Source organism: Acartia tonsa, chromosome 8 (genome assembly GCF_053477335.1).
Source record: "Acartia tonsa isolate MP-2025a chromosome 8, ASM5347733v1, whole genome shotgun sequence".
NCBI lineage: Eukaryota > Metazoa > Arthropoda > Copepoda > Calanoida > Acartiidae > Acartia > Acartia tonsa.
This window is the reverse complement of record NC_137267.1, coordinates 53,119,601-53,191,689: the sequence shown is the minus strand read 5'-3', so window position 1 is coordinate 53,191,689 and position 72,089 is coordinate 53,119,601. Positions and strand designations below refer to the sequence as shown.

The 72,089-nt window shown below is 33.6% G+C and overlaps 1 protein-coding gene across 1 annotated transcript; it reads left to right on the top strand.

The window, feature by feature from the left end:
- The first annotated feature begins 52,978 nt into the window (after positions 1–52,978).
- Positions 52,979–66,124, top strand: LOC145326691 (uncharacterized). The gene is made up of 7 exons (XM_080170056.1): positions 52,979–53,068; positions 55,004–55,111; positions 63,368–63,437; positions 64,400–64,501; positions 65,148–65,214; positions 65,648–65,795; positions 65,876–66,124. The coding sequence occupies exons 1-7, from the start codon at positions 52,979–52,981 to the stop codon at positions 66,080–66,082; spliced, it is 792 nt and encodes a 263-aa protein (XP_080026182.1). The 3' UTR covers positions 66,083–66,124.
- Positions 66,125–72,089: the final 5,965 nt, after the last annotated feature.

Genomic DNA, 72,089 nt, shown 5'->3' with positions numbered 1-72,089 from the left:
TTTAAAAATGTGTGAGGAGGGGGGTGAGGGTAGTGTTCGATAGGCACTTTGTGTGGATGTCCCTTTAATGATTTATATTTGTTTAGATAAATAAAATAATGAGATATAAGTTACTGATTCCATTGCTGATATGGCATAGTCATATACAATCTACACATTCAGAAGGTAAGTTTGGGAATAGTTATTTATCGCATCGTATCATAGACAGCTTTCCGCGAATATTAAATGAAATAATATAAGATTAGTTTAATAACTTTTTATTCAAAATTCGTGGAAAATTGTCTGTAATACGATGCTGTACAATTGTTTTCAGTATGGCTGAGAACCAATATTGATCCAGCGGGTATTAATCATTTTCAAAGCCATATACTCGAAATTTTTTTAAAGCAAGGCTTTTCTGTAATACGAACTGTACGTCAAAAGATGTAAAGAAGATGAAATAGATGTAAAATAATTGTAAGTCGTTGATGTACAATTTGAAAACAAACATACAAACTTCTATCTAATAATCCTATTATATAAAGTAATAAGCTTTTTATGTCTGAAGCGAAGGGTCTCGCTAACCGCTGAACCGATATTGTTCTCCTTTAAAGTGAAACTTCATATAGGTCATAGGGTGGTTTTAGGCTGTTTTATTTTTATAAAAAAAGTCGTTGTAAGGTTTTAAGCTATTTTTCTGCACTTTCATATTCCTTTTAACATCCCTAGATACTAGGTACGCAGCCGCTAGTCTTATAATATAGTAACAGGATGTCTTTTGTCTGTCTGTGTGAACCTTAACGGATGAACCAATATGGTTCTTCTTTAATGTAAAACTGAAAAAAAAATTGAAAATAAAAATGTAAACGGTCGACTTAGAATATTTCTAAACTGTTTTGAGAAAAAAAATGCGTTCATTGTATTTTTGTTAATACCAATAGGTAAAATCAAGATAAAAATTTGTATGAAAAAGAGGAATCTACATAAAAATTAATAATTTAATTATCGTTTTACATTTTTGAAGTATCCATAAAATCAAGATTAAAAAAAAGAAAAAGTGCAAGCAAATGCGACAGATTTATATGCATTTTTAAAATTAAACTTCTAATTGATATTTTTCTTACGTAACTTCTGCATGACTGCGTGATTTGTTGAGATTAACTTTTATGGCTTGTTGTCATTCTTGTTTTAAAAAGCGAAGCTTTTCCATAATTAGGCCCGGTCCGTCCGTCCGTTCGAGATAGATAGCTTTTATTCGTTTTTTTAGGCATGTTAAAATTATCCTCACGATTTTAAACTTTGCATGGTGATTCCTGTAGTAGTCGTAGCAACTCTACAATCGTTACCAGAATGTCCGTACGTCCATTTTAAACAAGTTGATTTTTAACTTTTTTAACAACAAGTTTTTATGTGATATAATAATTTTGGGCAGCTGTCATTCTTGTTTTTTAAGGATGTTCAGAAAAGTTGTGTGTGTGGAGGTATGTGGGTTTGTATGTGTATGTTTGTGTGTGTGTGTGAGTGTAGGTGTATAATTGTATTCTGATTTGTTGAGCTTTACTTTTTTGGGCAGTTGTCATTCTTGTTTTTTTAGGATGGTTAGAAAGAAAGTGTAAATTGGTGTGTAAGTGTGTGTGTGTGTGTGTTAATGGGTTTGGGTGTATGTGTATTTGATTGTCTGTGTGTGTGTTTTGTGCGTTTTGTGCTCATAATTATCTCAAAGGATGTCAGTCAAACTTTCTAAATTCCACCAACCTCTCCACCCAAAAAATCCTACATAAAAGACTTACCTTTTCCTTTTCTTTAACAGGGAGGGAGGGGACATTGGGCTGGTTAATACACTAGTTTCCAAAGTTTCTTAATAACGTATTCTTATTCGTTGGTTTTTACAGCTTTGGGATCTTTTTTTGAATTTTTATAGGTCCAAACGTTTCAACCACTCATTGTAATCTACAGAAAGGGAGATTTTGTATTTCTACATCATTTTATCGGCCATTGTCTTATCCCTGATTCTTTAATCGTTTCGGTTTCGTGTGTACAATAGAAAATTATTGATGGAAGTGCAAGAAAATATGGCCATTTAAAGCAGTATGGTAAGCCAGAGATTTCTAGGGATAGGACAATGGCCGATCAATTGTTGTAAATCCGTAATGATAAAACACCAAATTACTGTAGAAACGTTCAGACACTTAACTTAATGAACAAACCAATTAAAATTCATTATTGAAGACCCCTAAGTTGTTAAGCCAACGAATAAGAAAACTTTATTATAAAACATTGGGGACTAGTGTAATAAACAACCCAAGTTTCCCTTCCTGATGACGTATTTTGCACACTTTTGCACACTTTTTTTAACAGGGATGACAACATCCATAAAAGCGAACATAAACACTTGTAGATTGTCAGAACTGATTTCTGAATAAGCAAAATATAATGAGTTTAAACAAAATTAAAGGTAAATTTGTTGCAAAACTGCTAAAGTAAAGGATACTATACAAGGACATACTATACTTACGTTTTTATAACTTAATTGTAACGAAGCTTCGCTTATAACATTGTACAATGTTTTCCCAGGAATCAGTATTCTAAAAATTAAATCAATAGGAAAATTAAATCAGATAAAAAATTATTGTCAAAAAAGTAAAAATTCAACATGTTTTAAATGGACGTACCTACTTTCAGATAACGATTATAGAGTTGCTATGCTTTCTAAATCGTACCTAACTGTTGTAGGAAACAACATACAAAGTTTGAAATCAACATTTCTAACATGTCTGAACTAACGAAGAGAGGTAACCGTTACGGCCGGGTGGACGGGCCGACCATAACTATAGAAAAGCTTCGCGTTTAAAGGCTTTATACATCCCTATAGTAAAGTAATATGATGTTTGTTTCTCTATCTGTTTGTTTGTACCGATGGATCTCGCTAACCACTGAACCTACATGGTTCTTCTTAAAAGTGTAGCTTCTCATAGGTCCTTGAGAGGTTTATAATTATTTTGGGAGGGGACCACCATCCTCCCAAGAAATCTCCCCCAGAAAAAATCCCCCCCCCCCTAAATTTATCTTTTCTTTTTAAATGTACAAAAAATATGTTTGGTGTCTATTCTAAACTTTCTAAAATTCTCTCTCCCTAAATAACCCTACCCTCCCCACCCCCCAACCAAATACAAAAAAAAACTATTTGTATCTTATGGCTTGTACAATGTGTGCGTATCTAAAGTCTACAACCCAGGGATCTAAAGGGATAAGACAATGGCCGACAAATGATTATTAACAAATTATCCCTTCTGTAGGTTACAATGAGTCCCAACGAATTAAAAAATTTTATCATAAAACTTTGGGGATTAGTGTAATAAACAGCCCTTCCTCCCTGCTACAACCAAACCCATTAAATATAACACTTTCCTTACCATGGGTATCTTATTTATTGAAAACAAGAATTTTAACATCCATTTAAGCGTAGCTTTGCAAATTAGAAAAAAATGGAGTAATATGAAATGTATATTTTATCATATCATTTTTCTTAATTATTATTATGCCTAATTGGCCTAGAAATCAACCTAAAACAAATGAATGTCCCTATAATTATGTCAACCCGCGACCGTGGCTCAACACGTAGCGCATCCGCTCGTCGTCGGGAAGGTGATAGGTTCGAATCTCGGACCGACACCGCGTCATAAATAAAGACGTTAAAAATGGTTCCTACTGCTGCTATGTCAGGTGTGCGACAAAAATAGTTAGAGTAGGGGGAATGCCTTGGCCCAAAACAGGCGCAACTCATTACCATGCACAGTTAGGACTTGGGGGGTTGACAATATCATAGTTTAGCAAATTAATATGCTTCAGACGGACAATCAAACAGACGGATGTCAGACAGCCACTTTCTACTTTGTATTAATGATAACTTCAGCATGATATATTGCACAATCAGGAACCAAAAAGTAAAATTCTGAAGAAAGGCAGAGGCAGATTTTGTACAGTAAATATCTGTTTAAACGAGCTTTTGGCAAATTTTATAAATACTTAAAGGGTTCATTTACTTCAGTGTAATTATAAAATTAATTATAACCTTTATAAGTATTTTTTATTTGTTATTCGTCAAGGTACTTTTAAAACTTTAGTTTCTTTCTCGGACTACTGGGTAGATGTTATCAAAATTCTCACTAGAAAAATATGGGTGCAGAGAGTTATAACAGGAACAATTATTCTCAAACTAAAATAAACCTTAGGTTATAAAAAAATGATAAGATAAATTATAACAAACTAGCGACTGTACCCCTAGAATCTAGTGGCTTTGTATTCGAAGGGGAAAGAAAGAGCCTAAAAATAGTCTTGAGCTTCTTCAAGATTTAAATTTTTAAAAAATAATTAGCCTGAAACAACTCTGCGTAAAATTGTTTCCAAACATGTTAAAATCAGAATTATGGAACAATGGACAATAAATCAGAGATTATTTGGTACAAAATAGCAATGTCCAAACTTTTCCACTAATAATTTCAAGAGGGTTAAATATGTTTATTATAATTGGAATGTTTATAAATTTGTTGTCAATTGTCTTTTCCCTTATATAATATGGTGCATAATCGCCGTATTAAAGTCATTTCAAATTTCAAAAGTCATAAAAGTCAATTACATACGATAAATTTTAAATCCATTCATATGTAACTAATATAGTTAAAACAAGGATGACAACATCCATAAAAGCAAAGCTAAAAACGGTAGGAAAAACGAACATTAACTCTTTTAGAGTGTCAGAACAGAATTAGCAGAGTATAAATATATATAAGTCGGAACAAAATTGGAATCAGTTATCCAAAATTCGGACCTATCAGATAATTATATCACATAATAGTTTAAAACATGTTTAAAATGAACGTTTGGACATTCTGGTAACGATCAAAGAGTTGCTATTCTTTGTAAATCGTACCTAACTACTACAGGAATCAATATCTTTAGTTTGAAATCAATAGGACAATTCTAACTTGCCTAAATTAACGAAAAAAGATATCCCTTCCAAACAGTGCAATCCTATTTAAAAAGGCTTCGCTATAAAAAATATAATTATGAATTAATGATTTTATTTCTAATTTAGTTGCCGGGCTTTTTAATCTTGACGCAGATGATATTGTTCAACTGTGGGAGGATAAAGTTCATAAATTGATTTCACCAATTCTACCAGTCCTTGAAGGTAAATTTACTTTTTAGACTTTACATACATATTTACTCCAGAACTATATTTCTGTGCTCTTGAGCCAAATACATAAGAAAATAAGGAATAAAGTGTTCTTAGCAATGTATAGACATTTTTTTTTTTTTTGGGGGGGGGGTAATCTTTATATCATATAGGCAAGGACATCCAAGCTTATTTTTTTTTTGGGGGGGGGGGGAATTCATTTGGATTGGTAATCATTCCTTCTCCGGTCTGTGTTTGGCACATTAACATTTATAATTTCTTCCCTTTTATAGATTTTCCTAACTGTGGTAGAGTTAATAAAGGTAATTTATTTCCTGATATCTATGATTAATAAATAATTTTATCTTTTATATTAATGTTTGGTCATTTTTTTTCAAATAAAAGTTAAACAATGTGGAACTGACTGGGCTGTGGATCACAGGACAGGTTAATCTTAATAAAATTTACAAAACACACCTTCCTGACAATTTCAAGAAAGGGGTGTATGGCGCTCTGCTAAACAGAAGTAAACACAAATTTTTGCTGCTATAACAGCATAACTAACCTAAGGAGTTTTTTACTTTAATCCCCACCCCACTCTCCCCTTTTCCCCCAATTCAAGCAAAATCTTGTGAAAGCTTAAATTCTTTTTAATTATTATTTCTTTAGGGACATGTTACAAACTTGACATTGGTCTTCAGCAATATAGTAATCAGTATGTTACAAGGACTGAGGCAATAGAAAAATGTAAAAAGTTAAACCCTGACGCTAACCTAGTCTCTTTTAATAGTAAACGAGAAATTGAGCTTGTCATAGGTAAGAAGTTTAATTATATATGAAAAATAATTTGTAGTTATTGTTTTTTTTTTGCCAACAATTTCAGTAATTTATACTTATAATTAATAAGTTATACTGTCAAAAACAAAATCTATACTTAAATCCAACAATTATATGCATTTAAGATATTAATTTAGAAAGAGTTTCGAAAAAAGATACAACCAATAGAACATCTGGTTATTGGACTGGTCTTAAGAAGGAAACAGGTGGATATACGTGGTCGGATGGATCAACAGGTATGGAATCATATAGAAACCAAAAACTCCCACCCCTTGTTATTAAAAATTCGAATAGTTTGGGTTATTCTGTGCTTGTGTGGTATCCGCCGAGGATAAATGGCAGACACCGGAGTTCAATTAGATTACGGCAGTGTGACAGACGTGGACACCTTACTATAGAGAAGCTACGCTTCTCTAGCATTCACTAGATAAGAATCAACATCTATTTCAGTTGTCACTTTATTGAAGGTTTAAAGGATACTAAAGCTATATACAACAAACAATAACTACATGGATAGGAATAAATAATCATAACATAAAAGCATTATAATACATATACAATAGTCAGTTTGGGCAATAATGATCCCCCATCCCTGGAAAGGGTGGGGGGAATTAAGAATACAGTTAACCATAATAAAACATGACAGATTCAATCATTAATTCTAGGCATAGGGAAGGGGTCGTCAGACCCCTTCCCCAGGACTCGGGGGAGGGCCATTGACCCTCCACCGAACCCCGGTCAGGGGTGCCATTTGCATGGCTCACGGTTGCCGAATACCACAACTCTCCCCTCGGAAGGCTGGGAGAGGATTCCCTACCAGACTTCCGACAGTGGTTGAGGCCTTCGGCCCGCTTCCTTAGGGCTAATATATATGTACAAGCGATAATGATTCAATGGAATCCTAGTGGTGAGTGGTTCTCAGGGTTGGTGGGCTCCCAACGTGGGGTAGAATGCAGAGGCTGGCTTTGGTTGGGCACGTTGTTCAGCGCCGGCAGGTGTCAGGTTGGCAGGTGGCACCATAGCTGCTGGGACAGTCAGCAGTGGGGCATGCTGGTTGTTGTTGGCCGCGGCCGGGGCACTGGCGGCCAAGTTGACCGTATGGGCAGCGGCCTGCCCTCCCGTGGGGCCGCGGGGTCGGCCAGAGGGCGGTCCTGGCCTACCTGGGCGGTCATGCCCGCTCTCGGTTGATTGCATGGACACCATTTCCTCGGCTGCTTCCCGGCCGATGGGTATGGCATCCCAGTCTACTGAAAAGTCCCGGGACTTGGCATGGGTGAGCTTGGCTCTAGCCAGGGCCTTCCTATACAAAGCTGGATGGTACAGGAACACTTGTGACACCGCATTCAAGGCCGCTCGGACGCCCCCTTGTGCTGCTGCCAGAGAAATGATGGTTAGGTCCCCCAGCAGTTTGAGGATCAACAACAGCAAGCACAGTATGGCTGCGCCATCTCCCCACTCGTGGATAGCTTGCCTAAATCCAGCCCAGACATCCAGGGCGGCCTCTCCTTCCTCCGCCAGTCGGTCAATGTTGTAGGACACTATCCCATGGTCTCCTGTGGCCGAACAGCTGCCTTGCTGAACGCAGGAGCCATAGGATAGGCCGGTCAGCATGGCGCTCTTGTATGCTGGGAACGCTAGCAGTTGTTGCCAGTCGTTCAACTCAGCCTGCGAATACAAGCCCCCTGAACTGAAGTCATCCAAGGGCTCTGTCAGCAACTGCTTAGGCGTATCCAGCGGGGGTGGCCTCTTCTTAGGAGCGGGGGTTAACTCTATCCAGCCTTCCTCCGCGTGCACAGTCAGGGGGTATGTGGAGGAGCAGGGAATCTTGGTGGCGTGTTCACTATATACTCGGGTCACAGCGTCTACAAATCCTGTGGGTTCTACTGGCACTTTGTCCCAACACTCCTTGTGTTCGCGGACGACGTATTTATGGCGTTGGCAGGTCAGCTGCAGCAGGATGTCTCCCCTCAGTACCGAGAACGTGCTCCCCTGGACACGCACCGGGTGGGCCGGGTCTAGTTGCTGGAGCTTCCAGCAGTTGGCCGCTACTTCTTCTGCTGCTGTGCTTTTCATGCGCGTTTCCAGGGTAAACCCAATATAACCTGCATGTATTTGGGCTTGTAGGGGGACGTCAACATCCCTGGCCGACACTCTGGGCAGCGCAGCCGCGGCTGGGTCAGCTGCCACGAACAACGCTGGATGGTTGGTGGCATGGGCCTCGAAGTCGCAGTTCACAATCGAGGTAGGGTTGGTCATGTTGATAAAAAACTGGGCCTGATGGTCAACCAGGTATGCATCCATCACTAGGCTGGGCTGGAGGCTGCGGATCAGCCTCAAGGGGCAATCTCTCCCCAGGTGGTCCCACACGTAGGTTGCTTCCCCAGTGATGCAGGACAGCTCAGAATGGGGACACTCCAGGGTCAGGTGGTCAGATTGGGACTCCACCCGTCCATCCTCTACCACGTAGGTCTCTTCCTTGACCAGCAGCCGTCGCTCCTGGAGCACTAATTCATTGCGGTACAGCTGGCCCTCAAAGTGGACGTCCTCCCCTTCACAACCCACCCCCTCGGGGCTGTTGACGAGGGCGCCCACCATGTCGATGGTGAAGAACAGGGGATGGTTCAGCTGGAACGTCAGTGGCTGGGTCTTGCCTGGCAGCGTGTAGACTCGGTTCCTGGCCAGGTCTCGGCACGCTTCTGGGTCTATCTTGGTTGGCCTCATGAGGGTGGGGACCGAGGTCACCTTGAGGTGACCCCATACCCCACACCTGAATGTCCACTGGGACACGGTGAGCTGGCAACTGTACCCGGTTGTTTCCCTCACCTTGACTTGCTGCAGGACGTGCACTTCATGGCCCAGGGGCACCCCCTGGTGTAGGGGCTCCGTGTTACACATCTTTTCTTTATTATAGGATGTGACATGGGTGGGGTTGGCACAGTCCCATCCCACCAGGACGTAGCTGGTTGTAGGCCACACGGCTGCCAGCAGGAGGCCCCACAGGACCATCCACCAATGGGAGAGGCTTCCAGGCAACCATCTACCTCGCACACGCGGCTGGGGATCTTCAGCTCTGGGCACGGCTGCTTCTCGTGGCTGGACACGGCTGGGCTGCTCCTGGCTAGATACAAGTTTCCATTGAGCGTTATCTTTGTGCGGCCGGGGCACCCCGATACCCTCCCCAATGACAGACTGGCAAGCGACTGGCGCTTGCCTGGGTGTCGGCTCCCCTAGCCCCAAGTGCTCCCTTCCCTTGTCCAAGACATGCCCAGTGGCATGGGGCGGAGGTGCATGTGGCACAGACTCGCCCTTACTCACTTCCCTCCCCTGCCCTAGGAACTCAGGTGCATGTGGCACAGGCAAGTCCTTATTTTCCCAAATTTCAATCTCCCCAGCCTCAGGTGCAGGGGGCACAGGCAAGGCTGGGGTTTTACAATGGCTTGGATACAACACATTTAACAAATTCAACTTATCCTGGTGTTGAGCAGCTGGGTTCCTTCGGCTGGCAGGGGGCTCTGGATGGCATGTTGCTGGGCTCTCCCTGCAGGCTGGTGGCGCTGGCTGACTGGGGGTGACGGGTGTCACCCCTTCCTCTGGGACTGCTGGCTCGTTCCAGGGCTCAGGTCTCTCGGTGGCGGCGACGGTTGTCGCCCCAGGCACCCGGTTGGAGGCTGGCTCGTTCCAGGATCCAGGTATCTTGGTGGCGGCGACGGGTGTCGCCCCAGGCACCAGGTGGGAGGCGCTGGATAGCACCCCCCAGTCGTCACAGGTGGCGGCGCCGGGTGGCGCCCCATACATCAATGTTGATGCGCTGGCTAGCGCCTCCTGCCTCTCTTGGTCAGCGGCCGCCAGGGCCTCCCCGTACATCGTCTCAGGGACGCTGGGTAGCGCCCCTCCACTCTTGCTGGGTAGGCTCGGCCGCGCAGGCTCCATCATGTTGAGGCTAAAAGGCTGGGGCCTCAGGACTTCTGGCTCGGCTATGTTGTAGGGTTGCACCAGCTCCGGCCCCAGGTGGTTGAGACTGAAGCCTAGGCCAACCCGGTTAGGTTCAGCCGCGCTGCCCAGTACGTTGATCCTGGCTGGAACGGTCCCAAACTGCGGCATCCCATCGGCTCGTTCCGCGGCTCTGGGGGCGGCTGCCAGCTGCGGTGGTGCTGGGGGCGCGCTCCCTTCCATGTGGGCCACTCTGCTGGGCTTCCCTGGAGGGGCACCCTTGTCGGCGGTGCGCCTGCGGCTGGCTACCTGGGCCCAGTCAGCTCTGCACTCGGCCGCCGTGTGGCCGTCGTAGTGGCAACGCTCGCACTTGGCAGAACGGTCACGGCGTGGCTGGGTGCGTCTCTCCTCTAGACTAACTTCCATCGGCGTCGGACAGTCTCGAATTCTGTGGCCTCTCCCCTGGCAGCGGAAGCAGCGACCTGGAACCTTGTCATCTGGAGCGACCTTCCCCATCTGGTGGAGACCCGGAGCCAAGGCGCCAATCTCCATTGGCTCCGACTCGTCATATTGGGGCAACTGGATGCAAGCAGATCCAGTCAGCCCTTCGGTCGAGTCCACTAAGCACACACCTTCCTTCAGTTGCTTAGTAACCATGGTGACGGTAAACATGGCCTTACGAGTGTACTCAGGTACACTCGTAATTTCATGGTTCATCATGAGGCGTTTTACATTGGCGTTACGAATTCCACGATTTAATTCGTCCACCAACAACTCAAGATCCTCATGGTTGTAGGCGTCCCTATACAAGGCGCACTTAGTTGATATGTACGCTTGTATAGGTTCTGTCGAGTGTTGCTTGTAATCCCTAAACGCTTGTTTAAGCGTTTGGGATTCAAAAGCAGGGCGAAATAGCAATTCACACTCGGCCTTGACCTGTTCGTAGGTCAAGGCTTGGCCTGCCTCGCCAAACAGATGGGACGCCATTTCCGCCGCTTGCCCTACCAGTGACAGTAGGAGGGCGTTGCGGCGGTTGAGGGAGTCATGGGGTGGCACGCGATAAGCCGCCCATGACATCTCGAGTCTGCGGATATGTGAACTCCAGGATTGCTTGGGCGGTCCTCTAAACTCTGGCAGGTTACTCAGCATCAGCTTGCGGTACTCGGCTGGAGCCGGCTGAGGGTCATCCTGGAGCCATACTGGGGCTTGGTCACCTCCTGGCGCTTGCGGCTGGTCCATCGGGGCAACGGTTCAACGGCGGGACGCAAAGATATAACGTAAATAGAATAAATGGTTTGTCACTTAGAGGCGGGCTAGCCTAACAGCCAACACTGTTTTTATCACTAGGTTGGTAGTTTAGTTACAAAAATATAGCTTAGCTGTGTTTATCACTAGTTGGATTCTGAGGTGGTAGAGTAGGCTGGTAGGTGTAGACAGATGTTGAGGGTCTGAACTGCTGTCAAGAACTGATTGGGTTTTCCTTTATCACACCAGAGCTAGAAGGAAGGAGGCTTGTAATCCTTTATTTGCTAAAAATACCCCTGTTAAATGCTATGGAGTAGCTCCGCTCCGGTGTGTGTGTGTGTGCGTGAAATCTCCTGTCCTTGCAACGCGCGTATGCACCGTCAAATCCGCGCACACGGGAAAACTCGCACTTAGCCCGCAACTCGCTCTCTCATTGGTCCGCTTTGTCCGTTGAATTTATGATATTTCCGCACTCGGTTGCGCTGCCCGTGAATGGCGCTCTGTGTTCCCGGTCACTAGCCCCACACTACGGACGGACTTAGTCTAGTGTGGGTAGGAAGGGGGGAAGCGCGTGAGGGGACGGGGTAACTCCGTCCGTTCCCCCTGTGATGGAGGAGGGGGGGTAACTGTGTGCTGGTGTAATAGTGCCTTTTCTTCTTAATCCTAGGCTTATCTATTATATCACCCTGATTGTATTTGCCTTCAATGGAGAGGGGCTCCTCCCTTTCCTCTGGAAGAAGGGGTGTATTGTTGTTGTGCTGTAGGCTTGAGGTGATTTGATTTGTGTATCAGGGTCTTTATTTTATTACATCTAGCTTCTATTTTTGTCCTTATCACAATTACATAACAGATTTGTTTACTAACCCTGTTCTATTTTTAGTTGTTATCACAATACACAATAATCCAAGCCTGTTCTATTTTTAGTTTTATCACAACACAACAATTTGTTTGCCAAGCTTTGCTCATAAATCTATTGTTTAGCCATCACACCGGGGTGGTAATCCCTGCAAATGTGATATAATATCTGTTTTTCTAGATGGGCGGCTGCGTTGTAGCCTCTCAGGATACTTGGAGTTGACGTAGTTTCTCTGTTTTGGTGCACTACACTCATATGTTGGCTCGCAGCTCGCAGCTATATGGCATGTTTCAGCCTATCGGCGGCAGGGAATGTCCCGTCCTGCTGGCGCCGCTGATCCAAATCCGGCTGATGGCGGCAGGGAATGTCCCGTCCTGCTGGCGCCACTGGTTCGGATCCTGCTATCTCTTGCAGTAAAGTTGGCCTCTTTTCAGCCGTTTACACTTGTTTGGCTTGTTTCAGCCGGTTCTTACACTTGTTTGGCTTGTTTCAGCCGGTTCTTCGTCAGGTTTCGCTGTCTCGCTTCCACAACTGCCGGATGCAGAGTTAGACTTTGCTGTCCAGGGTGGGTAATTCAGGTTGCTTGTGTCAGTTTTGCCAGTTTCACTGCTGGGAGTACCTTGGCCTCAGATGCGCGTCTGCTCTACACTTGTGGTTTGCCGTAATCTCACACAGCTGTCACCAAAGTTGTGGTATCCGCCGAGGATAAATGGCAGACACCGGAGTTCAATTAGATTACGGCAGTGTGACAGACGTGGACACCTTACTATAGAGAAGCTACGCTTCTCTAGCATTCACTAGATAAGAATCAACATCTATTTCAGTTGTCACTTTATTGAAGGTTTAAAGGATACTAAAGCTATATACAACAAACAATAACTACATGGATAGGAATAAATAATCATAACATAAAAGCATTATAATACATATACAATAGTCAGTTTGGGCAATAATGATCCCCCATCCCTGGAAAGGGTGGGGGGAATTAAGAATACAGTTAACCATAATAAAACATGACAGATTCAATCATTAATTCTAGGCATAGGGAAGGGGTCGTCAGACCCCTTCCCCAGGACTCGGGGGAGGGCCATTGACCCTCCACCGAACCCCGGTCAGGGGTGCCATTTGCATGGCTCACGGTTGCCGAATACCACACTTGCTAGGCTCTTTGAAAGAAAACACCAAAAATAGACTGCTATTGTCTGATATCATTGAGGAGACAATGAGCTCTAAATTACAATGGTACCATAGGCGTCCAAGGGGGGGGGGTAATGGGCCATTTGGCACCCCCAAACAATTTTGGGGGGGGTATTTACCCCACCCAAACGATTTTGGGGGGGGGTAATTACCCCCCCCCCAAAATAAATGTTCTTTAAAAAAAATTTTTTTTTGGGGGGGTAGTAAATACCATCCCGGGGATCTATGATGTAATTGTAAAGCACTGAAGATTCCATAAAATAGATACCTAACTAAATTAAATATTTCATTAAATAATGAAAAAGAATTTTTATAGGCGATTTCTTTTGGGAGGATGTCAGGGTGTCTCAAAACTAGTTATAAAACTTACCAGGACCTATAAGACGCTTCACTTTAAAGTATAATCATATTGGTTCATTGGTTAGTGAGTTAATTATTGTATTTTTATGTTCTAAAGCATGAGATACTACTATATATTTGAATAGTAGTGGCGCCCTTAGCATCTAAGAACTTGTGTTTTCTAAAGGGTAAAAAGGGAGGAGAAAAATAGCCTAAAACCACTCAAAGGATTGACCTATAATAGTGTGGAAACATCATGGGATCTATGTGAAGCTTTCCTAAAAAGGAGAACTCAGTATTAAAAGTAATGAAATCTGAAGCTATAGTCAAATAAACCTTACTTACTACTTTATGTTATAGGATAGTACTTATTAACTTAATAGATTAGGTAGGTGCTTTTTTTACATAATTAAATTACCCCCCCAAAAATTTTACCCCCGGGGTAAATTAGTTTGGGGGGGTAATTACCCCCCCCCCCCCAACAGATTTGGGGGGAGTATTTACCCCCCCCAACAGACTTTAGGGGGGGTAATTACCCCCCCCAATCAAATTTTACCCCCAAGGTAAAAATTTTGGGGGGGGTAAAAAAAAATTTCGGCGTGTTTGCGCGCCATTTTACCCCCCCCAAACACGAATTACCCCCCCCCCCCTAAAATTTTTTACCCCCCCCAAAAAAAAAAGTTTGGACGCCCCTGAGGGGTACCCAAAGTTTTTAACCATGTTATCTAATTCATTTGCACATAAACTTCGGGTATTTCTATTGAAAATTTTTAGTTTTTTTTCCAAACTAGTAATGTACTATTTTTACAACCATCAATTTAAATCTTTAGAAGAGTATTTTGTTATCATCATTGCAGAATAAACATCAATTTATTGTCCATTGACTTATCCCTTAAGATCTCTGAACAAATTCAGAATATTTCGTAACAGTTCCATTTACAAAACTATAGAGGCAAAAAATAATCTGAAAATACAAGACCCCCTTAACCCCAACGAAAGGTTCCACAAATGTTAACTTTTTTATAAATACTATAATTTTATACTGGTTGCTTCGCCCCACCAACATATGTATAACATATGTATAAAGCTTTCCCTTAATACTTTGTAATAAAATTAGATTATTTTAGTCGTGGCAGGAATTATTCCTTCTAGTTTAATGTGTGGATCGGAAGAATGTGTTGCGGTATTTTTTTTCTAATGCTAGCATTTAATCACAAAATTTATTATTTCATATTCTTTAATAACAGCGTACTTTCAAAATAAATTTAAGCATACATCAGTTTTTTAAAACGTTAAATAAAAAGGTTACTAATTATTATTTTTTTAAATTGTAGATAAGCAAAACATTTGATTTGATTTGTGAATCTTGCAGCACAAAAAGGAGACCCCTCTGCATGATAAAACAGGAAAATAAAATAACAGGTATTTTTTAAGAAAAATACATTAAAAGTCTTTGTAAATGATTAAAAATTTTATTGTTTAAATACATAGAAAAATACTAGTCAAAATCTAATAATAATATTTAGATCCCCAGACTGATGCAGTTGATGTTGTGTCCGATTGCTGGGAATCTTGTAAATTTAATGAGACTCAGAGATATTTTTTTCCAATCGAATCAAACTTCACCGTGCTTCCTCTTATAATGATTCCTGGGTACTGTAGTACACCAATAAAATTTTCTTTTCATTTTCATTCATCAGTCCATCCATAAAATTTAATGACTAAATTGATAATTAGAGAGTGCTTTTATACTAAAGAAGGTGTATCAACTTTTTTTTATAGCTAGCCGGTTCTTTTAGTAAGTAGTAGATGTAAAATTTTTCATAGAATTCAGATATGCAATCGTTTTTTTGTAGACCTCTTATTTTTAAAGTAATTTAAGTTTTTTAAAAAAAAATTAAGTCGATTTTAAGGTACTAAAATGCAACAAAAAAAGAAAGAAAATGGCCATTATGAACAAAAATAGTAAGATCTTTAATTTGACACCTTACTTTTTCAATTCTGTCAGGTAATTATTGAAAAAATCGATTTTTTTAATCCACGAGAATAAAAACTTTGAACTTAATTTTATCATTTCACAGGTAAAAAAATATGGGTTCATATATACCTTTAGAATCAGAAAAATATTACGAATCCATTGTAAGCAAAATTGAAAAAAAAAGTTTACAATATAGTATATAAACTACAATAAAAGGAATTATATGAAATATCATATTATATTATACAGGCAACGTCTTAATTCTTGAATTGAGTATAAAAATGGGAAGGGGGTAAAGAGGGGGTAAAGAGGGGGTAAAAAAGGGTAGACAAAAGTGTTGCCTGAACAAAAAATATAATTGGCCATTTGTTTATTTTTTATTTTTTTTACTTTTTTTCAATTTTGCTTACAATGGATTCATAATATTTTTCTGATTCTAAAGGTATATATGAACCCATATTTTTTTACCTGTGAAATGATAAAATTAAGTTCAAAGTTTTTATTCTCGTGGGTTTAAAAAAATCAATTTTTTCAATAATTACCTGACAAAATTCAAAAAGTAAGGTGTTAAATTAAAGATCTTACTATTTTTGTACATAATGGACATTTTCTTCCTTTTTTTTGTTGCGTTTTAGTACCTTAAAATCGACTTAATCTTTTTTTTAAAAACTTAAATTACTTTACAAATAAGAGGTCTACAAAAATACCGATTGCATATCTGAATTCTATGAAAAATATTACATCTACTACTTACTTAAAGAACCGGCTAGCTATAAAAAAAAAAGTTGATACACCTTCTTTCAAGCTTATTCTTGGTTGTATTACAGTTCATAAAAAATAGGCGATTTTGTTATAATAATAAAGATTTGTATTCATTACAATTGCACCAGAGGAAAGGATTAAAAGAAGAGTAATAAAAAAATTTGAATCTATAATTGTCTATTTACTGTTTGTGTTATAGGCTCTCAGTTGAGCGTACTATTTTAATTTCACTGAAAATGACAAATTTTGGCAAAAATTGTTTTGGCCGGCAGTATATTCCTTTTGAATATCATTCACTGTATTTTGCATTGTTTAACAAATTTCTTCATTTTCATTATAGTTAAAAAAAAGCTTCTAAATCTTCACTTAATCCAAATATCAAGAATCCCTGACTGGGACTGTTTCTTCACTCACTGTTTTAAAACTATTGAAGATAGAATAAAGTAAGATTATCTTTCCAATTAAATATTTTCTTTTAAAACCCATACTTTATTTAGAAGAGCAATACATTCCATTTATTTGTCATTTCTGATTTATTAAGGAGTTTTACACAGTGTGATGGAACTATGCCATGCAATGAAATTCAGAGAGGTTCTGACTATCCATGCCCTACTAATATTGTGGATAAATTGAAACCCTATGTAAGTAAGCTTTGGTGTTATGAATATTAAGGTTTGATTTATTTTAGTAATAGCTAATTTAGGCTTTATTTACTTACTTTGTCATAATAAGAATGTTTTTATACATAGGAAAATTCACTTTTCTATAAAAGATCTATATTTAGTGCAAGTTTACAGCTGCAAATCAGACAACATATAAAAATGACAAGTTTGACGATTATTTGAGAAATTTGGTTACATGTTATATTGAACGTAATTCAGGAAACAAATTGGAAATGAGAAAAAAATTTTAACTCTTAGTGTCAGGCAAACATCTAGAACTTTATTTAACCTCCATGTCTATATGATGAATTTGAATATAAAAATACCTTAAATTGATTATTTCCAGAAAAAAATGTCCCAAAAACAAAGCTTGCTATATGAAGGTTTAAAAGAAAATATGTTTTTGATTTTATTTTGTTGGAAATAGGTTAGCTGTTAGCTACAATAACCCCTGCCCCCAGTACCCACTCCCACCACTCCTTATCGACACTGATGTAAAATGTAATAAAAAATTTAATTTGTTCGTAAAGTTGAACCTGATTATACAATACCATTTGAAGATCAGGTAATATTTTTAAAATCACAATTTATCAAAATATTTTCAGTATTTACAAATAAAAATAGTTTTTAGGGTTTGTAGCCCATATTTCTTCATACTGATAAAAACTTGGACAGGTTATTACAACATTACTGTACCAGAAAAAAAGGTTTCAAAGATATAAGGTTTTAAAAGTGATTCTTTTTCTCTCTTTTTATAAATTCAGCTTTTAATTATTTCAGACGTTTTTTGGCATGAAAAAACTTATGTCACATAAAAATAAGGTCTACAAACCCTAAATAAATCATTTTTTAATAATTTGAATGATGCTAATAATAATTTACAGTGGTTGATAAACTATGCAACTGATCCAACACGATTACTGATTGGATATGCAGTAGATTATATTTTTATGAGAGATACGAATATGGTACCTGAATACACAGGAAAATGTTACTTTATTTCAAACTATTTGTTCCATATGTAGATTTGTATAAGTTTTTAATAATTTATATAAAGGGTTAGTCAAAAAAACTACATTTCACATTTCCCCATAAAAACAATAGGAATATTGAAAATATTGGTTATCAGTTATTATATACATCATATTTATTTCAGGTGTTTTTTGGCATCACTAAATATAATAACCCATTTTAAAGCTTAAATTTTTCATAAAGGTTGGGTAATAATTTCCTCAAATTTCTCCAAACTTATTTTTAATTGTTTAGGATTAACAAATAGAAATATTAATAGTACTTATTTACAAAAGGAATTAATGCAAAAAGAACATCTGTAAGCAGGTAGTAAATAATTCTTTTAGCTAAAAAAAATTACAGTATCAGTAAAATGTTCCTGAGATTGAATATTTTTATGAATTTATCAACTGTAAAGGCTTTTAGCGGCAAAATGGCAATATATCAACTTACAAGGCTGCTAGAGGCTAAACGTTTAAATGTATATATTCTGTTCACACAAAATTGTAACCGACAAAAGATGGCTTTCAAATAATCTGCAATATCCATTTCTCTAAAATGCAGAGATGGTATGTAGCACACATTAATACAAAATATATGTTCTTTTAGTATTATTGCAAATCATTTATATAAAAAGGAGATTTTTTTTTTTTTAAATTCTTTATTAATTCTGCTTTTGTAAAGAATGAAGAAAACACCAAACACAACCCGACTTCAAGGAGCAAGCCCACAAGTCCCATTTAAAGGTTAATAAATTTATCAAAGTTAGCTAGTATTCAGTTGCTTAAGATTTAAAATAACTTTAGCAATATTTTTCACAGTTAAAGACACTTTTTATGATACAAAAGTAATTCAAAAAATTATTCAATTGATAAAGCTACCTTAAATTCTCTTAATTCCTTCAAAAATAGCTTTTGTAGTTGTATAATCATTTTTTTTATATTTTTCCAATTTTCCCTATATCTTTGGTGTTTATGGTCCGATTTTCGAAATTTTTTCAGTTATAGATATCAAAATTAAATTTCCTGTCGTTTGAAGAAAACAAAAATGACAGTCAGACTGGCTTTTTGCAGGTTTTTGGCTATTTTTATATTTTTCACATTTTCCCCCGTATCTTTGGTGTTTATGGTCCAATTTTCAAAAATTTTTCAGTTAATGTGTTAAGATTAAATTTCTGGCGTTTTAAGAAAAGAAACAATGGCAGCCAAACTGCCTTTAAGCAGGTTTTGGGCTATTTTATATGTTTGACATATTTCCCCATATCTTTGGTATTTTTAGTCCAATTTTAAAACTTTTTTGCATTAACAGTTTCAAAATATATTTTCCTATTGTTATGTGCATCTAGTATGTAATTTGCTTTAACCGTCTTCATCATGCAAAATAAAACAAGGTTTCGTGTTTATTTTCTCCAATAAATCTATTCTTGATTTTAATAAATACACTTTAAATCTACTTCTACGTATTACCACCCACAATTTTTTGTGCTTCGCTACTTATAAATGTTGTCATCCTTGTTTATTACTAAATATGTTGAAATTACTTATTTTACTAAGAAATCTTCAATTGTACAGAATGACCCACGAAAAGTATTTTTTAGCATCTGCAGCCCACAATATATATGTCCTTGTTCTCTATAGATTTCCACATAAGTAGATATAAAAATATTTTTTTTACCTTCATTAACACCGGAGATTTTTAGAGCTAAAGTTTTGAAAAAGTGGCTGAGAAAAAATTTTTTTTTTGTTTCTCATAATTTTTTGATGGTTATATTATGTTTTTTCTGGTAACTGAATAATGATTTACAAAGGAAAACAAGTTAACTAATTATTTCTTTTTTATTCCACCAAAAAATATCAATTTTTAATGGCAAAAAGTACTACTAAATGAATTGATTATTTTCAAATTTCAGATTATTTATTTACCCTTATTTATGAAAAGGATTAATTATGACAGTTGGTCCGCCCCCTTTTTTGACATCTCAATCATTTAATAGGAGGTTAATAAAGCTTTTTAGACTAAAAAATCATTATGTTGTAATTTTATAACTTTTTTGTTATTAAAGTTAGGATTATGAAATAAAAACAATTTTCCTGCTATATCCATAAAGATTTATTTGGTTTTTAAATCTAAAACAATTTTGCCTAATAAGTTTTTGAAAATATCATTAAACTGAAAAGACTTAAAAACTATGTGTAAAAAAATGCTTTTAACTTAAAACCTAATTTTTTATTTCATTTTTGTATAAAGTTTCTGCTAGTAACAAAAATAAACGGATGTCCACCTTAATTTTGCTAAAAAAGTCGTTTTGTGTTAAAAGTTACTTTTTTCTCAGTCACTTTTTCGAAACTTTAGCTTTAAAAATCTCAGCTGTTAATTGATGTAAAAAAAATATTTTTATGTCTACTTATGTGTAAATCTATAGAGAACAAGGACATATACATTTTTTAATAATTTGTTGAGAAATATAGGCTGCAGATGCCAAAAAATACTTTTCGTGGGTCAATCTGTAGAATAACATTTTTTGTTACTTTGCATGAAATATTTTCTTTTAAAGTTATATTCCCCTTCTTCCCTGATAGGTTGACCAAAGAAACATAGGTTGCTTAAACCTTTATAAATTTATCAAAGGGTTTATATACAAATAAATATATGTCAATTATTTCAAATTGTAGCTATTCATGTCTATACATGTCTTACTCTGCTTTTTATTAGAACAACCAAATGAAAGTAATCCTTCTCCATTCTAGAAAATCATAAAAATATGAAACATTCGTGAACAGCTATATGCATTTCCCAAACTATATACATAATACAGACTGCTTTTTTCTAGACATATTTGGTAAATGTTGCTTGTCTGCATATTATTATTCTTGTTAAAATGTACTATGCCTAGCTTTGTTAAAAAAAAAACGTGCAAATTCTGTTAAAATTACTGATAACCATAATCTAATAATTTATTATTTAGTTTTAAGGCCTAACTATCTTAATTATATACAATGTGTTTCAGAAAAAACTGCGTTTTCCAGTTTTGGGAATCAAACAGGAGGAGCATGAAAAAAATAATTATAGGTCCATATTCTCTGTAAAAATGCACATAACATTTACTTAAAGGGACTGTGAACGTAAATTTTTCTCCTCTTAATATCAAATCTTAACATTATCTCATTCATAATATCTCACAGATAAAGCAAAACGCGCTTTTGTTTGCTTAAAAAACGGCTTTTTCCGACGATTTTTATAAGGTAAAGGGAAAGGAAGAAATTTTCCGTATTATATAAAATGTGCATTAAATTGCTTTTTTCTCCCATTATAGCTAAAATTAAACTTTTTCACATAGTTCTAGATTTTTCCTAACAGTTAAGCTGACTTTTAACATAATCCTTGCTTTAAACAAATGTATAGTTACTTAGAAATTGATAAAATAAGCAATATTTTTTATGGAAAACCAAATACAATAACAAATCTAGAAACAGGTTTTTTTATTAGTATCCAATTAACTTTAGATGGCCCATCTCTCGCCCACCTTTAATTACAAATTTGTAAATAATAAAGGCGCAATATTTCTTTATAAACAGTCTGATAAAAGTGTAAACTAATTCTCCAAAGTGGGTTATTTATTGTCCATCACAATAAAAAAGGATATTATTATTTTAAATAACCTATGAGATTCAACCCTTTGTAGACAATGAGGTATTTTTTTGTCAATAATACGAATTTAAAATAGTTCTTTATTACCTAATTACTACGTTATAAAAAAACTTATTGGCAATTTTATATCATAAAATAAATCCTTAACAGTAAGTAAATTGTTTCAACTATATATGACAAGTTAAATATCCCTACAAACATTATAAGAAACAAAAACGTTCAGATTTTCCCTGTTTTTTCCTTTTTCCCTCTCAAAATACCATAAAATCAAGGCATTATTCCTGGATATTTTTGTTAATAGGACGTTTTTGGTTGATCAGTGTATTGAAATGTGCTTAGAAAATGTTAAGATTTGATAATCAGATGAGAAATTATTACGTTCACACTCCCTTTAAGGTGATTTTGATATCTCTAAAAATGTGGCTGTACTGATAGGTACATGTAGGTTAAAAATGCCTGATCCTAAATCTGTGACAACAATGAGATTCAATTAACTTATTTTTTTTGCAACATATAGGCTGAAAAGTTCAAATTTAAATAATAAAAGGTTAAATCAATGTCCGAATTTGAGATTTTTTACATATTTTCTTTTTTTGGCTACATGCACAGAGCTTTTTGGGTTCCTCGGAATTTAGTTTTTTCTATTTCTCTATTGCAAAGGCATTTTTCATAAAAAAATCTCTTTTAATTCCATGCGCATTGATAAATAAAACAAGTCACTTTTTAGTTCATTTCAATATCCTAAAAAATAAGCAAGCTATTTTAGTTTGAAAATGTCGTTAAAAGTGCTTCTATTTATTAGGTTAATATGTCACAAATGACAAATTAAAAGAGATTAGGAGATTAAAAGGGGAGGGGTAGGAGGAACGGTTATGAGAGCATAATTGAATGATCATGATTGAATCGTAATTAAAGCAAAAATAAAATTGGTTATTTATTCTTTAAAAAAAGCATCATTGAATTAGATTTTAAATGTAATTATTAGAATATTTGGTTGAGCATGCCATAATTTTGTTTTCAAGTAAATAGAAGAATTTAATTGGACGTTATAGCCCTAAATTCTACAAGAATAAAGAAACTTTGAATTCTTTAAGCTCTAAAAAGCGCTATTGTTTATTAAAAAACACCTTTTAGAAAATTTATCCATATTTTTATAGAGATTAAGAATATATAATTATTTCTTTCATACTCCTACTGGTTGTTTCCCAAAACCGGAAAACGCAGTTTTATTTGAAACACCTTGTATACATACTAGCAGCTTCCCCCCTAGCCTCTAAAGGCTTTGCCCCATGGGGTAATTTAAAAAAAAATAAAAAATTCTGGTGCTGCACCATTGTTAATATTTGATAAAAATAAAAAAAGGGTTGGCCATTTTTAATTTATCAGGGTTTATACAATGATTATATTTATAAAATATTGAATTTTTTAATATTTTAAAGTTAGTATGTTTTTCAACCTAATATTGAAAATAAAATAAAATTAATCAATGTGTACTGTTAAAGTCAATTACAAATCAAGGAATCATATAGATGTTTTTCATTATTGTGCAAAATAATCTATAGAAATATTTACACATTGTAAGTTTACTTTTGGAATAAGTTGGATGAAAAATAATCAATTAATCAAGGGGTAAGCTCCAGCTGGTTCAGGGAGGAGAGTAATAGAATAATATGAAACAACTAAGATAAACATGAAATTTAAAAGTACAACCTATAGGTATCCAAATACCTAGTAATATAAATTTGACATTTGTTTTTCTTAGTTTTTTTTCTGTATGTCTCTCAGAAAAAATCAATAAATATTATGGTTAGTATCCCTTATGATGTTTAGTATATGGACAGGACGATTTCTCCACCTAAACAACAGCCTGAATCTTACCAATACCAGTCTTTTATGAAAAAAGTAATTGTCAGCCTGTTTACTATCTATTTTACCCAAACTAATGTCTATCTTTTATCCTAAGGCTCACACCCAATGATATACAACAAACCTCTACCTTGGTTACTTTTTACAACCACGCACCAGTGATCCACAACTCCCATAAGTACACCGTCTTTGTTTATGGTTTAAAAGGGTGGATATTTAACCCTTAACAGTCGGGCCCCTTGCAGCACCTCTATCAGTCGGTGTGGGGGGGGGGCGCGTTTAACCTGGATGACCCTGACAGGTTTGCTGGCATTTTATGCCCGCCAGGATGGAGATATTTCAAATATCTTTATATGTCATACCCATACTTAAAAAGTCATAGCTCTCTATCTTTCAGACACAGAAAATGAGATGGAAAAAACCGGGGGGTGGGGCATTGAACGCCCCCCCCCATCACCCCCCAACTGTTAGGGTTTAAATATCTGGATGTGCTTCATGCACCTGAAAGACAAAACCCTGTAAACAACATTGAATCAAATCCATTTTCTTTCATTAAAATTATACAGATTTTTATTTTAATCATCCTATTAATTTAGTTTATTCATTAAATTATTTATACTTTAGAAAGAAGCACAAACAGAAAATATCCTTGGATCTGTTCACTGAGAACATCAGGGTACAGGTATCTATTAGTTATCCTATTATATAAAGTGGTAGCGAAGGATCTTGCTAAGCGCTGAACTGACATGGTTCTTCTTTGCAGTATAGCTAATTATATGTCTAGAGAAGGTTCAAAACTATCTTGAAAAAGGGTACCCCCCCTCCAAAAAAAACTTCCTTTATTTTTTTTACTTTGTCTTTTTGAAACTAAATTAAAAAGTCTTTAATATAAAGCTGAAGAAGAAGAATTTTATTAATCATATGTTTATATATCATGCAAAGCAAACTCTCCTTTGTTGAAATCTTTTTCAGAGGTTATCATAAATGTGGAGTTACTTTGATAAATGGACCAAATGTGATGGATAATATGTGTTATCATAGTCCAACTATTCTAGTGTCAGCAGCTCATTGTAATTATGTATGCAAGGTAAAAAGTATGAAAGTTAGAAAATACTATTCAGTTGTTTGGTAAAGGTTTTTCAATATAAATGATTATCCCTTATCATTGTTAAAAAAAATTATGAATCTTACAAGTGAAGTGGCTGTACAAAAACATATTATATGTACAAAATTAAGTAATCATTTGCAAACCACTTTTTTTTATATTTGATAAAAAAGTTATATTCAAAACAAATTTCAAGATGGTTTATTTAGAAAATTTACAGAAGTGTCAGCACTATCAACCTATTTACTTTTTCTGCTTTACTAAGTTCAAGAAAAAAATCTTGATTTTGAGGTTATGTTGCATGTTATTGTATTATTTTTAAGAAAAGGGAAGTTTCATCCCCCCCCCTAATGATCAAGGTCAAAGATAAAATATTTAGGATGCTGATGGCAAAATTCTTGAAAGCTGTTGTTGCAATAATGAAGGTCGAAATGGTTTATTAATCAATTGCAGGTAAATAAAGAAATAAAACTGAAATTGACGCTTAGTATCGCTTAAGGAATACAAAATTAAAATTTGATATTATTACACGCACAAAATTGTAAAAATTGGATCAAAAACATAAAAAAATAAAAATAATATTCCATTTATAAATATAAAAAAAACCTTAGAACAGTACATGCTTTAATTAGTAATTCACCATAGTTAAAAATGTTTAAAATTATTTTTGGTGGTAAAATTTTACTTTTTTCTTTGGAGTAGAATGAACTTACCTCTTTTATTGAAATGTTTAAAAAATTGTTGTAAAATTACTTTTTGCACAGCAAAAAGGTAAATCATTTAATTAGATATTAAAGGGGAAAATATTATTACATAATATTGGACAATTAAGGTGCTTAAAATTATAAAGGACAATCCAAATACTTACTTTTGTATGAAACATATGTTATAACAACATTTGCCAAAAAGGTTTGATTGTCATGAATTACTTTTGTCATATTGGTACGGTTGGCATAAATTACATTGGTCATAAAGGTATGTTTGTCATAAATAACATTTGTCATAAAAATACATTTGTCATCAAGGCACATTTATAATAAAGGTATAACATTTGTCATAAAAGGTATGTTTGTCATAAAAGAATCATATCAGGATTTAATAATAATAATAATAATAATGTTTATTTGGTGCTGCTAGGTACCCCCTAGCTTAGGAGATAGCACATACATTACTCTAAATTGCTGCTATCTATCGACAATTTAGAGTTTACATTATGATGTTTAGTCTCATACAAAAATAAAATAATATATACTAAGAGTTTAATTATTAACTAAATATAAATTGGTGGAATAAAAGGAAAATTTTCAGGATATGCACCAGGAGCTACAGAAGTACTATCTTGACCAAAATGGGGATAGTGTATTTGATTCCTGAAGCCCCTTTTTAAGGAAGACAAAAAGAAAAAAAGAACATAAAAAATTAAATAGATCATAATTTTAATACCATATTTTAAGTTTTAAAATTTCATTGAAGATTAATAAGTAAAGTTTTTATTTAAAAAGAAAGGAGAAAGAAAAAAACACATAAAAAGGAAAAAAAAGCAATACTTCAAGACTTTGTCATTCTATTATTTTATTATTTTTCAAAAACAGAAATTTCTCAATTCAAAATAATATCTTTTTAAAGAATGCCACTTTGATCTTTGCCCTGTATTCAACCCTCCCCTCCCCGCCAAAAAAAAAACAAACAACAACACTCCCCTCCCCGACAAAAAGACAACTCCCCCCCCCCTCCTTAAAAAAATCACTAGGTTTTTTATGAAATCAATTTTTAAGATCTGTTTATGCACTCAGAACAGTTTTCTCTATTACAAATAAAATTAAGTTTTCCCAACAAAAAATCTTTAAGTTTCATACAAAACTGTTTTCTTGACATAACTGTGCTAAAAGTATACATAACCTCGTCATTATTATTATCATTTTCAGGATTAGGATTAGTATTAGGAATAATGATTTCATTCCATAACTTTGGTAGATCAGAGTAAGGGAATTTTTTAAATGTCTCAAGTCTAACAAATGGAACATTGTACTGTTGATTATTTCTAAGAACTCTTGTTGTTCTTGTGCTATTTTTAATCCATAAGTTATCAAAAGAACATGGAAGCCTATGATTAACGTAATCAAACATAAATTGTAATTTAGAATAGACAATTTGTTGAGTTACAGGAAGAATTTCTAAATTTTTAAATAAAATTGTAGTATGTGCATTATATTTTGAGTTGGTAATTATTCTCAGTGTTTTTTTTTGCTGTTTTACAATTTTATCAAGAGTTGATGCTGCTGCACTTCCCCAAATAGGGGCACAATATGTAAGATGACTATGGACAAGTGAATTGTATAGAGTTTGCAATGCTTTTCCACCAATAATATGTTTTGCAGTATTTATAGCAAATAATGAGCGTGAAATCTTTTTATTTATCATATCAATATGATATTTAAAGTTTAATTTAGGATCTAGATAAACACCTAGAAATTTAATTGCAGGAGTTTCACTCCTTGAGTTGACATATGAAAGTTTGTGTACCAAATTTGGATCATTTTGGTTATCATTATTGTGATCAAGATTAATACTAATGCTATCAAAGTCAATTGTTGATTCATCTTTTGTAAATATCATAAATTTAGTTTTTGATGGATGTAGGTTTAACTCATTTGTTCTAAACCAATAAGTTATTTTTCTTAATTCAATATTAAGAATATCAATAATATCATGAAGGTTTTTACCCGAAATTAAAAAACTGGTATCATCAGCAAAAAGTAATGTAAATAGAGTAGTACATTTAGCTAAGTCATTGATATAAATTAAAAATAGTAAGGGTCCTAAAATAGATCCTTGAGGTACACCTTTGTTAATATATTTCATATTAGACTTTTCATTGTTGATGTAAACAAATTGTTGTCTATTTGCTAAGTAATTTTTAAACCATGTCAATTCTGTACCATTGATTCCAAGCTTAGAAAGTTTGTCCAGCAAGATTCTATGAGAACAGCAATCAAAAGCTTTTTGTAAATCACAAAAAACTCCAACTGTATACTTTTTATCATTACTATTCTTTACAATTTCATTTATTAGATGAAAAATGGGCTGTATGGTTGACTTTTTTTTCTGGAAACCATATTGATGTTTGTAAATAAGGTTATTTTCATCAAGATATGCAGTAAGTTTATTTGCAACTATTTTTTCAAGGATTTTTGAAAAGATTGGCAAAAGACTTATTTGTAGTATAGACGTAGGACAGATCTTTCTGAATTATAGAGTAGATTTGCTACTTCTACAAATAACTAATGTCACCTTGTTTAATGTTGATCAACACTTTATTAATGGTATAGTAGATTCAATAATAACTGGATATATATATATATTACTTATGATTCTGGGTTGGTATAATGTAACTGTGGTGTCCACACCTAGGGACTCAAACCTACAGCTACAGGGGAGCGAACCTAGCTAAGCTAAATTCTAAAACCAACTGAAGTTGTCTAGCTTTGCATTGTTTTACCTAAGCCCACAGCTTATACTTTATTGACAGCTACCCCTTTTGGCCATTATCCATTTTAGCTGTCTATTTAGACTAATATTAAGATCAGAGCAAAGCTAGTCTTTAACTTATACTACATTCTCCCGGACTTAGAAGGGGATGTAAATTACATTCCCTGTACCCATAATTACCTAAATCCCAGAATCTTTCCTTAATATTAACCATGGCACTAATAATTAAATCATTGATTACCGCTGGTAATCTTTGACCCTCTTACATACTAATACATTAAACATATCAAAAAATGGCATAATTATCAAGCATTACAAAATTCATCATAGCGCAGCGCAAGAACATAGTTTTAACTTTTAGTTCACTTATTTAATTTTGGTACAAAGCAGCTTAGAGGCACAACTTTTTGTGGTCACAATGATAATCACGTTATCCCCCTTGGCGGTTGGGCCCGTGTTGACGTTGCTGGCGGCGTAGTCTAATGTTGATAACTACTAAGGCCACCAAGTGGGCGATCGCATCAACTAGTCAGCTGTCGTTCTCTTCATCAGCTTCATCAAGGATAGCTGAATAGCAAGAATAGTTGTTAATTTGTTGCTTGCCCTTGTGTATTGTTCACCTTAAATATTTTAGCACAGCAACATAAATATATCATAGACCCAACCAAGCAGACCGATAATGCTGCAGCTAAACCCCCCGCCATGTACATTAAAATTTCATGCCATTTAGTTGAAACCCACCTGGATATTTTATTTACATAATACTTGACCCATGTCATCTCGACTTTGGGTTTAAATTTTATAGCGTCGTGGGCCAGCTCCTGTAGTTTAAGGACGTCTAAGCTAATTAGAGACGTTTCCCCCTGGTCTGCCTGCTCATCAATTACTTTTCCATAAAGATCTTCAAACGTATAAGATTTAATTTCCCCCTCTGTTACTGTTACCAAATTTATCCCTTTATCCGTGTTAACGGCGTACACATTTCGATTTACTGAAATGTACGTTGGGTTAAAATTGCAATCCACCTCTATTAGATGATCTTTATTTACTAACAATCTAGTGTTTGGTACAATGCCATAAATGGACCCATTAATTGCCACAGCAAAATGATTGACAAAACAAGGCAATTTTTCGCTAATATTTAGTTTAACCCGAACTTGTACACATTGTTGTTCCAGAATTATTTCCCCCATAGTTCTCTGAATTTTCCCTTTGTGTGCTTTAACTAGATTGTATAAAATAACACTGTCAGAGGTACAGTCATTGTGTTCATTTATTAAGTTGTTATAATGCCCATAAGATAAATAAAATTTATCTTCCAAATTTGCATCTATTTCTGCCCTGTGGATGAAAGGAAAAAATTCCTTTATGCTGTGGGTAATCCATACATATAAACCCTCTACGTTTGTTATATAATAGTAAATTCCTGGTAGGACATCCCCAAATATTTGTTTATCCCCCATTTCCACAGCTAGTGAATGTTTTTCATTGTAAATCACCCGAAGTTTGTTATATAAAATATTATCTTCTCCCCATTCACTGTGCGTTAGAATAGATGCATTCAAGATTTTTATTGTTCTAAACCCCGAATAATAGCGTTTTTGAGTATCTGTCTCATTTAATGCTATTATTCTACTCATATCCCAATGAAGATGGGGCGTCCCGCAATCCCTGTTTGTTTCATTGTCAGTGGCTAATATTATATCATTAAAAATACACCCTTTGTATTAAATCAACGGTTCTAATATTAATGGTTACTTCAGTATCAATAAATGAATTAGGAACGAAAGTGTTGCCCACTAAAATCCCTTTTCCCTCGCATTGGGGATTAAATCCATCCCTCCATGAATCCCTGAAATATATTGTCCCATTTATTAGAAAAGATTCTTTAACCTGTTGATTTAATTTTACTGATATTGGTATCCCTCTAATAATTATTATCCCTGATTTATAAGCTTGTGCGCATTCGTCAGCGGATATTAGCATTGGTCTGTTAATTTGTGTTGGTTTTGCTAAATGAAGGTGTGCATATGCCCCGCAGTAATAAAAGTGTTGTGTTTCATAAATGTGACAAATCACCCCAGGAATTACCCACTTTTTTGCCCTTTGCAGAATATGTACGTTTACATTATCGTTAGTAATATTAAATAACCCATTCCCACATTTACTTTTTTTAATTGTTATGTTTCCCCCCGTACAATTTAGCACACTGACATTTAGTTCATCCGCCCAACCAATATTGAATAGCCATACTGACATTAGAAACAAAAATGTACCTTGGTTAAATCTTTTCCCCGACATCTTGCTGGTGACACAAACTGAAACAAAAAAAAATGAAATTAATTATTTTTATTTTTGTTTTTCTTTGTATATTGCCTTGTAGGTGCTACTTCATAATGCTGCTCCAAATTTTTGGATCTAGTACCATAATATTTTCCCACTATATTGGTGTAAACATATTCTGGTAGCGTAACTTTTCTATTTTCAGGTATGGAAACAAGTTTTTCAGGTGAGGATTGGATAGGTTCCTTATTCCAAAAAGAAGATTCCCCAGGAATAGTAGTTAAATCTGCATTCCCCCCAAAAGAGTGCCCTTCCCCTGAAAATACCTCATCCTGTTCCTCCCCCTGATATTGGTTTTGCTCCCCTTCCTGATATTCCCCTTGATTACTACCTTGATCCCCTCCCTGATCACTATCATTACTGGATTCCTCGACGCCCTCCCCCCTAGTATCCTCCCCTCCCATATCCTCATTGTCGGAATTGTCCATTAACTTGTCAAAAGTTACAAAATCCTTATCCCCCGCTCCCTGTATTTCTAAACTTTCATTGAAATTAGGGTTTGAATAGGATAATAATATTTCATTCGATGGAAGGATTAGATCTAAAGGGTATACGTTAAATGACAACTTTTCTCCACATACTTTGACGCTTGAGTGAATTTTTCTTAACTTATCCCTGGTAATAACACGTTTTGATTTTACATTGCAATTATGAATTGGAGTTATTTCAAATAATGCATTTGAAAATTTATGGCTAACAATGAACGGTCCTGCATAAAAACTTTGTAATTTTCTTGAAATTCCCACCTTTGCAATATCAAAAAAGGCGTATACGATATCGTTAACTTCCAATATTTCCCTGGCACCCCTGTTTCTGTTTTCGTATTATCAGTAAATTTCCTCCTTACCAGTAATATTATACATAATCTGCTCAACCTTTTCAAGAAATGTTACATATGATTTACAATCCAATTCATCCACTAATTGTTGCTCAACAGGTGAAAATACGTTCAAAGGTAACAAAGGTTGCCGTCCAAAGACTACAAAATATGGAGAATACCCCGTCCTTTTGTTCTTGCTTATATTAATTACAAAAGTTGCCATTTTAATTTTCTTTGCCCAATCCCTTGGTTCGCTGCTGGTATCTGATCTAATTGCATTATATATCCCTTTGTTATATCTTTCAACAGGGTTTAAATTAGGGTTTCTCGCCGGAATTAGTATAGTTTTAACTCCCATGCTTTGCATGATGCTTTTAAACACTTGTGACGTAAAATTTGTTCCCCTGTCAGACCTGAGTGCTGAAAATAATCCATACGTAGGAATGAATTCTTCTAACAAACATTTTACTGTGCTTTCTGTAGTAGCATCAGCTATTGGGTGAGCGAAAACATAGCGTGAGTATAGACATACTAATATTAGTACAAACTTTACCCTCCCCCCCTGAAACATTACTTCTGTCCAAGGGCCAATTAGATCAATAGACACACACCCCCATACTCGATTATATCTGGCAGACTGAGTTATAACACTGTTGTGTTTAGGAGATTTATTGTTTATAACAGTTGATACAATTATTAATCCTGGTCTCCACCAGTTTGTTTACCCCAGGTAAAAAATAAACGCTGTTTATTTTTAGTGTAGTTTCAACTACCCCTCTGTGTCCGCCCCCATATCCGCTATGAGCTAATTCAAATATTTCATTATACAGACTTAAAGGGCGAATATAGGTTTGATATGATATGAGCTTATATCAAAGGTGCCATTGCATAGTTTTAGAATATCTATGTTAAATTTAAAAATTCAAAAAAATCCTTAAGTAGATTTTACAATTTTCGTGTTTTCTTCAACATATAATAAATGAGATGGCCTACAAAATCGTTTATTTTAGCCCTTTACAAGACTTTTTTTGACTAGTTTTCTTAAGTTTAATTGATTATTTCATTGGCATGCATCTTAAATGATAATTAAAATGTTTATTTTATTTAATTATATAGTATTTTATTCAAATTTTAAATAGCGTCAAAAATTTTGCTTTTTAGTGCATCATAAAGATAAATATTAAGTTTTTAAATTTATTTTCTCTACTAAGATTTTAGATTTATTCATGATGAATACAATTTATTTATATAAAAATATATAATATGTAAAATATATTTACCCTTTGTAGCCTGGGTAAGGACACAAACATGATGCAACTTTTAGCAAACAAACATAATATTTTAATTTTGAAATATTTTTTTAAAGTTAGTTTTCAGCCCTCCCTTTTTTTCAATGTACTTTTACAAAATTATGTTATGAAAAATTTATTTGATCAAAAGTAAAAGTTGCAGCATCCTTTTTTTTCCCATTCCTTTCGTCTTCATTATGACTATGATTGAACAAAAGCTTTATAATACAACCTTCCGACGCAGCCTTGTGTGATGCAGGGATGTTTGGATTTCTTAGGGAACCACACAAGTTACGCGAAATGGCGTAATTATATCAACGAGTCAGTTCGGTTTTAGGCTAGAAACGGACTTATACAGTTAAATATGTCAATGTCTTTAAGTTACTTATAATCTATATAATTGCACGCTTGAAATAAGCCCATATCATATCAAACCTATATTCGCCCTTTAAAGGTGCTACTGGTCTTTTTACATGTTTACCATTGGGTAATGGTTGATTGAAAATAATGATACCTTTCTCAAATTGCAAATGTGGTAGTAATTTAACCAACATTTCTTCCCTTCCATTTAAAATTTCCAATTCCCCTTTGGTAAATACTTTCCCCTCCAAAATATAATTTTTATTTTTGATAAAACAGTGTCATTTTGAGTAGCTAATATCCAAGCTTGTTTATCTGACCCCACTCGCACCCCCTCTACATTAAAGATTTGGTCCTCTAGCGGACATGTGTCGAGATATGGATCTAAAGTATTGTTATTTATACACTGTGTACATTCATCAATACTATGGTCTTTACATAAGAATTTCCCTCTAGATACATTATCTGCATTTGCATGTAATTTCCCAGCCCTATGTTCAATGGTAAAGTCGAATGATTGCAGGAAAGATATCCAGCGGTGCGTGACACCATTCAAAGAGTTTTTTGTCCAAGTCTTATATTTAGTTAGACTCATTGAGTCAGTCCTAACAACGAATGGCCGAAATCTAGCTAGGTGCAAAAATTTCTTTAGTACAAAAACTAAACAGGCCATCTCACCCTTCCACGCTGGATACCCCCCCTCTGCCCCATTACACTTTCTATTTGATATACCGATTATCTTTTCTTTTCCTTCCTGAACCTGAGAGATTACCCCGCATAATAATGACTACTATAATCGATATCAAATATAAAAGGGTTAGGATTTTCCCATTGAGGGTAAGACTTCGAGATTGCTTCATTGAACATATTTTTAAAATTATCCCACTCTGAATTTAATTCAGTGTCCCATTCAATTAAATCTTTATTTCTTAACCCATCTAGTTTGTGACATAATTTTGCATAATCTTTAAAGTATTCACGATAGTAACCTGCAAAGCCCAAAAATCTTTGCATGTCTTTACCCGTCCTAGGTTTAGCCCACCTTTTTACCGTATCTAAATATCCCTCATCCATTCGTGTACCTTCCTTTGATATTATATGCCCCAAATATTGACACTTTTCTGTGAATAGATTGCATTTATTTAAGTTAAGTTTTAAATTTGCCACCCCCAAAACTTTAAACACCTTCTCAATGTGACTTAAATGCAGGGATATTTCCTTAGAATATATTATAATATCGTCTAAGTAACTCAAAGAAAAGTTCTCCAATTCCCTATTTAGGCTCATCAACCGTTGCATTAACATGCAAAAATAGCTAGGGGCATTAGATAATCCGAAGGGAAGGCGGTTAAAAAGATATTGTTTATTATTTGCTGTGAATGCTGTGTACGGTCGACTTTCTTTATCTACAGGCATACTGTGGTACGCTTGTGTCAAATCCAATGTACTAAAAATCCGCCCCTCCCCCAACCTTACTAAATTATCCTGAATGAGTGGCAAAGGCCATTGAGTCTTTACCGTCTGGTTATTAAGCAGACGGTAGTCGACAACGAATCTTAACTTCCCAGGGTTCCCATTCACCCCCTTTTTTCGCACAGCAAAAATTGGGCTGGACCAATTAGACATTCCTTCACTAATTACCCCGGATTTTAGCCAATTATCAAGTTGTTCCCTAAGACTTTTTTCATAGGTGGGGTTGAGGGGTATGACTCGAGATTTCGTTGGAATTGCCCCAGGTTGAAGTTGTATATTAAATTGCATGATATTAGTATGTCCAATGTCCCAATCTCCTTTTGAAAATATATGAAAATTATCTAAACAAATTTTAAGTAATTTACCCTTTAATATTTTGTCATTCTTTAGAATTTCATTTTCATCCAACCTTAAATTTTCTTTTAAAAAACGTATTCTTTCCAATAAATCATCTGTTGATAAAGAATTAATATCATTAGATTCAGGTGCTTTTTCATATGAAGATTGGAACCCACAAGCAATTTTTATCCCTTTTTGTAATTTAACTTCTTTCCCACTCATATTTACTAAATTAATTAAACAAGTTCCATCAGAGTTTGGCCTATAAACCCCTTCCAAAACCATAAGACTTGTATTAATTAAGATTTTATTTGTATTCGGACCGACGTACCATTCCCGAGAGTGAAATTTTGCAGATGGCGCTTTTACTAGGAGTGTTGCCCCTCCCGGTACTATGTTTGCCCCCTGACATAGTGTTAGGTTAAATTTTTGCCCCCCTACTGTTCGCATTGATGACTTTTGGTGATTCTTAATTCCCGGTACCCGTACATCAATGTTTTGTATTAATTCTTTTAATTTAGGAATTTTACTAACTTCTGCACAAATTTCCCCTCCCATTTCGTACGGCGGCAGTTTAAAGTGAACACCCTCTATTTGGATTTCATTAGTATCAAATAGTAAATTTATTTTATTGTTTTGCAAAAAACGTAGACCTAAATTTACCACTTTACTAGTAACAGAAGGTATGTAAAATGTTTCTACAAACGAACTTTTAGATTTATCCAATGTGAATCTAAGTTGCACCCTCCCAATGATTCTAACTGGTTCCAAGTTAACATTTAAAGCTTGTGCTTCTAGAGGCCAATAATTTATATTATTTTCTTCCAACAATTCTTTACTAATTAACGAATGGTAGTTGTTTCCGCTATCGTATATACAATTAGCGGAAAACAACTTTCCCCCCCTATCATTGTTAAAATGTATGCTAGAATAAGCCATGATTTCCCCCGTCTACCCCATATACTTAGGTTTTACTTACTTGACTTCACTTTAAAATAAAATATACACTACAATAATACATATATGTAATAATATATGTGTAACAATTTAATATCAAAATACTCACTTTGATTTTTTGTTTTTATAACCAATCAGAGTAAAAGCCAAAAATAGACTGTGCTTTCAAGCAATGTCTTTTTGGCTTTGCTAAAAATGTGTTGTTGTTGTGTTTACCCCCAATGAAAAACAACAATCTTGACTTCCCCCCCTTCTCTTTTCTCCGACGCGTCACGGAGAAGATTTGAACCCTTTAGAAGCCCATTAAGCTGTTTTAATGGCCCCGCAGGCAAGTGCGTCCTATTATCCCACCCCTTCTTTTGCCCCATTTTGCTAGTGCCAAGATTTTGTTTTGACAGCTTATATTTTTGCAAACTTCCCCTTTGTTTTGCAACCCGGGCTATTAATTACTCACCAGAGATAAATATTTGCCAACGTTTCAAAACAACCCATTAGGAAGATTTTACAGTACAACCGTATCAAAAAAAAATTTGTATTTTGTTTATAAAAAAACAACCCCAAAATGTTTTTTGACTCAGCAAAACAGTTTTATTTTGCAAGCGTGTCAAAACAACATTAGTTTTGATTGTAAAGTAACCCTAATTTTATTTATGAACCACCCTAATGTGTTATGCAAAGATAATCCATTATAATCCTAATAATGGATATAATATTGCAAGCTAGTCAAAACAATATTAATTTTTGTTTTAGAAATCAACCCCAACTTATCTAATTTCAATATAAATAATAAAAGGCGCTACTATCATTCTATATATAATAGCTAGATAATTTATTAATGTACTTTAACGAAAATATTTTTCTTTGTGTCGACATAACCCCAATCAAACTTGAACAAAATGTGTTTATAATTCCCCCAATTTTAGACATAACCCTTTTAAACATATTTGTGCACAATAATATTTTGCACATCCATATCAATATAAATCTACAATAATAATATTGTGTTAACTTTTATGTGTTTAAATAGGTGTATGATTTTGATTTGCTTCCATTCCCGCAGCTATTAAATATTCGATTTCCCGCGTCAATTTATCATCCCTGCCGCTTTTAGCTTCCACCTGATTTACCTGTCGAGCAAATTGATCCGAAATTGGCCGGGATGAGGGTTGAAATCTAGTTGCTGCCCCCTTGTTTTCCTTGTTTTTGTTCATTTTCCCAAAACGAGAATTTGGTAGTGGTGGTTTACCATCCCTTTTTATAAAACATTCATTTGCTGCATGGCCATCTTTATTACACCACCAACAAATAAAGTTCTTTTTCATTCTCGTGTTCAAGGCTGCAATCACATTCAACGATTGCTCCCCAGTTATAGGATCTGTGCTATCTATAAATTCAGCAAGTTGTCCTTCCGAATGTGGGTCATTTTGGACAATGCCACTTTCATCCCTATTTATTTCCCCGTTTTTGACCTCGTTAATGACAATTTTGTCATTCTTACTCTCTTTCTTACATTCTAGTTCATCCTTGGTGGCCGTAGTAAAGCAAGAATCTATATTCTCGGTTTCTCCCTGCCCATTGTTAGCCCAAGAGATGTAATGGGCCCCTCTCTTTACCATATAGTTCAAGTAATCCCCATAATTTTCTGGATTCTTTATGCTCTCCCCATACTTAGACATGTCCCTGGCTAGCTCTTTGTGTTTTAAGCCCCTTGCCACATTATCATAGAACTCTCTCCATTGTCTTGCATTGACCGAACTTGGATGCATATTTTTATATGCCTTAAGCTTTTAGTGAAATACAAATCCAAGGGTTGGCCATCATTTTGCTTTACCGTGTAAAACAACTTTGCTGCGGTTTCACCGTCGGCATAGGGACTTAATATGCGTCGCAACTGAAGGTAATATTTAAAGGCCGACGCAGAAGCGAAGCGTTCAGGAGTAGCTATTAACCCCACCATATCTGGCTTGGCCTTCATGACTTTTTTGTAAAGTACTTTTTTGATAATACTTGGATCATCAATCAAATTTTCCTCAGCGCCCCTCCATAGTATAGTGAAATAATCCTCAAAATTAACCCTAATATCCCAATCAGGTGAAAAGTTGTTAAAATTATCATTCCACTTAAGTTGGCGCTCAATTCTACGAGTTACATCCTGTGCGGAATCGATCGCACCCCCCTCCCTAGTACTCCTATTAAGAGAAATACTCAAACTTTCAAAATAAGTGTATCTGTCAGGGATGACAGGGATTTCAGCGATCAATGCTTGTTCAAAATTCGAAAAATGTTTCTCATAACAATTCACCCAATTTGTATTGTTGTCGGGGCCCCAAAAGTCAAACATACTATTTTTTAACTCGCCAGGTGCCATTATTTTGGACTTGTCCATTCTACCCGCCCCCTCTATTAAGTGAGAGGTTGAAACATGCTCTCCATAGCTAATATCCAATGTATCGTCCATACTTCCACCCGCCAAACCCATGGTTTCCAACACTTGAACATGTTCAATCCTGTCCTTAATATAAGAGTCTAGATTCCCATCCTTGGGCAGGTCCTTAGCCACTTTCCTAAGCTCCTTAATATCCGTTGTTACCCCAGTTAATTTAACATCAACATCATTGGACAGAGCATCTTTTTGTTCCTTAACCTGTGCCAAAACTAAATTCGCCACTTCAGTTTAGGTTGCGTTAATTTCAGATAATTTGGCCGTTACATCTGCCATGAACTTATCCATGGCCGCCCTGAGCTCTTCAACCTCCATATTAATATTCCCCTTATCAGTCGCCATCATAAAAATAAGAAGTCAAAAAGTTCAAAATAAGATTGGCAATTTAGGAGATTAGAAAATTGTAGACAAAAATAGGCAGCGAAGGTTCTATACAATTCAACCTATGAAAAGTACAAGACTGCGCCAAAATTGTAGTATAGACGTAGGACAGATCTTTCTGAATTATAGAGTAGATTTGCTACTTCTACAAATAACTAATGTCAACTTGTTTAATGTTGATCAACACTTTATTAATGGTATAGTAGATTCAATAATAACTGGATATATATATATATTACTTATGATTCTGGGTTGGTATAATGTAACTGTGGTGTCCACACCTAGGGACTCAAACCTACAGCTACAGGGGAGCGAACCTAGCTAAGCTAAATTCTAAAACCAACTGAAGTTGTCTAGCTTTGCATTGTTTTACCTAAGCCCACAGCTTATACTTTATTGACAGCTACCCCTTTTGGCCATTATCCATTTTAGCTGTCTATTTAGACTAATATTAAGATCAGAGCAAAGCTAGTCTTTAACTTATACTACATATTGGTCTATAATTAGACATGTTACTTAAAAGATTCTTTTGTTTTAAGTTTGAAAATTGGCAAAACTTTGGCTATTTTGAGCTCATTTGGAATGTTGCCTGACTTTAAGGATAAATTTATAATGTGAGTAAGAGGAATAGCAATATTTTCAATGATTTTTTTCATAAGTTTATTAGAAATACCTAGCATGTCTTGGCTTGATTTAGACTCTAGACCATTTACAATTGTTACTATATCTTTAGGCTGAATATGAGTAAATGAAAATATGGAGTCAGATGCAGTGGTATAATAAGTTCAGTCTCTATCTGATGGATTTATTTTAGTTGTTATATCATCTGCAATGGTTGTAAAGAATTCATCAAATTTGTTAGAAATATCTTTCCCCTCCTTATAGCAAACCCCATCACTAAAAATTTCAGTTATGAATGAACTTTTGTCAATGTGCTTCCTTATTGCTTCCCTTAATATTGACCATGTTTTTCTCAAATCATTCCTATTTTCTTCAAAAGATTTTTGAAAATACAATTTTTTCCCTGTTTTAATTGCTTTGTTATAGCATTTTCTATATTCATTGTATTTAGAAATGTTATCTTGAGTTGGTTCTCTAAGTTTAATGTCATATAACTCAAATTTTGTCTTTCTAGATTTAAGCAAAGCATTTGTCATAAAAGGTTCAACTTTATGAATATTTTTATTTAGTTTAACTTTATTAAATGGGAAATGTCTTGAGTATGACTCATTAAAAATACTATAAAATTTATTATATGCATCTTGAGCACTGTAATTATTAGACACTGAACTCCAATCAGCATTTAACATATCGTGTTTAAAAGAGGAAATATTTTCCTCACTAAAATTTTGAGTTTGAACAAAAACAGGACCAGACTCTTTAACTTTGTCAAGAATAATAGTGCAAGTAGGGAAATGATCAGAAATATCTGCTGTAATAATAAATGACTCAAACTTATTTTTATTATCATTGGTATAAATATGATCTATGAGAGTAGCACTGGTATGAGTGATCCTAGTTGGCAATGAGATTAATTCTAAGAAACCATTTGCAAAGCTATTTTCAAGTAGTGATCTAGTTTTATCATGTTGCTCAAATTTTAATAGATCAAAATTTAAATCCCCAATAATATAGGAAGGGTATTTGCGGCTATTTAGATCTGCTTGTAAGTCAGAGAACAAGTTGATAAACCTGTCTAACTGCTCACTTTCTGTCAGATTAGGATGTTTACAATTTGATCTATAGACGTTTGTTAGAAATATTTTATCATTTTTCCCAATACTAATCTCTAAAGTTAAACTTTCAATTATTTTTTCCTCAAATCTAGATAAAGCTTTTATTTCCTTGAATGCAATACCTTTTTTTATATATATACCAACCCCACCCCCATTAGATTGAGATCGACATTTGTATATAAAATCATACCCCTTTAAATTAACATAATCATCATTTTTTATATTCCAGATTTCCCCTAAGCATATAATGTCAAGATAACAACCTTGCCTCAAGAATTCATCAACAAATTCTTGAAAATCAATAAATTTAGATTGAAGGCTTTGAATATTTAAACCTATAATTTTTAGACCTTTCTTTGATTTTAAGTGGTTTATAACTTTACAAATATCAAAGTATTGGCATTTTATATCAATATTTTCATATGGATTAAACAATAAATCTTCATTTATCGTTTCATTATTTAAAATTGAGAAAAAATTACTGTTTAATTCAAAATTCAGAATCCTATTTTGCTCCATTTATAAAACATTTAGGCAAATGATATAAAAAAAATTTAGTTTAAAATAGGAGTTAAGAAAAAGAAAATTATACTTATGAGAATAAATAAAATCATTAAGTAGATTATATGTTTGAAATATATATATAAACATTAAGGATTGATAAAACAAAAAGTAGAATATAAGCCGTTTGACAATGAAAAAAACTTTAGAAATTGACAAAACATTGTAAATTGTACCTGTACCACCCTGTACCATCTCTTCATTCCTCTGGGGAACATAAGGCTTTGACAAGATTTTTCCATTCTCTCCGATACTGGGCTGTTTCCTCCACATCCTCCCAGGTTAGGTTGGCGTCCTCCAGCTCCTTCTCCATGGTCCTTTTCCAGGTTCCCTTGGGTCTTCCCCGCCTCCTGCTGCCTCCAGGCATCCAGCTAAGGGTTTGTTTTGGGATCCTACTACCATTCATTCTGAGCACATGTCCCAGCCAGCTCAAACGCTTATGTTTAATATCTGTGGAAACTGGTTGACTGTTTGTTCTTTTATAAAGATTTTTGTTAGATATAACCTCTGGCCAGTAAATTTTGCATATTCTTCTAAGACTCTTATTATGAAAAACATCTAACTTTTTCATATCAGTAACGTTATTCTTCCAGCATTCAGCACCATATAAAAGGACAGATTTGACATTACTATTATATATCCTTAACTTTGTTCTTTCACTATATTTGTTGGATTTCCAAATTGTTTTCAGCATAGCAAAGGACGCATTTGCCTTGTCAATTCTCATTTTGATATCTGCACTTGCTCCTTCTGTTTGGTGAATAAGACTTCCTAAGTATGTAAATTTTTGTACTTTTTCCACAGGAGTGTCGTCAATGGTAATTTGGTCAATGTTGTCTGAAGCTATATACATTGTTTTTGTCTTATCAACGTTAATTTGAAGTCCAGTTTTCTCTGCAAACAAGGCAAGATTGTCAGTTTTTACTTGTAGTTGTAAAATACTTTCAGCAAGTAGGGCAAGGTCGTCAGCAAAGTCAAGATCATGGAGGTCATCGTTTCCAATCCATTTTAATCCTTGATTATTTCTGTTTGCCTGTCTCATCACCCAATCTATTGTTATAAGGAATAAAATAGGTGAAATTATACAACCTTGTCTAACACCAGTGTTAACTTCAAACCAGTCAGAAAGTTCAGTATTTAAATCTATACAGCATTCAAATTTTGTGTAAAATAGTTTGATTAATCTAACTATTTTCTCAGGGATTCCATAGCTTCTTAGTATGTTCCAGATGGCATCTCGACATATAGAGTCAAATGCTTTCTTAAAGTCCACAAAATTTATGAAAAGTGGTTTCTGGTATTCAGTAGCTTGTTCTATTATATTTCTCAATGCAAAAATTTGGTCTGCACAGCCCCTAAATTTTCTGAAACCAGCCTGCTCTTCTCTCAATATCTCGTCAATTTCTTCATCTATTCTGGAAAGCAGAACTTTACAAAAGACCTTGCTTGGCTGTGGTAGCAAAGTTATCCCTCTCCAATTATCACAGATGCTAAGGTCTCCTTTTTTGGGCAACTTAGTGATAACACCCTTGCACCAATCATCTGGGATCACTTCTTTATCCCATATAGCTACAAACATTTCTGTGAGATACTTGGTTGAGGTTTCAAGGTCAGCTTTGAGGATCTCTGCTTGTATTTGATCAATACCAGGTGCCTTGTTAGGTTTCATGGTTTCAATAGCTTTTCTTACCTCAGATTGGCTTGGAACATCAACTCTAATATTTAGATCGTTTTGGGCAGGTTCTGGGTTAGCAATATTATTAGGAAGAGGTCTATTCAATACCTCTTTAAAATGTTCAACCCATCTGTTAGCTTTTTCAATCTCTGTTGTAAGTATCTCGCCCTGTTTATTTTTGAGAGTGCTTGATCTTGAAGAATTTTTACCAGATAACAGTTTAGTGATTTTGTAGAGTTCTCTTGAGTTACCTTTCCTAGCAGCTACTTCTGCTTGGTTAGCCAGGTCTTCTACATAGTCACGTTTATCCTTTCTAGCACTTCTTTTGACAAGTTTATCTCTAACTTTGTATTCTTGTCTTAAAACTTGCTCAGTTTCATGTGAATTTGCTGTCAATATATTAGATTTGATCTTTTTTCTATCTTCAATTTTATCCCAAGTTTCTTTTGATAGCCATGGTTTTGTTTTATTTTTCTTGTAGCCAATGATTTCTTCCGCAGTTTCCTGGTAGGCAGTTTTAAACTGTTTCCATTTGGATTCTACAACATTTCCTTCGTCAGGAGTATTTTCATTGTCTAGGTTTTCTTCTTCTAAAGCAGAAAAACGATTTTGTAGGGCTATTCTGAACTGATTAAGAACTTCAGTATCTTTTAACTTAGATACATCATACTTTCTAATTTGTTTTTTATCAGTTCTATCTGGATTTTTGAGTTTTAATTTAAGTTTAGCAGTTAGTAAATAGTGGTCGCTATTAACATCAGCTCCTCTGTACACTCTAACATCTTGTAGTGAACTTCTCCACTTTCTGTTAATAGTTATGTGATCTATCTGGTTCTTGGTGTTTGAGTCTGGGGAAATCCAGGTTTGTTTGTGTATTTTCTTATGGGGAAATATTGTACCACCTATAACCAAGTCATTGGTTGAACAAAGATCCACAAACCTCTGACCATTGTCATTTATAACGCCAAGTCCATGTTTGCCCATAATCCCTTCTTTGCCAGTATTATCTTCTCCAACTTTTGCATTAAGGTCACCATTTACCATGAGTACATCATGTCTTGGGACTAAGTCAACTTCACGTTGAAGGGCTTCATAGAAGTTATCTTTTTCCTCCTCTTCTGCTTGGTTTGTTGGTGCATAACACTGGATTACAGTTAACTTAGAGTATTTGGAGTTAAATCTGACTTTTAATAGTCTATCATTGATTGGTTTCCATTCCAAGATACATTTAGCATATTTCTTGCTAATTATCATGCCAACACCTCTAATAGAGTGTTTTTCATGACCAGAATATAAAAGTATAGATCCATCCTCTAGTCTTTCTCTTCCACTACCTACAAGTCTGCTTTCACACAATCCAAGGATATCGAGTTTGAAGCTATACATCTCTTTCAATATTTGGTTAGTTTTGGAGCAATCGCACATGGTGCGAACATTTCATGTACTTATCATGATGGTAGATTTAGGACCAAGTAGACTTCTCCTCGCATTCCTGACTTCCTCATATAGGCTTTCATCAGGGATGGTCATACGGTCATCAGCTTGAAGACCAAAGCCTGCCTGGGATCCTGCTTGTTCGTTGTTGTCATTGTTTCTTGTCAAAGTTTCATTAACTGTTGTTGTTTTCACTGGGAAGGATAGTTGGTCCTTCGCCAAACCCCCGAACTTGGAGGGCCAGGAGGAGCAGTCAGTCGGTTATTTCCCCAGGAGCCTGTTTGTTATGGTAGGACCTTTACAACGTAGCCTTCTGGTTCCTCAATAAGCTGTGCAGGTAATTAAAAAAAATCATAAATAAAGAAAAATTTAAGTGTGGGTATATGTATAAAAATGAAAATGTATTTGTGTGCATGTGAGTAAAGGAAAGAGGAAGTGTATGTGTGTGTGCGTGCTTGCGCGTGTGAGTAAAAAAAGTGTAAGTGTAAGTGTAAGCGTAATGTGAGTATGTGAACCGGCGCTCGCCTGAGTGTGTGTGTGTGTGTGATTTAAAATATTGTATAACAAATAATAGAGCAAATAATTTAGAGTATCGGCAGTATCTACATAACTATTATCTATCTTTTGATACAAAGAGACAAGCAAAAAACATACCTATTAACTCATTTATAAATGAATTCCTTAAGTCTTTGTCCAAGTCATTCACCATGATTAGAAAGCCTAAGACACCAATTGAGCTTCCTTTCAAAATACTGCTAATTATGTTGAAACACTTCTTTATCTCAATCAGTATTGCAGTGCAAATTTTCTTTGAGGAAAGTGCAGACGCAACCTGATTGACAAGATCCAGAACATTATGTACCATGCTTTAGCCCAGCCTAAACCAAACTGCTGTTTACTAAAGAAATTTATGACATCCAAAAACTCATATAAAATCTGATAAAGTATTTCTCCATTGCATTGGTTTGATAAAGGTATTTATAATTCTAAAGCCACACCAGCTTTTGATGAAACTTAAGGGACCAGTCTTATAAATAATGATGCTCTTGGATATTTTCATCTTATCTGGGAACTTCCTGGTGCTAAGTTATAGATGTGTCTCAGGGGCCTAACAGATTATATTGTTTACTAGCGGCTTTTCCCCTAGCCTCTGGGGCTTTGCCCTATGAGGTAATTGGAAGTCAACCCTCCTATATAGAATTAATCTTAGAGCTATATTTTATGTTCATAAAAGTTATTCTTTGTCAAATTACTCTGGTAAAATTAAACCCAGGTTGTGCACTGTATTCAAAAAAAATTTTAATTTGTAAAAATTAATACCAGGTTGTTTGCTGTATACACAAAAATTTCAATTTGCAAAAATTAAACCCATGTTGTTCATTGTATAAATGAAATTTTTAATTCGTAAAAATTAAACCCAGGATTTTTTTTTTATATTTCTTTTGGTGGGGGGGATTCCTTGGGGCTTCGTCCCATGGTGCGGTGGGGGTTCCCTCACTCGCATTACTGGATTTAGTTTACAAAAAAAAAAAAATTGTATCTCCCTAAAAAAAAAATATGTACCAACCTACCAAAAAAAAAAAAAATGGCAGAGAGATTTTTTTGAGGGGGTTTGGTGTGTCTCACCCCCCAAGAAAATAGTCTAAAACCACCACAGGACCAGTAGGTATATTCTCTGAAGAGTAGAATCTAACCGGTTTAGTGGTTACAGTGATCTTAAGGGACAGACAGTTGGATAGATGGACAGACATCATTCTACTTTGTGTAATAGATATCTTTGCTAGGCTAAGGTTTGCAACTAGTAATTAAGTTAAAAACTTGAAGTTCATCCAGAGGTGGAATAAATACACTTGAATTCTGGGGGGTAAGTACTAGCAAAAATGTTTAGAGGTATGAGGTATCTCAGGGGTTAGGTTTTCACATAGTTTCAAAATGATATTATTATTATTTGCTTCTTTATTTGTCTTTAAAAAATTTACATTTAAATTATAACAATATTAACCCTTAATGGTTTTTTATATCTTATTTTTTGTGTGTGAAAAATAGAGGGCTATGACATTTTAAGTATGGGTATGACACACAACTGAGAGTTGGAATTTTTTGAATATCTCCATCCTGGCGGGCACAGGATGCAAGCAAACCTGGCAGAGTCATCAAGGTAAAGAGCAAAAATATTTTCTTTGACTTAAACAAAGCATTTTATCTTACCAAAATACTAAAATATCCTCTAGTAGTACATCCTAATATTAATTACAGGTGTTCAAGTCAATTTCAGGTTCCAGGTATGATCCTGCAGGTCCTGATCCTCCAAGTCTCCAAAAATCTTTAAAAGGCTCCTGTGGCCGCAATTTTGACTTAGAGACTTCAAATTTTAAACTTAAGCTTTACATGTCTGTATAAAGTATTAAAATTTCATAAAGATCTGCTGCCGTTTCCCCATTGACAGCCAACTGTGGCGGCTGGCAGCTGTCAAGTACAGCTCTGGCTGATGAAATTTATATTTTGATATTTCTAATATAAAATTAACATAAAAATAAATGTTTTCTGCAAATAAATTGTTCTTCTAGCTTCAAAAATAAGAAAAATACAGCCGTTTGAAATTTTTGATTTAAAAAGGACCTAAAAACAAGAGTTGTTAAATAAAAGGGTGAAGGAAGCGAAAATTGACTTTGACTCACTTAAGGTCAGATATTCATAATCAAACAGGGGATGTGCACAAAAATTTTTAGCTCTCTGGCTTTAATAGGAACTGAGATAAAGGTGCAGCAAGGGGTCCAACTGTTATGGCTTAAGTTAAAACTAATCCAAAATATTCAAGTTTGATAAAATTGTCAAAGTACAAAAGTTTTGAAAAGTGAGTGTTCAAAGTATTTGCTATTTCTTATTTGTCTGTGATCTTTATCCCTCTAACTTTAAATAATCAATTTCCTTTGAAAATTTGGAGTGTTAACACCATACATAACTTTAAATATTCAATTTCCTTTGAAAATCTGCAGTGTTAACACCATTGTTGCCAGGTACATTCGCATGGGTCATCTCTACATCCTGCAGGGTTAGGGGATCTTGGACAAAGTAGCCTTGGATAAAGTAGCCTCTGGACAAAGTAGCACCCGGATAAAGTAGCCTTGGGACATTTACTTAAAAAAATAGCCTCCTAGGGAAAGTAGTCCCCACTGTTAATAAAGTTCATGGCCGCAGCGCACGGCCCACTGGCCTGCCTAGCTGCGGGTGCTCGGCCCTCTAGCCTATAACCTAACCTATGTGATTCTCAGGACATTTATTTAGGAAAAATGTCTTCAACTCTTAATACATAGATGGTTTAGAATTTCATGGATTTTACAAAAAGTGGTTGGTAGATGTTTACAAGTTTTAACATTGTTTATGCAATTTTTAGGTTGGGTTAGGTTAGGTTATAGGCCTGCGGCTAGGCAGGCCAAGGGGTCGAGCACTGCAGCCATGACCTTTATTAACAGTGGAGGCTACTTTCCTTAGGAGGCTTCTTTGTCCAGGTGCTACTTTGTCCGGGTGCTACTTTGTATGGATGCTACTTTTTCCAGAGGCTAATTTGTCCAAGGCTACTTTGTCCAAGATCCGCGTTAGGGGTGGCTTCTTGTTGGATCTTAGTTCTGCTAGCCGATCCTGTATATCACACATAAAGGCCTTAAAATAAACTTGTAAATCTGTGTGTCAGTCTGCATGATCTTGTGAACTGGCAGCAGGGGGGAAAGGAGGCCTGCATGAGTCATTGCCATGGCATTCTTGACCTTATACTGCCCTTGGACTTGAAAGTAATGGTAGTATGAGACAACTTGGTTCAGCTTGCTAACCCACTCTGGTGGATTTAGGTCATTAGCGAGTGATTAGTTTCGTATAGGACATGGGATATCTTTATAAACCCCTTCAGATCAAAACTGACAGCGGCTGCAGCTGTCCAATGCTTCCTGTCTCTTGCTTTGGTGTCAATCTTGGGCACATGAGACCTCTTGTTCAACATGAAGGTTTAGAGCATGTGGCAACTGAAAAAACAAAAGATGAAGTTTGTGGGGTATTTAGAACTCAGTGTTATAATTGATCACAAGGTGATTAAAAGTACTTCACCCTTTCCCCTCTAAATTACTATATGTATAACATGGGTTTGATAATCTGGTAAAAGACTTGCCTGTTGGACAGGGACTTTTCAGCCCAGGTAGCCTACTAACCATCATTGACTTACTAATGTTCACAGTTGGCAAGTTCACACACAAGGTGTTTATTCAAAGTCATTTAATACTTTCCAAGGGCATTGGTGTTTGCTGAATACATGTTATAATCCCTGGTTAAAGAAACAACCCTAATAGCAATATGAATAGTTGTTATTATTTCCATCATCTCCTCCTTTTGTCTAATGTTCATAGCATCTATAGTCGCTTGCATCCCCTGCATTTCTTCGGTGAGATTTTTATTCTATTTGTCATTGTTTACCTTGGAATTTTGCTTGTACTCCTTGAATGACTGTCTAATGGCTGCATGTGTGTGTGTGAGCATTAGCCAGTGGTAAAAAGGGGAATAAAAGACACTATCTAACCAATGACCTTAAGTCTCATGATCCAACTCCAGCTAAACAGAGGGCGCACCTGTCAGTGACCTTGTTGTCAGCTGATTTACCACACAGCAATGGTGATGTAATAAAAAGGTTGATGGGTTGGCGTGCCTCAAAAAGGGTTAATTGTAGAGGGTGTCTATGTAAAAGATTTTAATGGATGATGTAACATCTAATAAAAAGCAATTTAATCTTAGACAGCTAGTTTTTTTTTACTAAAACATATCATTGCTGAGTTTTAAAAAATATTATATCAATATGAAATTTCTTGTTCCTTAAAACCCTTACAGATCGAGGGGGGGGGGCTCCAAGAGCCCCCCCTCTAGTTTTTTCAACGTCATTTTTTTTGTAGGTAAAATGGAGAGCTGTAACTTCATGACTTTTTAAGTTTAGTAATTAAACATCGGCAAGAGTTGATTTTATTAGGATATCTGGTCTGTGTCGGTCGTGGTGTCCAGTCAAAGTCGGTTGGGTAGCAAAAAAAAATTTTAAAAAATTCTAAATAAATCTTAATTTCTACATTATGACTTTTGTGTATAAGGTAGAAACCTAAAATTTTTTTGATGAATACTTAGATATCAATGACCTTATGAGAAAAGTGGTGTTATGACCATTTGACCGCTCCCTGACTTACTTTATGACCGATTTTTGTCTGGCTTTTACTACAGACATATATCATGAATATTGTGGCTTCTATTACAGCTAGAGACCTATAATTTTTTTGGTAAATCCTTAAGCATTAATAAACAGATAAAAATATTTATTTGCGCCGCCAACCGCCGTTTTACTGCCATAACCGCCAAAAATGGCGGTTTCCGTTATTTGCCGTTTTTTGGAAATGATCAGAAAAAGTAATTTTTTTGTTATGAAAAATAAAAGTTCGTCCTAAAATTTGGTCATCCTAGCTGCAAAATTGGCCGCTCTACAGCTGTTTTAAAATTTAGTGGCTGGCCGCTAAAAAGTGGCTAAGGAGCGGTCTGACTGCTATGACTAGAAAAAGTAATTTTCTCTAAATATACACATGAACCACCAGAAAAAAATTTTACGTCTTTATCTGTACCAGGAGCCGAGTAAAAGGGGGGGGCTCTTGAAGCCCCCCCCCCCCCCCCAATCTATTAAGGTGGGAATTGGGGCCCGATCTGTAAGGGTTAAAAAACCTTTACAACTACAGGGTGATTCAGAATAAACTGCCTTTTCTGATTTTCTGATACAACCAGAAGGAATACATAAAAAAATACTTATACATACTTGTTCTCTGTAAAAAATACATAAAACTGAAAAAAAGGTCTTTTTCAAAATCTTTGAAAATAACATTGCATTTTAGGGCATACATATTTCAAAAGGTGAGTATGATGTTTTTTTCAGGTAGAATTTTGTGCTTTAAGGTAGGTTTTACAAAATTTATTTACTTGAAAACAACATCTGAACACAGCCAATAAAATATTCTACCAATTACACTAAAAAAAAATTAAATTCGTTTATTGAAAACAAATATTCAATTTTCTTTTTGTATACTTAATGAACATAACCTTAAAAATTGCCAATATTTGTTTATCCCCACCCCTCATTTATTTCTATAATCCTTTAATGTGATTGACAGATTATGACATAAACTCATAATTTATCTATTTTAATTAAATGTTTTTATAAAAAAATTCAAACTTATATAACTTTATTGTCTTTGGTTTTTTTTTCGTCAAATAAAAAGGTTTTTTTTCATTCTACTATAAGCTACGTTATTAAAAAATATTCTTTTACTGCAAATGCATCACAATCAAGAAAAGTGAAAAAATGACAAGTCGCAGATTCTTAAAAATGCTTTTGTGGGGAGCTATAAAGCATTTCACCTAAAAAACTCATTAAGGTACATTTCTTAGACCTTTTTCTAAATTAATATTGAAATTTTAAGATATCTATACAAAATAGAAGAGTTATCTTAATTTTTCTTTCACTACATTTTTCATATAAAGCATTTTTGGAAACTATGTACCTAATATAGAGGCCACATGTTTAGAGATAATGAAAAATACCTTTTACAAATTTGATGTACTTTTTTACAGAGAACAAGGACATATAATCATTTTTCTGTATTCCTTCTGGTTTTGTCAGAAAAACGGAAAACGTAGTTTTTTCTGAATCACTATGTTTAAAATGCTTTATAAGGTTATTTTTAACTATAATTTAATGACATTTATTTCTTTTATATCACATTGAAACATCCTCCTATTTGCTTATATTGCCTTAAAAACTATATATTTTGTAATTTATAATGTAGATCTATTTTAAGATGCCTAACTTTTCTTTTAGTGTATCTCATAATTCATATATAGCACAAGTATGGTATCTTTATATTTTTTAAATGTGCAAGTAAAATGGATTCCAATGATAAGAGTACCTTTTTAAAGATGGAGCTTTTCTATATTTAGGGTTAGTCTGTCTGCCTGTCTGGTTTTGTTAATTTAGGCATGTTAGAATTGTCCTATCCATTTAAAAATTTGTAGATGCTAGATCTAAGTTTCAAATAAATTGACCATATGTACATCACTTTTACTTAAAAGCTATGATAGTGGTAGTCTAAATATATATCTATATATATTTATGACAAGCACACACTCACCTTGACAAGCAAACATCATGCAATTATCTTAGGCTCACACTCTAATTAACATGATGCAAGGCATATCTTTTCAAGCCAATAAATATGTCCTTTTAAGGCCTTTTTATGTCTATTTTCAAGTAAAATATTTACATATATGGACCATATATGAACTTCTAGTACAAATTATCATTGTTATACACCTTTACCTGATTATATATCTATTGTAAATTATCTATTTGATTAAAATTATGTAAAAGCCATATTTAAGCCCTTTTTCCATCTAACCTTCATATCCAAACAGCCAAAGCCATTTTATGCTTACGCTATCATTCAAACAGCCTTTTATTACAGACAACCTGTAAGACCAATTATCTAAGTTATCTTTGTAGCTTGTAAAGCCTTAAATCTTCAGTTAATTCAGAACTCTCGAACTTATCAGTTCTTCTTCTCTTCCTGGTTAAAAGTAATAAAGCCTAGATTCTTTATCCTGCATAGTTTAGTATAAATTTAGGATTCTTTGTACTTGGCATGAATTGTGCATATGTCATATCCAAAAAGGCCTACTTATATGCACAACCATTCCTTGGAATGTATCATTAAATATATGTCTGATTAACTATAAATACAACAAAACTATATAAAATGATTTCTTTCCTTATGTAACTTAACTATACTTATCTCAAACAATTCAACACCAAAACGGACCTTTATCATACCATGCGTGGGTATTTATGTATATTTTATCAGATCATAAATTTGTATTATAATGTAAGGGTAAAGCACAGAGCATTCTACTTGTGGGTATTTCACTGAAATTTCTACAGAGCTAAGTGCAGCTTTAAATTTTAGCAGAACTCATGGGAGAGCATCCATCATACCAAAATATGGCCAAGTGCTCTATTCGCACTACCAAATTTACATGGTGATTCTTGTAGTATGATTTAGAAAGCGTATCAACTTTATAATTGTTAAACATGTTGATTTTTAACAACAAATTTTTATGTGATATAATAAACGATTAATCTGAGCTTGAACTTTAAATCATTTTTATGGTGCGCTGAATCGGGGCGATTCAGAGGTGAACCGTAGGTGCGCTGATGGTGGGCCACAGCGCACCTGTAAAACATTGATTTTTAAAAGATTTTCGGCGCGGTGTTGTTAAATCGCTTGCGACACTCAATAAAATATCGATCCGCGCCAGTACAACTTTATTACTAAAGCCGTGTCAGTAAGGTATTTTATATAAAATGCCGTGTTAGTATGGTATTTTATATAAAACATTAACATATAATTTTTTTAAAAAATAACTATAAAAATGTTTTCACGATAGTTTTGCAATAAAATATTAAAGTAATTAAAAAAAAATATTTATTGCCGCCAAATCGCCCATGCAAATTTGATTTAAAGATTGGTATTAATAATTTGATGGTGCGCTGAATGAATTGCCCTGGTTTAGATCACCTATAAATGATTTAAAGATCAAGCTCAGATGTATGGAATACTGATCCTTCCTAGGACAACAAAATACATAGTATAAACATTTGTTATAAACAAAGCATCTCTATATTTAAGTCCTAAAACTGTATTTTTTTTGCAGAAGCTTATAACATGAAATAATTATTTATTAATTTATTAAACTTTATTAATTTTAAATATGTTGATTTTTAACAACAAATTTTTAAGTGATATAATAAACGATTAATCTGATGTTTGGAATACTGATCCTTCCTAGGACAACAAAATACATAGTATAAACATTTGTTATAAACAAAGCATCTCTATATTTAAGTCCTAGAACTGTATTTTTTTTGCAGAAGCTTATAACGTGAAATTTTCTTTTAATTTTTTTCTAAACTATAGTCTGTATTTTTTATATGGGGCAAGTATTCACTGTCGGAATAGTCCCCGTATGGAGAAAGCAAAACCTGAAGATCTTGAAATTGTATGTGGAGAGGTCAGTGTGGAAATTGAGAATCAGGATAGTTCTCCAGAAAATGAGGTAAACTAAACAATATCAAGTCTAAGGCTAGATAAGCCTATTACAGCCATTTTGAAGAGAAAAAAAACTAAGATTGTACTTTTTTATTGAATCATCTCAATATTGAGCTATTGGCTATCCCAGATTTTTTAACATCTTCAGGACTAGAAACATTTTATATCTATGTTCAAATGATTGTGTCATAGCAGTTAATTGTTTTTTGTTATAAATGTTGGATTCCAGCAAAACTAGTAAACTGCGAACCAAAAAAATAGGCAAATCTGAATTTGTAGAATAGCAGCTTTAATATACATTTAGGATGATTTTACTGTAAATATAAAATGTAGATGCAGCTTTTGGTTACAAGTTTCCACCGTTATTTTTTTATTAGTCAGCACCAATGAAGCACAAGATCTCAAGAACAGCATTTTGAGTAAAAACTGGTGAACCAAAAAGATATGCAAATCCAAAACAAATCAATGGAAAACAAATTTTTTTGCACTTTTCTCCTGTTTTAAAGATTGATTCTGATAAATTAAGAATTTTTTAAGGGATTTATGCATTAATTATTACAAAATGTAATATAAGATAGAAATTAATGATTTTTTAAAATAAGAAACATTAGAAAAAAAGAAATTCGACCCCTATCACTTTAGAGGACAGCTGCTGACCTCCAGTCTTATGGATGAAGCTAAATACATGTTAAAGATAAAAATTACTCCCAAAAGTATACAAAAATGATTTTTAATATATTAAAAAAATCCATTTTAAAATCTTGATTTTGATGATGATGGCTTTTAAGATGCTCCTACGGGTAGTGATGGTGAGCCAAATGTTATCAAAGTGCATGACCATGATGTCAACTTAAATATTGAACTTTGCTTCAATTTTTGTATCCATAGCAGCCTCCAGCCAAGCACAATTAAAAAAGAAAAAATTGTAATTTTAATTACTTTAATTCATAAGGTAAATACTGTCATTTTTAGAAGATGTTTATATTTCTTGTCGACAGGCTCCATTGGAGATTGCTATGACTACAAAAATGGTACATAGGTTGATAGACAAGTTGTTGTAATGGGCATGTACTTATAACATTTGGCTCACCATCATCACCAATAGGAGCATCTGAAAGGTCATCATCCTCAAAATTAAGTTTTTTAAAGGTTATTTTTTAACGCATTACAAAGCATTTTTATATGCTTTTCAGGTTAATTTTTATCTTTAACATGTATTAGGCTACATCCATTAGGCTGGAGGTCAGCAGCTGACCTCTAAAGTGATAGGGGTCAAATTTATTTTTTTCTAATATTTCTTATTTTAAAAAATCATTAATTTCTACCTTATACTATATTTCATAATAATTAATGCATAAATACCTTTAAAAATTGTTAATTTATCAGTATCAATCTTTAAAACAGGAGAAAAGTGCAAAAAAATCGTTTTTCTATTGATTTGTTTTGGATTTGCATATCTTTTTGGTTCTCCAGTTTTTACTCAAAATGCTGTTTTTGAGATCTTGTGCTTCATTGGTGCTGACTAATAAAAAATTAACGGTGGAAACTTGTGACCAAAAGCTGCATCTACATTTTATATTTTCAGTAAAATCATCCTAAATGAATATTAAAGCTGCTATTCTGCTAATTCAGATTTCCCTATTTTTTTGGTTCGCAGTTTATTTTGCCTAATATTTTGTTATTTTTTCATTTGTTTTTATCTTGCAGAGAAGAAGAAAAACATTTATATTTTGATAAATATTACAGAGTCACTATTGGTTAAATATAAATTGAAAATATGCTAAGACCAGTGATGTAAAACTTAATTATTTTTGAGCATAGTATTATGTATTTTAGATTTTAAATCATATTATTAGAAAACATTTCAGGTAAGAATGTATTTTATATCAAAAAGTTAGTGTGTAAAGACTTAATGAAAAATAAAGTTATTTTATTAAATAAGTTGGCCATGGAAGTGTTGGAGTATCACAATCATCCATCATTTGACCCAGAAAATATTGTCAATGGCTATGACATCAGTGTATACAAGGTTAATGATAACACACTCAGGGTAAGTGCTGTAAATTTTTAAAATTTTTTTTAAAAAGTTTAATTTAAAATATGTAACCCATCTTTAGAATTTGGCAAATGGCTACTTTAATCCAAGAAACATTTGGCCTGCTTGCCTTCCAAAAAGTGATTCAGACTATAATACATGGTAAATTTTAAATCAATAAAATATTTCATATTAAAAATTTGAAATCTGATTGCTTTGATATTAGGGTGCTATAAAATTTATTGTCATAAAAGTTTCTAAACCTTAGATATTTCACTTGAGTAAATAAAGGTTATTACATTCTGTGGGTGACTAATCATACCTTGAAGGTGTAAGGAAGTTAATAAAAGGATCAAAATGCAATAATAAGAAAGTTATTAGTTTTAAAAAAATACTTTAAACTTTAAGTGCAGGAAATTTAGAATTTACTTACAATTTAGTATTAGGCCACTTATTCCATCCATACAGACTAAATCTAAAAAGTTTGTCTTTGCTTTGGATAAACTGGCTTTGGTAGTTAACATTAAAAAAATAAAGGGATAGTTGCATGAAGTGCATTTAAAGAGTTAACCCTTACAGATCGGGAGGGGGGGGGGTTCATATTGACCCTCCCCCTCTAGTTTTTTCAATGTCATTTTTTTTGTAGGTAAGATAGAGACTTGTGACTTCATGACTTTTTAAGTTTAGTAATTATACGTCGGTAAGAGTTGATCTTATAAGGATATCTGGTCTGTGTCGGTCGTGGCTTCCGGTCAAAGTTGGTTAAGTGGCACCAAATTTAGAAAAAATTCTAAATAAATCTTAATTTCTTCATTATGACTTTTGTGTAGAAGATAGAGACCTAAAATTTTTTTGGTGAATACTGGGATATCAATGAACATAAGCCCCCCCCCCCCCCAATCTATTAAGGTGGGAATTGGGGCCCGATCTGTTAGGGTTAAGGTACTTTGAGTAGTGAACTTTAATATGTCTTAGTAGAATATGTTAGGCATTGGATAGATATGATTATGAGTAAAAGAATTTTTAACTTTACCTGCCCGAACTTTTTTATTTGACAAGTTAAAGTGATTTGCCACATAAATTACATGTTGTATACAAAGATTAAAGTTCTATTAATTAGTAAATGGGATCTAAATTTGTATTTTTGAAAAAAGGTTTTCGCCATTTATAACATGTAAATACGTTGAAAATAAAAATGAAATTTTTTTTCGGAAAATCCCTGGTCAAATCTTTTAATTTTAATCAATAACTTATGTTATTATTATGTTAATTAAAAAAGAAAAAAAAACATACAGTTCACTATATTATTTAAATGCACTTCATGCAACTATCCCTTTGTGTTAGGAAATTGTGTAATGCTATCTATCACACAATTAAAAATGATGATCAAAAATTGTTTTTTTGGGGTGGAGGGCCATATAATTCTTCCATCCCCCTGGAATAGTTTAACAAAGCTGTTGAATTTCATTTTATTAAGGTCAAGAAATGAAAGTTTCAAGGGAAGAATTGCTGGATGGGATTCACCTGATGTTAACACTAGAAATGTTGGTAGTTTTAAATCTATATCTTTTGATGAGTTTGAAACTGGAAATTTTTTTCTGAAAGAGGCCTTGATGGAAAAAGTAAATTGCACTGACCATCCATTTATGGTAACCAACACAAAATATCCTTCTAAAGGAGCTTGTTTCAGGTAAGAATAATAAAATAAGAATGATAAACGAAGAAAATTCAAAGTTTTGAGGATGCTCTGAGAAATGCAGTTGAGAGAAGAACTTTTTACTTTTCAACACTGTAAAGCATGGCTATTTTATAAAAATAGCCATAAATATTTTGATATAATAGTGTTTTCTATATACAGAGATCCAACAATGATGAGTTGCCCAAATTTTGGTTTATCCGGATCTGGATTAATGAGACCATTTACAAATGTAAGTTTTTTTTTGTTACATTACACTTTATTTTTTAACAAACAAATTAGTTGCAGGTGAGTATTCAGTGAGAATCAAAAAGGTATTTTTAAACTTTAAAACTAGGAAAATGCACATTTTCTAGGCTTCTTTTGCACATTTTCTAGGCTTTTGCAAACAAAATATGATTTTGTCGACAATTATATTGAACAATTCAATTCATGACAATCCCCCTCCAAAAATACTCGTCTTAAGGCTAAAAAACAAGGCAAACTGTTCATAAACAGAGCAGAGATTCAGAGAAACACCCAAGGCACTAGGAATAATGTACCCCTGAACAGCTAGACTTAAATTACATATGTGTGTACGCACATAAAATTTTATTGTAGAGTATCGATTCCACCTACCTAATCGTACTTATATTTCTACTATGTATGGTTTGCTGAAATTTTGGCAATATATACAGACAGGAATACATACCAGAGAGGTAGGGGACACTGGGCTGTTTATTACACTAGTCCCCAAAGTTTTATAAAAAGGCTTTCTTATTTATTAGATATAATTGGATTGGTTGGTTCATTAAGTTAAGTGTTAAAATATTTCAACCACTAATAAAAATCTATAGAAGGGGTAAATGGTGTTTCATAAATTGTAATGTACAAAAAATTGTTTTTGCATTGTCTTATCCCTTTGGATCCCTGAGTATATACATTCCTTAGTTGTAGAGTAGCTATTAAATATTTAAATGCAATTATGGACATACAGACGGACAGACATACAGACAGACCCTAACTGTAGAGTATCTGCGTTACTATTTATGTATCCCTGAAATGCTAGGCTGAAATTACAGATTACAGCTGTACAGGGTGATTCAGAATAATCTGTGTTTTTAGACTTTCTGATACAACCAGAAGGAATACAGAAAAAATAGTTATACATCCTTGTTCTCTGTAAAAAATACATTAAATTTAGAAAATGTTTTTTTCAATATCTCTGAAAATAACGGAGCATTTTAGAGCATAAATATAAGGTACATATGATGCTTTTTCTAGTAGAATTTTGTGCTTTAAGGTAGGTTAAAAAAAAATATTTACTTGAAAACAACATCTTAAAGGGAGTGTGAAAGTAAAAATTTCTCATCTGATTATGACAAATTGTAGTTTCTTAAAAATGCTTTTGTGGGGAGCTGAAAAGCATTTCACCTTTAAAACTCATTGAGGTACCTTATTGGACATTTTCCTAAATTAATATTGAAATTTTAAGATTTTTTATACATAATAGAAGATTTATCTTAATTTTTCTTGCACAACATTTTTCACATAAAGCATTTTTGGAAAATATGTACCTATCATAGAGGCCGTATTTTTAGAACTTTTATAAATTTGATGTACATTTTACAGAGACCAAGGACATATAATTATTATTCTGTATTCCTGGAAAAAACACTTTTTTTCTGAATCGCCGTGTATGTACAGACAGACCCTAATCAACTTCAGTTTTGGGTACATAGACAGATATAAATACATAATTACCTAGTTTTAGAATAGCTGTTATTTATTTGGATGCATTTATGGATATACAGACGGACAGACATATAGACAGACCCTAAATGTAGAGTATTGGCACTGCTATTTTAATATCCCTCTTATAAAGTAACAGGATCTGTGTTTACAGTACACACTGAAGGATCTTGCTAACTATTAAAACGACCTGGTTCTTATTGATATGGAAGCTTCTCATAGGTCCTGGAAAGGTTTAGCTCTATTTTGGGGAGGTTACCACATACCTCCCAAGAGAAATCATCCCTAGAAAAAAATAACTTTTTCTTTTTAAAACTATAATTGAAAGTAGGGGTCGACTAAGACTAAGACTAAAGGCATCTAGGGGCATAGCTGTTTACTATTGATATAAAGTAGTAAGGTTTTTTCTTCCTAATTGGTTTCACTATCAGGTAAGCTTTATAAATATCTTTGTGATGTATCCAACTGCCTCTGCAGAGAGATTTAAGATAACACTTTTTAACAGAAAACTCCCCTCACTCCTTATTGGTGCAGTTGTATTTGAATTTTAGTGTCATATAATTGTGTAGTGATCAAAAAAAAAAATTTGTTGTCTTACATAATATCATAAAACATATTTCAAGATTTATTTAAGTTTGATAAAAACTAAGACTTCCTAAAAATTTCACAACAAGCGGATCATGGGAAGTAGAAATGTCACAAATGGGTTAAAATACAACAAGGATGACAACATCCATAAAAGCGAAGCACTGAAACGGTAGGACAAACGGACATAAACACTTATTGTGTCAGAACTGAATAATCAGAATATAAATGTATAAGAGTCGAAGCAAAATTGTGAGTAAATTTGTTGAAAAACTGCTTGATACAGGATAATGTTTATGGACATACTTACATTTTTAGGACTTGATTATAGAGTTGCTTTGCTTATAACATTATACTTTGTTGTCTCAGGAATCAACATATCAAAAATCAGATCAATCGGATGATTAGATCACATAAAAATTTGTTGTTAAAAAAGTAAAAAAATCAACATGTTTAAAATGGACGTACGGACATTCTTGTAATGATTATAGAGTTGCTACGCTTTCTAAATTGTACCTAACTACTACAGGAATCATCATGCAAAGTTTGGAATTGATAGGACAATTCTAACCTGTTTAAATTAACGAAAAAAGCTATCTGTTTGTGTTGGACATACTGACCGACCCTAATTATAGAAAAGCTTCGCTTAAAAAAAAAAATAATAAGTAAGCTTCCTGATATTTTTTCAAATATTTTTTTTGTAGAATACATACAGTTTCTTTGGTCCACTCAGCTTCCACAGGAAATGATAATAAAGAACTTTAGAGAAGATTCATACACAAGTATTATCAAGATCAAATCATGTGCACACTCCACCTAAAAGATTATTAGATTTTTAGAAAAACCTGTAGAAAGGGTTTTCACTGTATGTACTTGAACCATATGGTGAGTTTAAAACAGGTTTCACTAAAATTAAATTGAACTAGTAGCTCACCATAGTTAAAAATTTTCAAATTACTTTTGTTCACTTACATTCCATTAGAAAACACAGATATTGGAGTTTTCTGAAAAGGCTTCTTACATTTTTCTAGCTTTAACCCATTAGTGCCGAACCGAGTTTTAAAACCCGGTGCCAGAAAATGTAAAAAAACCGGTTTTCGGCTTCATAATTGCATCATTCTCAGTTTAAATCCCCCCTCTACTACCCTGGCTTTCATTTCCCCCTGGAGCAGGTAGTTTTGCTTACTTCCGTTTGCCAGTATAGATCAACAAAGTTTGAAAATCATGAAAATTCAAAATACCCCATCTAACTTTTTTGTTTTTATAGTAAAGTTGCTGATTTTTTTCGTTAAATCTAAAGTTTATTGACAAGTACATCTATTTGTGAATTCGTTTTATTTAAATTATTATTTTTTATATGATTTTTTTATCGTTTTTTTACGCCCTATATAGGCCCGGTTCGGCATTTCCATTTTGAGTCTGAAATTTTTATTACCCGGTTTCACTAATAGATCTTTTTTGACAACAACAACAAAACAGGGTTTTTTTTACCCGAAATCGCCGGCTAAACACAAAATTTGAAATAAATCGCTTCGTATTATACTTGTAGCTCTTTAGATTACATGAGGTTGTGTAGTTTTCAATTACGGATTGTATCAAAGTTCTAAAAAGTGTTCATCTCACTTTTGGCGTTCAAAAATTACATTTTTCGATTTTTGGTCAAAATAACCGGGTTTATACAGGTCAACCGGGTTTTAAAACTGGGGGAAAGCACCAAAAACGGCTGTTAATGCCTGGTTGGTATTTATGGCCAAGCCAAACCGGGTTTTTTTGCAACTTTCCTGTGCACGCCACTAGAGCAAAACAAAAAAATACGAATTCTGTTTTGACCATTATAAAGCTTCCCTGAAACTTACAGCTCGATCGGCCCATAAAAGTGGCGCTCGGCACTAATGGGTTAATATCTTTTTTTAAAGTATAGCAGTAAAATCATCTATTACACAGCAAAATGGTGAATCTTAAAATCAAATATTTAGGAGATAACTATAATAAATCTTCATATTAATAAACACTATAAGGTACTCTAAACTATTACTGAGGCTTTTTAGATATTTAATCATTATGAAATATGAAATATCAGTTTCTTGTATGTACAATAAAACACCTTTTTACTAAAATTGAATAATATTTGTTTTTTTTTATATTACATTTTTGTAATCTTCTATTGGCTTATAATGTCTTCAACTTTATGTATTTGGATTATCCATTTTACAGACAGTTTTAGACACCTTAATTGTCAATTTTTGGTCAACTTTTAGCAATATTAAAGCTATTTATATAAGATACTTATAGTTTTCTCAAAAATAACTAATTTTATGTTTTCCATATATACTCACACCCCACCCAAAGACTTGTTAGGTTAGAAAAAAACTGTATACATTACAGTAGAATAGACAGATATTGCAGATTTCTAAAAATGGTCAGTTACATTTTTCTAGCTCTAATACTTTTTTGAGATATCTTATATCAAAGTATTTGCACAGCAAAAATGTGAAAGATAAAATTACATATTTTAGAAAAAAATACAATTATTTTCATATAAATCTCTTTAATATTGCTCCAAATTGACCAACTATCTACATTCTTGTATATGCAATTAAAAATTTATATCATAAACTTTTGAAGAGGATGTCAAGTACAATTTTTGGGTGAATCAGGTTCTCTTATTATACCACCTCTTTACATCAGACAATCAATCAATCCTTCATTCATTACAGGTAAAATCTTTATTAGCCAAAAAAATATTTAGTTTTAGTTTCAGTATCTTGATGTATGTCTGTCTGGTCCTATGATGGTTTAAATCTAATTTTTTGTGTCCACACCCAACCCAAAACAAATGAAAAATGCACCACTCTAATTATTTTCTTTACTCCACCACAGGATAGAGCCTCCCATAAATTTTTTGTTGTAAAAGTTGTTGCAAATTTAGGTATTAAATAAAAATTTTTGTTTTTGTAATATTCTAGTTGTGGTGATTAAAATTGATATTAAAAAAATACTACACAGATAATATCACACAGAACAATAATGGGGGTTGGGGTTGGACAGGTGAACTTCCTATCTGGCCTTATGAGCGAAGCCACTAGTTAGAAAAATTGTATTAAAATTTTTTTTAAAAATAAGAATAATTTTAACATGGATTTTATTTTTTTATTTCTAAATCAAATTATTTTCTCTTTTTGATCAATTCTTTATTTTCTTAAACTGATATTTTATGTGCAGATGCTAGATGTTTCATGCCATGGATTGCATCAAAATACAACATGAAAATGCCTGACGGTTATGATAGGAATTTGCCAGATTTGTGTAAAAAAATCACTGGCAATGACATAGAAACTTCAAGGTAATAATATTATTTTTCAAATATTGTTTCATATTATAATAAGTTATATTAAAGGGACTGTAAACGAGAAAATTTCTCATTAGATTATCAAATCTTAACATCATCTCATTCATATAATCTCAAAGATAGTGCAAAACTGTCTCTTGTTTCTTTGGAAGATATAAACAAAGAAGATTTAAACAAAATTAATCAAATTTGATGCAAAAAAGATAAAATACATGATGCTGTTATTTGACCTACTTACATTTAGGACTTAAAAGATTACCTTATAATATTGCAAATTTTTGTCCTCCGAGAAATCATTATTCATATGAATCGGATATTTAAGTATCATACACAAAAACTTGTTTTGAAATCAGCTTGTTTTAAATGAATGTACTAATATTTTGATAATAACTTGGTGGCTTGGTGATGCTTCGGATACAAGTCCTCTCCATGTCCCCTTTAAACATACTCATTCATTCATTTTGAATAGCAGTGAAATATGCTCAATTGCCTAGGGTAATCAACACCCATGAGACAACCAACCCTTTGATTTCATGATCTTTGTCTCAGAAATCCTAACTCTGCATTGTAATGAGATGCACCTGTTTTTCAATGACAGTTTTCTAGCAGCTAAGTGAAAAAGTAAAAAAAAAATTTAATTAAAACCATCCGCAAACTTTTAGGCCCCCAGGAAAGGGAAGTGCAAAAGAGGATAAAATAAAGGAGATGGTAGGATGCAGTAACTTTGATTGGTTTTTATACATTTATATTACATATATTCATATATATTTAATATATATATTAAATATTTTTGATAAATTTGTATTATAAGTTAGATGATAAGTGTGAATTTGACCACAAAACTTTGTTTATGACAGTCAACTTTATTTTTGACTTTAGAATGTCACATTAAACTTATATATATTTTTAGCACTCAATCTACCTGCATGGCATTTACAGCCTTTACTGGTTTCCTGAAATGCAACCTTACAAAATCAGAGGTATTTTAAAAATTATATCTTAACCCTCCATTGTTTTTCTATGTGTTCAAAATGTTTATATAAAAATTGTAAAATCAAATTTATCAAAATAATAAACCTTAAAACCTTACTTAACAATAAGTGTAAATAATAATCACACAAAAAAAAGTACAAAGTACCAACCAAACATTCAGAAAAAAAGACAATAATTTTAGCAGGCTTCACTGAATCCTTATTATAAGTTCAGGATTAACCTCAACAAATACTTTGTGAGTTCCACCCCATGATAGAAAATTACTTTTATTGGTCAAATTTTACTTAAAGTAAGTTTACCTTACTTTCTTACCAAAGTAAAAAATCTGGACTTTCTATAAACCCACAGAGACTCTCATACTTACACAACAAAAAATTTCTATGTTAAAATTGGTTATAAGGAACAGTTAACCTTTTAGATTTTTAAGGAATTATTTGGTGAAAAGAAATGTTGGCATTATGACCAAGAAGGACACTCAGACCATTCATTTTACTGTTTTACAGGTATTCATATGTAACACATTCCCCCCAACGGCTAATTAGGTTAAAGAAAATAATGATTTTTATTACATTATAGATTATTTTGTATGAAGACTCTCATGTTCTCAAGCAATTATATTTGTCAACTATATATATAAGCATCCTAATGTGTTACCTAATTTGTTGACAACAATTTTCTTTACTCTAAAATCATATAAAAATCCTTAAAAACTTGGTCACCTAAAGTAATTTGAAAATTTTCAACTATGGTCGCTACTAGTTTAATTTAGGAAAATCATGTTCAGGACTATGCATAAAGGTATAATTCATCAAAAACTGTCAATGTTTCTGAAACAAATTTTCTTGAGGCAATTTAAAAAATAAGATATTGATTATTGATTTATGTCAATGATAAGTGAGTCAAATCAAGCAATACTTTTGTTCCATTAAAAAACATTGTACACTTTTAGATACTGGTGTGAAAGGTTCCTGTCGCAATGATTGTCCAGGAGTCAGAGAAGTTCAAGTGGGCATTGGAGCAGTAGCTGGTTTGTCTGCACTATCCTTAGCAGGTAGTTTAAAATTGAGATTTATCAAATTTTCATTCCAACATTTTTGAGATGAAACTGATATAGTGCATTTATCTAAAAAGATTTTTTGTGTTTGAAATTTTTGAATGATTTTAAATTTGATCAAAGAAAAGATAAAAAAAAACTTTAACTCTTCTTGTACTAAGAGAAGTTATGTAACATATAGGCACAGTAAGAAATTTAACCTATATCATAATCATAAACCTATACAAATTTAACCCAGTAATATTTAGAGTTCTAAACTAGCTATGGAAGTAATTTTTTTAGTAGGAATTTGGAGGGTCCATTCTACAAGGATCTGTGAAGTTTTCTGTTCTAATACTTTAAAACATTATTAAAAAAATTATTTTTTGCTCAAAAAAATGTTATTCATTTATGAATTATTTGAGGAAACATTTTTTTCAAAAACTAAATTCATATTTGCACTTTTTAAAAACTGATATTTACCATTGTCAAGCACAGATATAAGGGAACTTTCTTGTCTCCTTAAATTAGTTCAAATATTTCTTTTTTGGTGCTAAATAGCAAATTACAATAATAATTCTTCTCCCAGCTTTTTTTTACACAGTTACACATTGTACTATTTTTGTTTTATATTATTAACATTATTAATTTGAAATGTTGCTAGGGAGTGCTATTGTACCACCATTTACAGTTGCATCTTCTGCCCTTCTTGGATATTTTTCCTTGTCAAGGTAAAAAACTTTATATTAAATTTTTGTTTACTTTAATCTTTAGATAATTCCTGAATTTCTGAGCATACTCTGAACCTTTTTTAGTATAATTTGATCAAATGAATCATTCAATAAATTATTATTCTTAACCCCCCCCCCCCCCATCATCTATATAAGAAATCAGGTGAATTTTTTCATATTGCATGTGGATAAAAAAAATATTTTAGGTCAAGTGCAGTTCATGGTAAAATGTTTAGTTATGTTTAGTAAAGTTTGGAATAGCTTTCAGTTAAAGTACTTATGGTTGAAGCTAGAAACAGAAAAAAGGATGGAAAAGGGGGAGGAGGAGGGGGGGGGGGCGCAGTTTAAAATAATAGTTTGAGTGCTCACAATAATTGATATTTTATATACCTATTTTTTAAATGAATAATACTTGCTTTGTTGTGATTTTTAGACAAAATCAATGTCCAGAAGTTTGTAAGTTAAGCTTTGGTATGTGTTTACGTGGTCGAAGATGTAGAATGATACAGAATAGCTCTCAAACTAGCAACACAACAAACAGCAATGCAAACAGGAGAAGGTTCAAAACACAATATTATCAGGTGTGTAAAGTTTTAATTGCTGGTTAAATAAAAAAATAAATTACAAAACACAAAAAATATGCTTCAATATATCATTCTAGACAAATCCTGAACAAGTGTTGGCAGATATGAGAGGAGTGTCCTATGAGGAACAACTAAGAATCTTACAAGCATATGGGGAACAAAGTTATTTCCCAGATAATTATGTTAAAAGAAGAGATGATGAGCAGCAGATAGGATTCTTTCATGAAAGTCTAGGTTTCATGTCTAAACTATTTGACACTGTATACAATTATATATTTGAATAATCCTTTGCAAAACCCAAGTAAAAGCTAAAATAATAAGGTTATAGAAAGTCTTCCTAACTATTAAAGTAATGCTTTTTAATAAATTTTCTTCTATGAAATTTTTTTTATGTATATAGTGTACTCTGCTTTAAATATGTTATTATTACCTGTTCTTGTTATTTTGTTAAAATTTACTTAAAATTGATTAAAGATTTATTATCTTAGACATTATTATTATTATTATATTTTGAATAAGATAAAAATATTTGGCTAAAACGTTGAAGATTGAAGATTGCTTTAATATTTGTGCACCTGGTCTTGTTAACATTATTTTGATAATATGCCTTTGGTAGCTTTTATTTAAAAGTATAATACGTCGGATACAGTACATCTAAATGATTAGCTTATAGATATTATAAGGATTGTCACATCCTTTATGCCTGGGAGTACAAGGATGAAAATACCCATAAGAGCCAGAGGCATTAAGGGATCAGTCAATAAATATTTCTCCTTCTTTAGATAAACAAGGGTGACAACATCCATAAAAGCCAAGCTTTAAATCAGAATGAAGGAAAAACGACCAAAACTTCTTGTATAGTGTCAGAACCAAATGAGCAGAACATTAATTTCTAAGGCTACATTTATATTATTTTATGGAGTTGCTTCGCTCATAATACTTTACCTTGCTTTCCTATGAATCATTATTCCAAAAATCAGATTAATTGGATATCACATAATAATTTTTATTTGTCAAAATGTAAAAAAAATCAGCATATATGAAAGGACATACAGACTTTCTGGCAACGATTATATAGTTGCTACGATTTTTAATTCCTACCTAACTGTTATTTGGATACTGCTATTGTGACAAGGGGTAAGTAAATGGCCAATAAGTTTTTGTACATCTCCTATGACAATAAACATTATTACTCCTTATTGAAAAAACATTGCTAGTATTAACAAATTAATCAAATTTCAATAAATTACCGGAAGTTTTTAACTAACAAGAGGGTATTTTTGTAAAACTTTTTGTACCAGTATAATTTAATTTTCACAAAAAAAGAGAATTCCAAATGATCAGACTGTTCATAGACACACTTAAATTTTTAGATTTGAATAGTATGGAGATGCTTCGCCTACTTTTCCAGAAATTAATACTTAACAAGAATGACAACATCCATAAAAGCAAAGCTCTAAAATCAGAATGAAGGACAAACAAACAATAGCTCTTGTAGAGAGTCATAAGTAAAACAAAAATTATACATAAATTTGTTGCAAAATTGCATGAATATAGGATACAGTAATAGGACATACTTTCTTTTTAGGATTTGATTATAGAGTTGCCTTGCTTTTAACACGTTACCTTGTTGTCCTAAGAATCATTATTCTAAAAATCAGATAAAAAGGATATGATAATCACATCACACAACATTTTGTCAAAATATTTAAAAAAATCAGCATGTTTTAAATGTACGTATAAAATTTCTGGTAGCTATTATAGAGTTGCTATGCTTTCTAAATCGTACCTAATTAATATATAAATAGTTGCTACGTTTCTAATAAGTACCTAACTGTTAAATTAGTCATCATCAAGAGCTAACTGTTACAGATGGACAGACAATCCGACCCTACATATAGAAAAGCTTCGCTTTTGAAAAAAATAATAATGATGTTATAAACAAAAGTGTTTTTAAATAATCATCATTAAAATGGGCGGATTATTACAAAATAGTTAAGACTTGATAATGTAACCCTTGCTTTGCTATAATTATTAATTAGGATCGGTCCGTCCGCCCGTAACGGTTAGGTAACTGTTAACTCTTTTCGTTAGAAGTATCCTATCGATTTCAAACTTTGCATGGTGATTCCTTTAGTAGTTAGGTATGATTTGGAAAGCGTAGGAACCCTTTAATCATTACCAGAAGGTCCGTACATCCATTTCAAACATGTTAATTTTTTTTACATTTTAACAACAAATATTTATGTGATCTAATTCTCCGATTGATTTGATTTTTGGTATATTGATACCAGGGACAACAAAGTATAATGTTATAAGCGAAGCAACTCTATAATCAAGTCCTAAAAATGTAAAATGTAAAAATTTACTTACAATTTTAATTCGACTTTTATACATTTATTTTCAGATTATTCAGTTATGACACTATACAAGTGTTAATGTCCGTTTCAGTGCTTCGCTTTTATGGATGTTGTTATCCTTGTTTTGACTAAAATCTTGTCCTAGAAATGTGAGTACTACCTTTAAACAGCTTTTAACAGTTTTGCAATAAAGTTACACATAATTTTGTCTATATGTAAATTTATATTTAGTTAATTCAGTTCTAACATTCTACAAGATTGAATGTTCGTTTGTCCTTTGATTCTTAGAGCTTCGCTTTCATGAATGTTGTCATCCTTTTTTATTACAAGAGTAATCAATATCGTAAATTGAAATTACAAAAATTGTGTCATAAATAATGGGCAATAATTTGGAGATTTTATTAGGTTATAAAAGCTCGGTTGTATTTCTCTGGTAACACGCGCATATATACACACAGACACACACACAAAAAAAACACACATACACCCCTCTCACACACACACACTTACAAAACACCCACACTTACTGGCCCATAATACAAATACACAAATTCGCCACAAACACAACATAAACATATGCTTATTAGCCTTTTTATAAATAATCAGTGGGTGATTCTATGGGTGATTTTTTTTGGGAGGGGGGGTCGACCAACATCTCTATTTTAGTTTTTAAAAGTTTTTTTTTTATGATTCTATTTCTTTTGGAGGGTGGTGGTGCTTTCCCCCCGAATAGTTATAAACATTCCCAAGACATGAGAAGCACCATGTAAAGAAAAACCATATCGGTTCAGCGATTAGCAAGATCCTTTGGCAAACACAGACAGACAGACATACAAATAGAGATCCTTTTACTTGAGGGAAGGGGAGGGAAGTAAACCCTCTACTTTCAATTTAATTAAGACAAAATTTTATTGGGGATAATATTTTTTTTTTCAATGGGCTTCTTTCTCTTTAGACGGTTATAATACCCTCCCCAAAAAATAGTTATAAACCTTCCCAAGATCTAGCAGAAGCTTCACTTTAAAGAAGACCCACATCGGGTTAGCGGTTAGCCTTACTAATTTATATAATTGGAAATAGGATATAAAATGTTAAGGTTTGGTGATTATTTGAGTAACTTTTTTCGACAAAGCCCAAATTATATTAAAATTGTGTCAAAAATGATCCACGTGACGTAATAAAATGAGGGAGATGAGAGGAGAAGTGGGAAAGAAAACCCCTAAAAATGACAACATCTCACAGCAATTAAACTTTCCTTTATCCTTACCCCCATTGAACCAAATTCGTGGGAGCTTTAAGATGGTGTATTACCTGCTTCTATGGGGGGGGGGGTGATACACCCCACTAGCGGTCTACCCAACCAACCAAAAGTAAAAAAATCTTCCATTATTTGATAAATTTCTCGCAAAATTCCTCTCTATTACACCTACTCTAACTTTATCTCAAAAAGGACATAATTTATTGGTTATTTTGTTCATCCAGTAGGGGGGGGGGAGGGGATGGTGGGATCATTATTTTAGCCTGCTACATATTTCACTATATTAGGGTACATGATAATCTCCTTCCTTCTTTCTATCTCATAAAGTATGCTTAGCTTATTGATTGATTATCTTCGCTACCATTGTATGTAAACTTCCTTGTTAATAATATTCTAATTTTAGGAAATATTTAATATATTTTTGGATATAGGATGTTCGTAGATATATTCACAATGGGAAAATTTTCTTTAATTTAGCTTGCTAATATGGACAACATTTATTGGTCAGTTCGTTTATCCAGGAGAAGGGGAGGGAATAGGGAAAAAATGTGGATAGGGGGATCTTTAGTTTAGCCAGTCTCAAGTTTCATTTTATTAGAGTAAATGATAATCTGGTGTAAGATCCAAGTAATAATAAATACATTTCTATCTTACAGTCTGCTGTAATGTTTAACTTTTATATTGAAATGCTTTGCTACTTTTGTTAGTAAATGTCCTTGTTAATAAATATTTTTATCTTCATTTTAGGAAAATATTTAATGTATTATTTTTATAATGGTGCAATTATAAAACAACGAAATAGTTATTTAGTTCAAAATATTACCTACATGTATTTAATCTTATTAAACAAAATATATTACCACAATGGATATAGAATAGAATACATGGAATTTATGACAGGGATAAAATTGTCGTCAATTTAGGCTTTTATTATGGACATCATTCATTGGTCAGTTTATTCATCCAGTAGGAGGCGAGAGGATGGTGCTAAAGAGAGTGGATGAAGGGATCGTAATTTTTGATGGCTACAAGTTACAATTTATCAGAGTACATACTAATCTGTTGTAAGGTTCAAGTAATAATAAATCCAATACTACCAAATCTATTATTAGTAGCAAAGCTACTCTATAATTCACGAAGGTTTTGCGATTGTCTACTATTCTATCTCTTACTTTCTTTCACTCTTTTATGATTAATAAACATCTGTTTTCTAACTCATTTGTCCGTTTTCATCCATGATTTTTTATGATTTCCTACTTATGGATGTTGCCATCCTTGTTTTAATATAATGCAAGCGGCTAAGCTCTTAAAGCCCTCTAGGGGTACTTTTAAAAGCATTTATAACCTTTCTGTTTCTTAAAGTAAGCTTCACACAGACTGAAAGCCTATCAGTTCTATTTAAGGATAATTATTTTTCTAGTATGGCTTCAAAAACGTTCAATATCTGCTGGATTATAACTGGTTCTCAACTGTACTGAAAAATCACATGTACCATCGGGTTATAGACTCGCGCTAAAAAAAACTGTTTTAATCTTAAATTGTTAATTTTAATATTTGCGGAAAGCTGTCTTTAATACAGCGCGATAAATACCTATTATAAAACCAATCTAATTTAGCTGTTTTAAAAACGCGGTTTTTATAATTATATATAAACTGACCTTTACCTCAAATATTGATCTAAATATCAAATTTTCAGAGTATTTTAAATATTAGTTATTTTAATGCTTAGTTACAATATTAGTGTTTTTTTATTTACATTTTTATTTAGATTATATGTTATATAAATATATTCCTTTATAGCAAGGTTTCTTATTAACTCACTTTTTCTGTCTGTTCATGTTTAGTCATGATGCAATAGTTGATGGTAGTAACTACGCCCTTAGAGGCCTCTAGGGGCACTTAAGGTGGTTAGGGGTTCAAAATGACCCCTCCATTTTTATTTTAGTTATTAAAAGAGAGTAAAATTTTTTTTAAATATTTTCAAAAAGCACAGCTTTTCAATAATTAGAGTCAGTCAATATTTCTATCTGTATACAACAAATAGATTTTATTTTCAATTAAAGTATGTTAGATCTGTCCAATTGATTTCAAACTTTGCATGATGATTCCTGTAACAGTTATGGACAATCTAGAATGCACAGCAACTCTACAATCATTATTAGGTATGTGTGGCCATTCAAAACATTTTTTTTTTTAAATTTGTATGATATAATGATACAATATCTTAATCAAAGCATCTCTATAATCGGATCCTATAAATGTAAGTATGTCCTTTTCCAATAAATTTCTATACAATTTTGTTTAGACTTATAAATTAATATTTTGATTGTTTGTTTATCCTTCCTTTTGATTTTAGAGCTTTGTTTTTATAAATATTGTCACCCTAGTTCATAACAAGCAATTTTTAGTAAAGCTTTCTGTGTTCTAAATGTTTATTTTCAGAACTTTCCCAATATTTGTATTGCAATAAAGGATGATAGTGTGGTATCCGCCGAGGATAAATGGCAGACACCGGAGTTCAATTAGATTACGGCAGTGTGACAGACGTGGACACCTTACTATAGAGAAGCTACGCTTCTCTAGCATTCACTAGATAATAATCAACATCTATTTCAGTTGTCACTTTATTGAAGGTTTAAAGGATACTAAAGCTATATACAACAAACAATAAAT

Coding starts and splice junctions, on each gene's coding strand:
- LOC145326691 (XM_080170056.1), top strand. CDS start 52,979: ATGGAGAAAGCAAAACCTGAAGATCTTGAAATTGTATGTGGAGAGGTC. Junction 53,069..55,003: donor ATAGTTCTCCAGAAAATGAG/GTAAACTAAACA, acceptor TTATTAAATAAG/TTGGCCATGGAAGTGTTGGA. Junction 64,502..65,147: donor GTCTGCACTATCCTTAGCAG/GTAGTTTAAAAT, acceptor AAATGTTGCTAG/GGAGTGCTATTGTACCACCA.